This window comes from Taudactylus pleione, unplaced genomic scaffold, assembly GCF_031769625.1.
Source record: "Taudactylus pleione unplaced genomic scaffold, aTauple2 ptg000386l, whole genome shotgun sequence".
In the NCBI taxonomy this organism is placed as follows: Eukaryota; Metazoa; Chordata; class Amphibia; order Anura; family Myobatrachidae; genus Taudactylus; species Taudactylus pleione.
In genome coordinates, this window is record NW_028284787.1 from 19,937,715 (window position 1) to 20,009,803 (window position 72,089).

The window sequence follows — 72,089 nt, forward strand, 5'->3', positions numbered from 1 at the left end:
AGGGTATAGCAGTTTAGGGAAAATTATAATTTTTATTAGATTGGCCCTTCCTAGGTAAGAAAGCTGAAAATGTTGCCAGCTGTCCATTTCCGCACAAATTTTATTTATTATTGAGGTAACATTTAAAGAATATAGGTTGTGAATATTCTTGGGTAATTGTATACCCAGATAAGGTATGCTGGAAGATGCCCATTTTAAGCCTCCTAAATTGTCTCTAGGTCTAAAAGGTCTATTACCCAAAGCTAGTGCCGTAGATTTAGTAAAGTTAATAGTAAATCCAGAAATGTGACCAAATCGTTCCAATTTTTCGAACAAGGGGGTCAAACTAACCTCTGGATTAGATATGAAAAGCATGAGATCATCCGCAAAAGCTATAAGCTTTAATTCGTAATCTCCAATGGAAGCACCGCGCAACAGCGACCAATCTTGAAGAGAACGGATTAGCGGGTCAAGTGCTAAATTGAATAAAAGGGGTGAGAGCGGACACTCCTGTCTCGTACCTCTAAACATATGTAATGTGTTGCCGAGAAGGCCATTGACAAGTAACTTAGTACATGGATTCAAATAAAGATATTTGATCATATTAATAAAAGACGTACCAAATTCCCTGGCATCGAGAACTAGGAACAAATATTCCCATAGAATTTTGTCAAAGGCCTTCTCAGCGTCCAAACTCAACAGAATAGTGGAAGATCTCTGATCCGCTGGGGAGGAGGCCAAAACTGCAACTGCCGAGCGAATGCCCAACACCGATTGGCGGCCTTTTGTGAATCCTAGTTGATGTGGGGTAAGGATTGTCGGCATCATATTATGTAATCTAATCGATAAGATCTTTGCCAAAATTTTATAATCCTGGTTAAGCAAAGTAATGGGTCTGTATGAAGACAACAAGGAGGTATTCCTATCTGGTTTGGGAATCAGGATTGTTGTTGCTTCGTTAAATGAGGGATATGCAATGTTATTCGAGTAGATTTGTTGCAGTAAATTGGTAAGTGTAGGTGTAATGTCATCTTTTAGGATATTATAGTAATTTGCTGTAAAGCCGTCAGGGCCAGGTGACTTATTCAATTTGAGCGATTTAATAGCTATGAGAACTTCCTCCTCTGTGATATTATCTTCTAAACATTCCCTCTGCTGGGTGGATAGCTTTGGTAGAACTGTCTCATTAAGAAAAATGCTTGCATTTTCTAAGTTAGACGTTTCAGCTGCATATAAATTTTGGAAATATACTTCCAAAAGTTTTGTTATATCAGATTAAGATGTAATGGTCTCTCCCATTGTAGGATCGCAAAGACTAGTGATGTAATGTCTTTTCTTTTGTCGATTGGCCATAAATGCTAGAAGTCGACCTGTTTTGCCCCCCTAACGAAAATATTGATTTTTTGTGTAATCTGTTTTAAGTTTAGCCTCTTGCAATAGAAAAGCCTCCAATACTTGTTTATTTTGAAGGTAGAGGGATTTATTTTCAGCTGTTGTAAAAGACAAGTAATGTTTATGAGGTTTGTAACCTGCTATTTAAAAGGCGTAACTTTTCCTTGTGGTCTCTATTACATTTTTCCAAGTAAGATATGACCCCTCATAACTGCCTTTGACGCTTCCCAGAATAGTACTGGGTTATCCCAGTGTTCAATGTTATCATCCAAGTATTCATGCCATTTGGCTTTTAGGTATAGTTGAAAATCTTCATTTTGAGAAAGGAAGGAAGGGAAGCGCCAAAGGCAGGAAGTATTCAGAGGAGTATGTCGCGTTAAATCCAAAACAATAGGGGCGTGGTCAGAAATAATGATGTTATCAATATAAGTTTGAGCAATGCGGGAGAATAGTGTTTCTGCAATTAGAAAGTAGTCGATTCTAGTGAAGGAGTCATGTACTCGAGAGTGAAATGTGAATTCACGACTAGAAGCACTCTGGAGTCTCCAAGCATCAATCAGAGCATGGTGAGAACAAAGAAGGGAAATGCCTTCCCGTGGATTGACAGAAGGTCTATTCGGCGGATTGGAATGGTCCAGAGTACTGTCATGAAGCAAATTAAAATCTCCGCCAATTATAAGGTTAGGTGTATCGTGTTTCATAAGTATATTAGAAATAGTCCTATAGAAGGAGAAATTAGGGAAATTTGGAGCATATATGTTGAGCAATGTGAAACGCTCACCTTGGATTGTGACATGAATCAAAAGGAATCTGCCCTCAGGGTCCGCCAGCGTCTCCGAAATAGAATAAACTAAATTCCTGTTAAATAATATAGCTACCCCACGTTTTTTCTTACAATATGAGGCAGATACACATTCCTGTATCCAAGGGCTTTTTAAAGTAGAATTAGCATTTTTTAACCAATGGGTTTCCTGAAGCATTATGATGTCAGGGCGAAAACGTTTGAGGTGACATAAGACCTTACATCTTTTAATAATTGAATTTAGCCCTGCAACATTCCATGACATACATCTGAAGGAAGTAGAGTTGAGTTGTATATTAGTTGGTGAGGAGGATTGCAATGACATTAACCTACCCCAGTTCTACAGTGAGACCAGCCAAGAAACTGCGATGGAGTGTCTTCCGTCTCATCCCAGCGAGCAAGACGAAAGAGGATTCTAGGAATGTCAAACGACCAGACCCCAGGAGTGTACATCCCAAGAAGGAAAGGGAGGAGGAAAAGAGGGGAAAACAAAAAGGAAAGGAGAAAAACAAAGAGGAACAAAAACATGTAGTTTATCAAGAACAGTAATAGCAATGATCGCTCCACGGCGTGGAGGTAATCATTAATAGACATACCATACATAAAAAATATCAAACTGCAATCGCGTGCTATTCACGCTTACTCAATATGGAATTTGTTGTGTATTAGCGCTAAGATAAAGTATTCATCCATTAGGGGGTGGATTGGTGGAAGATGTGTTCTGCGAGATTTTAAAGTGATTTCTGGCCAAAAGAGGGTCCTCAAAAAAAATGGGTTTACCATCAGCCATGACCCTAAGCTTTGCTGGGTATAGCAGAGCAAAGCGAATGTTATTTTCAAACAAATGTTTGCAGATAGGGGTGAATTCTCTACGCTTCTGGGTGACAGAGACCAAAAAGTCCTGAAATATCAAGACCTTAAAGTCACATATCATGAGTGTGCGCTGTTTCCTGTATGCTGTCAGAATGTTCTCTTTATCTCGATAATTCAAAAATTTTGCAATGACTGGTCTAGAATTTGCATTATGAGTTTCCCGTTCTGGCCCAATGCGATGTGCTCTTTCTATAATCACTGCACCAGAAGTGGTAGGAACATTAAGTGTATTGACAACATCTGTACAGAGGAGGTCAAACAGGTCAGATCCTTTAATTTGTTCCGGAATATCAATGAACCTTAGGTTATTTTGTCTGTGACGATTTTCTAAGTCATCTAACTTGGATTCCATAGTCGCTATGTATTGGGCCTGTTCCTCAACAGTGTTTTGAAGTGCCAAAATGGCATCTTCATTATCACTTGTACGTTGTTCAACCTCAACAAGCCGTTTGGTATTTGACTCAAGGTGGGTTAGGATAGCATTAATGGATGATTGAATAACATCCAATTTTTTATCAATTTGTGAAGCCTGTGTTGAGGAGAGTACCTGAGAGGATTCAGGGACATCATGTAAAGGTGGGCCTTCAGGGGGCGTAGTTGTAGGGGACACAGACCCTGGAACTGATGAATTAGATACTGGTGAAACCCTGGTAGGAGCAGATTTACTGAGTTGCTTTTGTGGTTTCCCCATTTTAGGTGTTTGAATCTTAGTGAAGTATCTGTCCATACCATGGAGAGAAATGCAGGCCAGAAAGATGATATTATCTCCCCCAGATGATACTCAACGATTACATATTTATACTAGAACAATAGAATGTTATAAAACAAATTAGCCTGTTTTGTTTAACAAATATTTGTCAGAGTGATGCTGAATATAACTGAATTAATAATGGTTTGCCACTAGATGGCGGTCCTGTACAAGATAACTTTCAGAACGAAGGTAATGGTATCAAGATAATCAGTATTCTGTGAAAATGTAACCCAGCAAAGCTATGTGAGTTAAACATAAATCAGCATGTAATTAGAGCCAACAAGAATTAGCATATAACTAGAAGCCAACAAAAATTAGCATACAATTAGAAGCCTTGTCTTCTGTGAAGTGAAATCACCATTGTCACAAATGTAAAATGTATTAGAATGGGACGGGAGGGGGAGGGAGGGGTATGTTATATCAAATGAGAGGCAAAGGTGAAGCAAATGGAAAAAATCAGCGTGATTTATAGTACCAGACTGCCGGGAGTGAAGAGTCCCCGTCTAGCAGTAATTCCCACAGAGCAGCCATCTCTTAAATCACTTCTCGTACATCAGCAGTGCAACAGGCATGTACCGTAGGAGTTCATCTGCTTCTGGTTAACTGTTTCACTGCAGAGGTTAAGACACTGTGGGGACACGGTCTGTCAGTTTCCTGAAAGCTCCTCAATTAGGCGATGTCCTGTGTTCAGGTATTGTAGGGGTTAAGTCTACTCTCGCAGCACTACTAGGTAGTATTAACTGCTTAGATGAATGGCAGGTACAACGCGACCCCAGCCCTCAGACTGCAGCAACCGGTAGACAGGAGCCAGGGGATGAGAGAGAGAGCTGCTAAAGGATATCCGATTTACTGCCGTGTCAGATCTTATCAGCTGCTCGATATGCAACAGCCCCGGCAAGCTCCACTGGCCTCCCGTGTTACCGGCACTATCTCCTGAAACTGATGCACCCGCAGAGTATGAAGGATGCCCCTTACGACCCGGAGAGTCAGCAGGTGTACTCCCGCGAATATGCAAGGGAGAGTTAGCCGGCGAGCTCCGCAGATCCACTCACAGGCAGCCGGACAGCAGACAAGCAAGATCCCACAGAAGTCCTTCGTGTGTCCACACTCAGCAGTCCATCCCAACAGCAGCCCACAGACACCGCAGGTTTACCCACAGACAGCAACAGCAGGTAAGTGCAATAAGTGGATGCTCACCAGGAGGCAGTCGGCGGCGTTCACAGAGGGCTGAAGTCACACTCCGACATCCATTTCAGCCGTTTCCACGGCAGCAGGCAAATGCTGTATTCCACTCACAGGCGGAACCTCCGTCCAGCCGGTCTTAAATGGCACCTGCCGTCCCAGCCCGGCACCGGGGTGAGACAGCAGATAGAGGGACCTGCAGCCGGGTTTTCACAGTAGGTCTATTAAGTCTGCGATGTAGTATAGGCAGGCCAAGATAGAACGCCGCAGCCGTGGATGAAGGGATCAATGTTGGGAAGGATGTTTGCCTCGTGGCGCCAACGTCTCACAGCATCCGCACGCCTCCAGGCGTTAATACTTTCAGGCTGAATTCCGGTGGTAATATGCCTCCGTACAATAAAAGGTTTATATTGTCAGGTTTATCTGACCCTCCACTGCCAGCAAATCTCCTTCACGTGTTGAAGGGACCGAGGGAAGCTTTAGATGCAGTTAGATTAGGCAGGAGGGTGACGGAGCTTCAATAAAACGCGGCCATCACGATGCTCCGCCCACCGGAAGATCGCTGAGCATATTTTTAACATCAAAAAATGTTTACAGACACATAACGTGTCCAAACACTTACTGGACTGTCGTGACCGAAATCCCTCTGGTTTGTCATTTATGGGCATACAGAAAATCTGCCCTAACTGGAGAGGAGGTGACATTTCAAAAGAATTGAGAAAAAAGGAAATGAAATGGATTTTCTGGATGCAACCCTTGTAACCTGCAGGTTTAAATATGAAAAATTAATTACGAAAAAGCGTGCAACCTCAAGCATCAATTGGTGAAAAGTCATACTCATTTAAACAACGTAGTCAACCTTGGGAACAAAAAGAAAGGTCATTTTTTCTATTTGAACTGTTTACCATGCAAAACTTTAAGAAAGCAATCCACACAACCATTAACTGAATTTAAATCAAATGTATCAAATAAGAGTTACAAAATTATGGATACTATCACTTGCTATACAGAAGCAGTAATTTATTTACTTGAATGCCCCTGTGGATTCCAATATATTGGACAGACAAAAAGAAAATTAAAAACAAGAATTGCTGAGCATATTTTTGACATCAAAAAAGGTTTACAGACACATAGCGTGTCCAAACACTTTCTGGACTGTCATGACCGAAATCCCTCTGGTTTGTCATTTATGGGCATATAGAAAATCTGCCCTAACTGGAGAGGAGGTGACATTTCAAAAGAATTGAGAAAAAAGGAAACAAAATGGATTTTCTGGATGCAACCCTTGTAACCTGCAGGTTTAAATATGGATATAGAGATAAATGCTTTCCTTTAAATACCTATTAACCAATTAATTCCATATATTGCTTAAATTTCTAAAATTTTTACATCACATTTTAAAACATAACACCATTCTCATAATAGAAAAAACATAAAACGCAATACCTTTATTTTTCATTTGTATTTTACTTTTTAAAAGGAAATTATACCTAATTACAGAATTAGGTTTTTAATCAATTAAATCTTTCAATAAAATGGAGCACACAGGATAGGAGCGCTATCCTTGAAAAAGGGCCAGGAGCCTGAAACGCGTTGGTTTTAGCGCACATCTGACACACAGCGGAGACACAGTGACGTCATAACATTGCACCTTTGCAGCATCGTGCCGTTTACACAGACGAAGAAGACGATCACCCCGTGCAGGGAACCAGCCGGACGGAGCGGAAGCCGCTAAAGGTAGGCAGAAATAGGGAGAGACAGCTAGTATTCACGTCTGACTCCATTATCACACCGCACCGCACCAGGTGTCAATCATGGACTTCCCTAAATATTAAAAAGGGTTTTAAACATCTTTACTAAACTTTTCTTTTTACAGGTATTGCGTTACACTTATATATGTTTATTCACAAGCGCTCTCTACTTAGAACTTAGGCATGCTGCATATCATTTTAATCAACAGAAGCTGCGTTGTGCAAAAAAGATGCATTTGAAGGTAAAAATATGCTCAAAAAGATGCTCAGAGCTCCCGAATTATGTGTGGCGCGACTTGTAGTGCACGGAGGATAGATGTATGTTGGCACATCTGTATTATTATTATTATTATTATTATTATTGTTATTATTATCCTTTATTTATATGGCGCTACAAAGGTTCCACAGTGCCTTATACAGTACAGTACATAAATGAGCACACAAAAAAAACAGTTAAAAGTAATACAAAACAATGTAGGACAAGGACATGGTTTATAAACATAGCTGCATTACACAAGCAGCAGAATATTATCAACAAGGTGTTAGGTGCCATTGTGGGGAGTTAAGAGTAAATGATACTATAAGTAGTATATATATATATACAGATGCAGCAATGATCCGGCACTCATAATGTGTAAAAAATACAATACCTGCTTTGGTGCCCTCCTTAAAGGGATTGGCTTCCCCACCATATAAACAACACAAACAGTGGTGCTCAGAGGCTATTCAGTAAATGTGAACCAATGCGGTGGATTATTGAACAATCATCGATGTTTCGGAGTGTTCTGCCCCTTCATCAGGATGCAAAAGACATCCTACATCCTCATGAAGGAGCAGGATGCCCCAAAACATCTATGATTGTTCAATACACCACTGCATTGGTTCGCTTTCACTGACTAGTCTCTGAGTGCCACCGTTTGTGTGTGGTCCTTCCTGCCACATGCAGGACTGGACACTGGACCTGATTCAGAGCCGGACGCTATTTGCGGACGCTCGTTCATAAAAAGGGGCTGGCTATTTAAATTAAGCGCTCGCTCTTTGTGGTCTGTTGACGCCTCTATGTCTGAACGAGCGAACGAAACGTGTGCTCACTATTTATGAAAAAACGCCCCCTGGCCGCTCGCATCCTACGTCATCTCCACTATTTATTTGATTAATCGAGTACATCGAAAGGAGTATGAACTGCTCACAGTGCTTGTGGTTGGATTTTCCTACCGCAATCAGGCGAGCAGTTCAGGCTAAGAGACAACCAAGTGACGTGGTCAATGACGCTGCTTTGTTAATTATGCACTCCCATTAAACGCCCGTTTTGACCGCTTGGCACGCCTGCGTTCGGATCTCCACTCCCCATTTTCAAGCACCTTCCCCTGTTACCACACACAAACGCCTCATTCTGTCACTCAAATTATCAGGCATTCGTTATTTTGCGAGCACACGATTTTCGACCGCACTAACTGGTTCGCGCATGCGTACTAAAACCCATATGCATGCGCAGATGTGCGAACATCACTCGGAGTGAACGAGTGGCCGCTTACGAGCGGCTCTGAATCAGACCCACTGGCCTCCTGGCCTGGTATAACTTTCTCAGCTTGTTGGATGCCGCCTCTCACAAGGACAGTGTCAGAGGTATATGGATCTGCCTGCCCCTTTGCAGGTATGATCCTGACCACATGCCTTGCTTCACTCACACTGCAGCCCCACCTGGACTGTCTGTCAGTGTCCACCAGCAGCCTCACCTGGGCTCTGGTCGTATGGCAGCCATTATACATCTTCCCACAATTCTTTTCTACTCTGTGTAGAAAAAACCTCTGGTGATACTGCCACTATATATATATATATATATATATATATATATATATATATATATATATATAAATCCAGCATCTGCCAGCACTCAATAACTGTAGAAATGACCTCCGGTGCACAGATGACAAATGAATACCGAATCCAAAAGAACTGGCACTGAGGGTTATTAGCAAGATAAAACATATAGTTTCTCAGGTCAATGTTTCAAGGACCTCATCATAACAAGAAGAATCAACATACAAAATAAATGCATCACTTACCCACACTATATACCCCATGTGTAGTGTGTTGCCGATCCTCCTCTCCTTCAAGCCACTCACTGGCCGTCGCGTGAATCCATATCACTTCCGTGCATCGCAAGGTTCATCCCCATGGTAACCACATGGCATGCGTTCCATGGTTCCCGATCCTGCCCTCCATCTGAAGCTATTGGACTGTGCTCCAACCACAGGAGGGTCTATACAGAGGGGAAAGCACAGCACACACCTATTAAAAACAAACAAGTACATAAAACAAACAATTACACGGCAAGGTACAGATTACCGAACACAAGGTCATAGAAATTAAAAGAATCCATTAATAAAGAAAAAAGAAAAAATCAATGGAAATAGAATAATCACTGGTAAAAACCACAGATATAACCATCATTGCAGAACACCATCTCAACAAAATTCATAATAACCAGTGATCTCAAGATGCTGATTTACACTAGGCTTTTCCAATTTAGTTTTTCATTGAGGCCCATTGGAGCAATAGTCATTAATCTCATAACCCACCTGGATTCTTTAATTAGCAATAATTTCGCCCGGTCACCCCGTCTCAGGAAAGCTGGCACATGATCGATTATAAAGTAGCGTAGAGATGCCAAACTATGACCAGCGCTTTAAAATGCTTGGCGACTGGTTGGTCAATTTGTCTCCCACCCAAAGCTAGTTTAATAGCCGATCTGTGGGCCGCCATTCTTTTGGAAAATTTCCGAATGGTGTGGCCCACATAGTGTAGTCCACAAGGACATAAAATCACGTATACTACATGATCAGTAGAGCAAGTCAAGACAAATCTAATGTCATAAATCTTGTTCTCATGTGGGTGTTTAAAGGATTTACAAACCCTCAAAAAGGTAGCATTTGTAGCACCCTGGTGGTTTAACATAAACATTGGGGGTGGATTTCAAATCCCTACCCATTATGTCAGCTTTAACTAACCTATCCCTGAGGTTCCTGCCACATTTGAATGTGGCAATGGGCCTACTACTAGAAAAAGGGAGATCCTTATCAGAGGACACAATAGGCCAAAGGGCTGGAGTAGCCTGCCTAATAATGGGACTAGAGGTAGTAAAATCATTGGTCCAAGGGATCCAGTATTTAGAGTCCCTCACAGATGGATTTAATAACTGAGATCTGGGAATCTCTAAGATTTTTGCTTTCTGTTCCTGGAGGGAGATGGAATCATACCCTCTGGCAATAAATTTATCAATCAGGAAATTAACTCCTCAGGCACTTTTTCTGGATCACTTGTAATCCGTGAAACATGCATCATTTGTGAGAAGGGAAGACCCTTCTTCAAAGACTCAGGGTGATGGCTAGCTGCTGCCAAAAATGTATTTCTATCTGTGGCTTTTCTGTAAACCTCTGTTTTAAAACTATGATCAACCAAATTGACCTTCATGTCCAAGAAATGAACCTCAGATGTACTATAGTTACAAGTGAATTTGATGGATGACATTTAATTGTTGCTGCTATCAACCAATTCCTGCAAACACGTGGCACTCCCGGTCCATAGGAGAAAAATGTCATCTATGTACTGGGAGTACCACAGAATATGTCTGCTGATCTCCTCATCATTAAAGAACAGACCAAACTCACATTCGAACATAAAAACATTAGCATACAAGGGGGCTACGGGTGAACCCATAGCACACCCCCGTAGCTGCACAAAAAACTCTCCATCAAAAAGAAAATAATTTCTGCACAGAGTCAACTCTAAAAGTTGAAGAAAGAGATTATGATAAAGACTGTACTAGAAAAGTTAACCTCTAGAATTTTTTTCATGGCTCGCAACCCCTCATGGTGTGGTATGGAAGTGTACAGACTGCACACGTCCAAACACACCATTAGGGTGTTTGCCGGAACATCTCGTAAATTAGACAATTTCTGCAAAAAGCTACAAGTATCCTTTAGAAAAGTACATTGGTCGTGGATCAGAGGTTGTAGAATACAGTCTAGAAACTGAGGCACTGATTGCAAAAAAGAGTCCTGTGCCGAAACAATAGGGCTTCCGGGAGGTTTAGTAGGGTGATTTTTATTATTATTATTATTATTATTATCATTTATTTATATGGCGCCACAAGTGTTCCGCAGCGCCTTACAAAGTACATGAACAAATAAGTAACCAGTGACTTACAATACAAAGCAGGACATGGACATGTATAATAAACATTGCTATATTAGCGACCTTTACGCCCACATAAGCAGCCGAGTGTTGGTTGCCCTAGGGGGAGTAAGAGATAAATTAAATTACAGTAGGGAGAAGCACAAGAGGGTAGAAGGCCCTGCTCGAAAGAGCTTACATTCTTTAAGGGAGGGGCAGATGAACAGGAGTGACACAGATGGGGTAGTCGGTGAGGAAGGAAGATGTAGCAGCAAGTTGGGATGAGAGCTGGAAGGCTTTAATGAAGTAGTGGATCTTAAGAGCTCATTTGAAAGATTGTAGAGAGGTGCAGAGTTTGATGGGAACAGGGAGGGAGTTCCAAAGGTGGGGAGTAGTGTGGGCAAAATCTTGGAGGCGGGAGTGGGAGGAAGTAATCAATTGGCATGAAAGGCAGCATGTATTAAGTGAACGAAGAGGGCGGACAGAAGAGTGAGGGGAGAGGAGATCAGAGATGTAAATGGGAGAGGAATGGGTGAGGGCTTTGTAAGTGAGTGCGAGAACCTTGAATTGGGTTCTGAAAGGGAAGGGGAGCCAGTGGAGGGCTTGTAAGAGAGGGCAGGCAGATGTAGAGCGTTTGGAGAGGAAGATGAGCTGAGAAGCAGTGTTGAGCACAGACTGGAGAGGAGAAGGACTAGATGAGATAGTTATGCCATCTATTGATAAAGAAATAGTGGGACATGATGTTATGTGGGAGGGTGGGAAGACAATCAGCTCAGTCTTAGACATATCAAGTTTGAGAAATTGCTGCGACATCCAGGAAGAGATAGCAGAGAGACAATTACAGATACGAGTCAGTAGAGAGGGGGAAAGATCAGGTGAGGAAAGGTAGATCTGAGTATCATCAGCATAGAGATGATAATGGAGGTCAAAAGAGCGAATGAGTTTACCTAAAGAGGACATATAGAGAGAGAATAGGAGAGGTCCAAGAACAGAACCTTGGGGAACAACTACTGTAAGAGGCTGTGGTGGGGAGGAGTTGTCATGAGAGGAAACAGAAGGTGCAGTCAGAGAGGTAAGAGGACAGCCAGGAGAGAGCAGTGTCACATAGACCAAGGGAGTGAAGGATATGCAGCAGTAGAGGGTGGTCCACAGTGTCAAAAGCAGCAGAGAGGGCAAGGAGAATGAGCAGGGAGTAGTGGCCCTTGGATTTGGCAGCAAGGAGGTAATTTCTGACTTTTGTGAGGGCAGTTTCAGTGGAGTGGAGCGAACGGAAGCCAGACTGAAAAAGGTCAAGGAGGGAGTGGGAGGAAAGAAATGTGGTGAGGCGGTTGTAGACAATACGTTCAAGGAGTTTGGAGGCAAAAGGGAGGAGAGAGATTGGTCAGTAGATACAGAGAGTGTTAGGATCAAGGTTAGGTTTTTTAAGAATGGGGGAGACAAGGGCATGCTTGACTGCAGAAGGAACAGTGCCAGAAGAGAGGGAGAGATTAAGGAGGTGAGCAAGATGGGAGCAGGCAGAAGAGAGGTAGCAGAGGAGATGGGAGGGTATAGAGTTGAGGGGAGAGGTGGAAGGGGGGGAGGACTGGATAAGGGCCTTAACTTTCTCTCCAGTCACAGGGGAGAAGGATGTCAGAGTCAGTAAAATGGATGGGGAGGGGAGATGCGGGAAAGGAGGAGGTGGAGAGCTGGGGGACTGGTTGGATATGACATCCAGACATATGGAATCAATTTTAGATGTAAAATAAGTAGCAAAGTCAGTGGCAGAGAACAAGGAGTGGAGACAAGGAGGGGGTGGGCAGAGGAGGGAGTTGAAGGTGGAAAAGAGATGCTGAGGATTTGAGGACTAGGAGGACATGAGATTCTTGAAATATGACTGTTTAGAGAGGGAAATGGCAGCACTGTAGGATGACAGCATGAATTTGAAATGGAGAAAACCTGCCTGAGAGTGTGATCTTCTCCACTGTCACTCGGCGGTTCAAGAACATTTTTGCAGGTATCTGGTGCATTTGGAATGCCAGGGTTGAGGTGTGGATTTGCGAGGGTGAGTAGTGATCGCCGGAGCAACAGAGTCAAGAGCAGAAGTAAGGGAGGCATTGTATAGGGAAGCAGCTTGTTCAGCGCAGGAGAAAGAGAGGATAGGGGAGAGAAGTGAGTCAAGTAGGGAAGAAAAGAATGCAGTGTCGATAGCTTCAATGTTACGCTTAGTGATGGTGGCACTGGGAGGTAGAGGAGGGAAAGGAGAGAGGGATAGGTTAAAAGAGAGAAGGTGATGGTCAGAGAGGGCAAATGGAGAATTGGAGTAGGCAGAAATATCACAACGGTGAGTGAATACCAGATCAAGCAAATGCCCACTTGCATGTGAGGGTGAGGAGGTCCATTGGGAGAGGTCAAATGAGGAAGTGAGGATGAGTAGTTTGGAGGCAGCGGATTCTGTGGGGATATCAATTGGAATATTGAAGTCACCTAGGATAATAGAGGGAAGGTCTGAGGAGAGAAAGTGAGTCAGCCAGAAAGCAAAGTTGTCAAGGAACTTGGAGGGAGGGCTGGGGGGACGGTAGATGACAGCTACTCTGAGGTGTACTGGTTGGAAGAGGCGTATAGCATGAACTTCAAATGTGGATAATGTAAGGGATTGTTCTGAGGGTATAAGTTGGTATGAGTAACCAGGGGATAGAAGGACCCCAACACCACCCCCATGGCGACCCACAGGCCTGGGGGTGTGGGAGAAAGTGAGGCCCCCATAGGAGAGAGTTGCATGAAAAGTGGTGTCAGAGGGTAAAATCCAGGTTTCAGTAATGGCAAGGAGATTCAGGGAGTTGGAGATGAAAAGGTCATCGGTGGGGGCCAGTTTGTTACAGACTGATCTGGCATTCCAGGGGGCACAGGATAGATTGACAGAGCTGATAGGATAAATGTGAATGAGATTGTCAGGGTTGCTATAGCGTGGAGAGATTACTTTGGGAGACCGAGGTGAATGGAGTGTAGGGATCATTCGGGCTGCTGTGCTAGGGGGGAACCTGTAGGAGGTGGGCAGGGAGTGAAATTAAAGAGATGTGGATGGAGGTGGGGTAAAGTGACAGGGAGTGAAGTGAAGGAGGAGAGATTAGCGGTGGGGTAGTAGGATCCTTGGGGGGTATAAGATAAAGAAAATGGAGTAATGGGGGAAGAGGGGGAGGATGGCAGAGAGAGAAGGGGATATAGGAGGAGGTTGAGGAGACCAGGGGAAAAGGATAGAGGTGGAATCAATGGGTAGAACAAAAGATTAGTTAGAAACTGAGTGAAGGGAGGAGTTGAAGACAACATGGTCATGGTAAGGATGAGCTACAGTGGCCCTGATTCAGAGCCAGATGCTCTGACAGAGCGCTCGCTCTGAATCAGGGCATCTTTTATTATTTATGGAGCGGCCTCCTGGCCGTTCGCATTGCTGTGGCTTGCCACCCACAGCTAATGCGAGTGGCCAGGATGATGGTTGCGAAGGTCAAGACCATCATGACCATCGGGCTTGCGACCATGGAAACACCTCCGTCTGGGCAGCCACCCCCCTGACCCGCCCACCAAAGGGGGCGTGCTGTCACTCAACATTGACAGCACGCCCCCTATGGTGCGAGACCCGGAGCGACGGATTGCCCGTCGCTATCCGGGTCTCGCGCATGCGCACGACGGAGCCGGCACCGTTGTGCGCATGCGCTCTGGGCCACCATCGACCCGGTTGCGAGGACTCAACGCTTGCGACCAGCTCTGAATCAGGCCCAGTGTCAGCACAACAAAAATATATTATAGAGTTTAGAAAAAGTGGAGATTTGATTGTGTATATTAGAGTAGACAGTGGTAGTAGCTACATGATGTAAGACTAGGCAAAAGAGCCAAGGTAGAAATACATTATTAGAGAGGTAAGCTGACATTAACAGTGTTCATAAAGATTATCTGTTAAGCACAGAGGCAGCACAAATAGTAGAAAGTGATGCACAAAGTTTTTGTAGCAACCAAACAGATGCTTAGGTAGTGTATACAACACCAGCACTCTAGGGAATTTGATGTATAGGGCATCAAACAACTTTTGGTGAATAAGCTGAGAGTCTTTAGCCTGGTGAGAATAATTTCCAACTCATGTTGGTAATCCAAAATTGGATCTCTTCTCAATTTCATATAAATAGCTTCATCTTCCAGTTGAGATAAAATTTCTGCTCTGTAATCAGCAATGTTCTGAATGACGATGGCTCCACCTTTATCGGCGGGTCTGATCACGATCATCATCATATGATTCAAGATCACTGAGTGCATCAAACTCGGCTTTTGATAGATTCAGACATACTTTTCCTGGAGCAGATGTAAATTTAGTCACTGATTCATCCAACAATCGGTTAAAAGTCCTTAGGGATGAATTGGTCGATGTCGGATCAAACTTGGACCTAGATGTTTTACTAAGGAAGACATCTATAGCTGATGGTTCTGAGGGAGGAACAACTTCATGTCTGAAAAATTATTTCGATCTTGGTTTCTGTGTGAATCTGTAGGAATCACATTTCCAATTAAACTCATTAAGTTTATTTGTAGGCACAAAGCTTAGGCCTTTGTTCAAAACACAGATCCTTTAAGTGCCGTTTGGATAGGTTGAAGATTCAATTTTATGTGTATATATATATATATATATATATATATACATATGTGTGTGTTTATGTATATGTGTACAGAATGTATATATATATATATATATATAGTACAATGAACAGAGGTGGCACTCCAAGTCACCTTTCAAATGATGAAAATAATAACGTGCTTTAATCAACGTTTCGGTGTCCAATCCCCTTACTCATGACACACAATAGTGACAAAATTACATAATGCACTCAAATACCAACTGCATGGAACTCACCCACCTCCTCTCACGCTGATCCCCAGCATGTGCTGCCACACTTCCGGTCACGGATGCATAGGTGCACCTGAAGTGATATCACCCCCACCAGGACAATGCGAAAGGAGAACCTACACAGCATACAGACAATTTTCTTGTGCATTCTTCTCCATGGCAACCGCTGTGGACAAAATCCCACAGCGTTGCTAACCCAGCCAAATCAAAACAAAATAACCTAAAAAGTGACATATTTAAGTAATACAAATAAATAATACAAAAAACAGTACATTAAGCTTAGGTTGGCGTTAAACAAAACATGTATAAAATACATATAAGTGGCTATTGCACGTGCCTTCGATAAAAAAAAGGAAATCACATTTACACTAGTAAGCCTCCATGTTACTATGACTCCTGTAATAACAAGGTATCACAGATATCAAAAAAGCTATATATCTGCTCTGTGAAACATGTGAATAAAATAACCCTGCATATAAAACAGGTAAAAATAAAAAAATTAAAATTATAAGCAAACAATTGCAAACAAACAATGACACCCCTTCTTGCACACTATAAGGGAATGTATGTACAATGATACCAGCTCACCAACGTGTGAGTCTTCAAATACATCCCCTGCAGTATACTGTATAGCTACAATCAATATGAACACTAAGATTAAGAGAACACTTTGACAAGCATAAAGGCGTTAAAGCAACTGTTATTGATAAAGCCTTGCCTCCACAAGTGAAAAAATTATGACCCACAATCGGTTAACCCACCTAGTAAAACATTTTCCAGAATTTTAGAACAGTCTGGAAAAGAATGTACCCCACTAAAATTTCTGAATTTAACATGTGGTGAGCGTATTCCACTCAAAGATTTAAGCTCTCGAGATATTATAATCAGGGGGAGCTGATAAGTGGAGTTCAATCATAGTGATTGATTTGCAGATGTATAAAACAGAGGGCCTGATTCAGAGCCGGACACTCTTTCAGAGTGCTCGCTCTGAATGAGGGCAGATTTTTTTTTTTTTGAGCCGGCCTCCTGGCCGCTTGCTATGCTGTGGGTGACCACCCTCAGCTTTAGTGGGTGGTCAGATGATGGTCATGATGGATGCGACCATCGCGACCATCGGGCTTGCGACGAGACCCTTGTGGTAGGGTCTCGTCTGCCGCAAGCCCCAGTAAGCTTCCGGCTCTAATAGTTCCGGAAGCTCACTACTGACATCACTCGTGATGTCAGTAGGACTGCCCCCAAATGGCAGGCATTCCTTCAGGAACGCCTCCGTTTGGCCAGCCACCCCCCCCCCCGACCCGCCTACCAAACGGGGTGAGCTGTCGATCAACATCGACAGCCGTCCCTTTTAGATGCAAGCACCAGAGTGAGTGATTTCGCTCTTGCTCCGGGGCTCGGGCATGCGCAGTGCGCATGCCACGCGTGCGTACTGCCCGGCCATCGAGCCACTTGCGAGCGCTAAGCGCTCGTGAGTGGGTCTGAATCAGGCCCAGAATGCGAAAGGTTGTTATCTGATAGTGATACATATTCAGTGTTCATTTCAGATCCTACTTGTATGTTCCAGAAAGAGTTGGATGTATTTTGGATAGAGCAGTATTGGATGGTATAATTGATAATGAAATTACAGGTGCATTATTTAGGAGATACCCAATCCCTAAAATCCACAAGGATACACAGAGGCCCCCTGGCAGGCCTATTACCTCAGCCAGGGGGTCTCTATGTGAACCTATTGCTGTATACTTAGACACTTTTTGCAACCTTGTGACCAGGGGACATTTAACCACTTAACTGACAAATTCTTTTTCCAAAAACCGCTCCAAAATTGTTGGTTTCTTTTATGATTGAATTAGGTCACGAACATAATTTTAAACTTATCCATCACTATTTTAGTTGAAAAAAATGTTTTTTTAAAACACAGTATACCATAAAATATGCAATTTTTATGTTATACTGTAGTGATGGCCATTGACGGCTGTACCATCGATGGTTCAACCATCGTTAGAAGCCATCAATTGTTTTGCGATTGGTCGAAGAGCTCTGTGTAGACCACAACTGCCGATGTTTCCTAAACATCGATTGAGGGTTGCCATCGATGGTGCAACATTGATGGCCACCAGCAATTGCAAACCCACTTGTTTTCAGTCAGACCATAGATGGTTTGCAAACCATCGATGGTCTGTTGCCATCCCTAATCAGAGGCTCTGCGATATCCATCGATCAATATATATATATATATATATATATATACACACGTGTGTGTGTGTAAGCAGGAGATTACATATATATATATATATATATAAGCTCCTGCTTACACACACACACATATATACATACATTTTATATATATATATATATACACATATATATGTGTATATGTCTATATGTACTATGTATGTATATATATACACAAACACACATATGTATATATACATATACTTATGTATATATACACACATATATATATTTATACACAGGCGCATATATATTATAACTTCATATGTTGCTCGATCACTGTGGCCAGCAGTGATCTGGACACATGGTGACGGGTAGGCGGAGCTGAGGACAGAAAACAGTGGGCGGGGGCGCCGGTCTACATGGCTGCTGCTGCTTCTACACCACAGTGATCTTACTGATCACTGTGTTCCGGAGCCGCAGCAGGTGGATGTCCTGCTAGTGGCCCGGAGCCTTGACGGCGGCTACCAGAGCCGCCGCTGCTGCTCATACACACACAGTGATCTCACTGATCACTGTTCTGGAGCCGCAGCGGGTGGATGTCCCGCTAGTGGCCCCATGACATAGCAGCAGCGGCGGCTGCCAGAGCCGCCGCTGCTGCTTCTGACGGTCCGGCTGCCCGATCACTGCTGGCCACAGTGATCGGGTCACAGCAGCAGCGGCTACATGAGCCGTGGCTGCTTCTTCTAGGGGGGTGCTGCCAGTGCCTGATCACTGTGGCCAGCAGTGATCGGGACACAAAGGAGGAGGAGGCACAGGTGTAGAGGGCCAGCAGGTCCCTCTGAGGTGGAAGTTAACTTCCAGCATGCCGCCCACTATGTGTTTCTGACTGGTCGTATCAGATACGACCATGTCAGGGAAAGCCCTGTCTGGTATGGTCGTATCTGATACGACCGTGCCAGGCAAGTGGTTAAAAGACACCTCCACTCTCATCCGTGCTAGTGAAGGGTTTGGGCCAATTCCAGAGGATCTACTTCTGGCAAGCATTGATGTCACAAAACCTCTACATGTGCATTCCACATGATAGGGGGCTGGTGGCAGTCAGAAGATCACTGGTAATTCAAAATACTTAGGCCCAGACATCGATTTTTTCATGGAACTTTTGAAGTTCATATTGTCACACAACTTCTTCATTTATGATGGAAGGTTTTTTATTCAGCTAGGAGGTTGTGCTATGAGCTCTTGCGTGGCCCCTTCCTACCCTAATGCGTTCATGCATGGGGTAGAGTTGGATCTATTCTTTACAGATAGTCAAGTGAGCACATATGTCTTTAAGTATTTTCGTTATATAGATGACATGTTGTTGCTGTGGCGGGGGCCAGAACAAGATCTGGTAGATGTGATTGCAGGGTATAATGCTTCTGATTGCCCCACTAAATTATCTATGGGAATAGAAAAAACTAGTTTTAATTTTCTAGACGGAAATATTACAGTCAGATAACACCAGGGTATTTTTCAAACCCACAGATCGAAATACGGTGTTCAAAGTTGACAGTTTTCATCCCAGATTAGGGTATGTAGGATAACGAATGAACTCCAAGAAAGGGATATTCAGGTGAAATTAATGTTCAATAAATTTGTAGAAAGGGGATATCCAGTTAAATTATTATCACAGGCAAAAAAGTAGGCCCTGGGACACAGTTGTGTGGCACTCTGTCAGGGTCGGTAAATTTAAGCACACACAGACCAACAATGTGCTGCCTTGGGTCAACAGGTTTGACAACAGGTTTGACAACAGGAGTCACGTGACAAGTTAAAAGGCCAAAGATTTATGACCCTTGGTTACGTCTGACCCGGCGCTAAGTAGTTTAAAGAATGCTTAATTGATGCCTAGTTTCTCTAGGGGTCCCAATATCAAGGACCTGATTGTCGAAACAGATATTACAAATTGGAGTGACAGTCCAGTTATAGTGAAGTAAAAGGGTGGGTGCTACAGATGCACAGGGTGTGTCACTTGCATCTACTTGATACCTGTAGATAAATTTGCTCACCCGTGTACAGGTAAACTATTTTCTATTAAATATCCTGTAACTTTTTCTACTAAATTTGTTGTGTATCTGCTGTCTTGCCCATGTGGCTTACATTATGTGGGCAATACAGACAGACAGTTCAAAGAGAAGAGGACACAACACAGGGCGGCCATAAGAGCTGCGTTAGTGGCTGGCACAAGCGAGCAAACAGTGGCCAGACATTTTGTAGAGGCCAGACACAATATGGCCATGTTACAATACCGCATTATTGACCATGTCCCATCAACATTACGTAGAGGGGATAGATCACGCAAACTTCTACAGTTAGAATGTAGATTTTGGCTGGACACAGTGAGTCCAAAGGGCCTGAATGAAGCCTTAAGTCTGAGTTGTTTTCTGTGAGGAAGAATTACCTATTATAGGTTATCTTAGTATTCCCAATTTCATTAATTTATTATGCATCAGTATCTATTCTGGGTTTGGGAATCCAGAAGTGGATTATGTGTTCATATTAATTTTAGCTATATACTGCAGGGGATGTATTTGAAGGCTCACACGTTTGGTGAGCTGGTATCATTGTACACACATTCCCTTACAAACACCATCCAGAAAGGAAGTTGCTGGGCGTACACCAGCCTTATAAAGCCCACATATAGCCACTCCCAATATATCACACATGGTCAGAAACCAGCCAACCAAACAAACCCCCCAAACTAATCTACCTAGCAACAGTTGACCAAAATTCTACACAATTACAAAAAATGAAGGACTCTTATATAGTCTTAATCCTATTCAGATTGTGTCTCATCTAATGCGTCCATAAATTTATTGCAATTATAACAATATAACAACTTACAAATAACTTATACTAAAATAAAGACATGGACACAGACTGCTTTGGTTAAATGGTCATAACTTGCTTTTATTGAAGGTATGACCCTGAGCTTTTATTTTACTTTTGTGAGGCAAAGAAGGATGCTACAAACACTCAGCTCCAGCCATATGTTACATAACCAATATTAGGGAGCGACTGAAACGCCCCCCCTGTGGTCATTGTAAGCCAAGCGTTACTTAACCAATATTAGGGAGCGACTGAAACGCCTCCCCTGTGGTCATTGTAAGCTGAGCATTATTTAACCAATATTAGGGAGCGACTGAAACGCCCCCCCCTGTGGTCATTGTAAGCTGAGCTGTGAAGACTCACAACCCCTATAATAGTGCACAGTATGAGCGTGTCCGCAGAGACGAATGCCCAAAGTCTTCCTGCAGAGGTAGGCCATACTATGACCCTTCAAAGGAAATGTGCTCCACAGCTTTTTCTTACACCTTTACGTGGCCACTGGTTTGTAGCACCTTCCCGCCAACGTTAGGTTCAAAGAACCGCAGCCTGCCACTCAAACCAAAACACTAGCCCACATCCAAAAGAAAAAACAGCACCAAAAACACAACTACTGTACCATAACTCTGACAAATGCACCCCATCAGAGCGGAAAACTTGAGCTTGTTCCAGCCACAAACTTGGGTGCCACATAAACAAACCACCAGACCCGGAGACAAAATGAGAAACAGTCCTATGAAACTTGCGGCGAGCTGTATCTAAGGCCAAAAGGTCTCAAGAAAACCATTCATACATGGTTAGGGACAATATCCGACCACACCAAGCACACCTCAGGCCACCATGACCGTAGGGTGACCAAGTCAGCCTTCATCCCCAAGTACAGCTCTGACTGTCCAATAACATTGCCTCCAAGGTGAATCGCTAACAATGACGGGCGCCCAAAGCACTCCCATGATAAACAGAAGGTACCAAAGAGCCAACCAATGCATAACTAAGACCCTAAGACCCTAAGACCACTGAACCTGATGGCCACCTGAGAGGGCCATCCTTCTTGCCATCCCATTCTCCTCAGCCCAATAAATAAAAGAATGGCCCACAAGCCACACTTGCTCAGAAGACACGGGCAACACTGTAAAAGAACAAACAGAACTAAATTGCTGCAGTAATCGAACATATATAAGGATAGAGTGGTAATATAGATGGAGAATGTTAGTAGCAATACCCAAGCAAAGGAGAAAATCTAAAAAACCTCCCGGGAGCCGTGATTACTAAGCCAATTGAATTGCGGCCCTTGTTGGAGGAAAAATTTAAAAATCCCTTCACACCCCCAATTTTTGAATGCTAGCCATTCAAAACCTGGCAGGTAAACAACCTTTTTGGATGGAAAAATACAACTTAAAGCTTATCACATCTAACATATGACTGAAAGACGGATGACTTCCATCTACCAATAACTTGAATAGCATATGGAGGTACCCCGCTACCCTCTGCGCAAGCAGCTGCTCCAATAGGGAAAGAGCGAATACCATACTTTGCAACATCGAAACCCAACTGTCCTAAACAGCGCTTACACATAGCAGCAAACTGGAACTAAACCTGGGGGAGGAGTCCGCATGCAATAACCATTACGGGCCGGCTGACGGGCACAGACCCTCATACCAGCCAAGCACAAAGGGCAAAACTCAGTAATAGGATAAGGCTCTATGGTAACCCAATGCCTCGCGCCCTAACTAATTAGTATTAGAATGGGGTATTTTTCGCAGGACAGCCCCAGCCTAAAGTACCACATGCTTAAGTAATAGATCAAAATGCACTAAAGTATGCCCGCGCAAATGCAAATTGGAACAAAACAAATTCAAAGTCAGAAAAATAAATTAATGAAATCACCCCTACCAGATGTAGCAACAGTGCAACATCAATGGGGCGGCAAGAATCACCCACCAGGGGGTTTTCTTTAGCCCAACCCTTAAGGGCCTTAGGCCCTCATTCAGAGCCGTACGCTCTGAGCAGAGCGCACGCTCTGAATGAGGGCCGGGCTCCATGAAAATGGAGCGTCCTCCTGGACGCTCGTATAGCTGTGGGTCACCACCCACAGGCTATACGAGCGTGCATTTTGATGGCCGCGATGGTCGTGACCATCGCGACCATCGAAATTGCGAGCCGGAGCCTGCGGTTGAGGTTTTCAACCGCAAGCTCCGGAGTGATTTTGGCTCTATCAGAGCCAAAATCACTCCCACTGACATCACTAGTGATGTCAGTGGGCCGGCTTTTGACGGGAGGCGTTCCCATGGGAACGCCCCCGTCAGGGAGGCACGCCCCCGGCACGCCTACCAAAGGGGGCATGCTTTCAATCAACATTGACAGCACGCCCCCTTTGATCGGACACAATGAGCGAAGGACTTTCCTTCGCTCGTCGCGTCTGGCGCATGCGCACGACGGAGCTCCACCGTCGTGCGCATGCTCAGTCCATAACATCGACCCACTTGCGAGCGGACAGCCGCTCGCGAGTGGGTCTGAATCAGGCCCTTAGACAGCACAAATGACTGTGGGGTTGTGAAAGCCATGGCCGTTTCAGATCGGCCCCTCTAATAATGACCCCACACAAACCCAACCAAGTGCTGATCTTTAGACTTACCAGCAGAAGGATACCTACCAGATAAGTGTCCCAGTCGCGCCATGCTGCCTCGCAAGCAGATGGAGCCAGGGACCTCCAAGCAAGGCCAACTAACCTGATTAGACAATCTGCCATACAGAAGACAGACAAGTCTTCCCAATCAAATTAGCCTCAGGGGCCAACATCCGAAACCAATCAAAGTGAAAATGGGGCAGGGAATCCCAATCCCACTTTCAATGACCGGCACGTGTCGCACCCTAAAAACAATAATCGCATGCAAACACTTCAAAACCAAGAACCTCAACAGATGCAGCGCCAAAGGAGAAGAAAAATGCAGATTATTAACAGCGTGCACCACTCTCAGTTTGCCACACAAAAATTATATTCCGTTTAGACAATTTATCATCCCACAAATCCACAGCCACTATAACTGGAAAAATTCTAATAACAGCAGGTTGGACCTAAACCACGTGATATCCATGACACAGGCCATGAAGCAGCGCACTAGTCCCCTCAAAAGAATGCCCCAAAGTCAGTTGAACCAGCAGCTTCGGTGAACAAATGTAACTCAGCATTGTCAACCGGCTGCTAGGGCCAAATCAACTCCAAAATTTAAATCCCCCAAAATGAAGCCAACACCCTGAGGTCATTCAGGATTACCCTGTAAAGTCAGACACAGAAATGCGGGTTGGAGACTCCCGCAATAGCACGCTTTATCCTACTGCAAACACCCACCTCATCGGTAGAATCCGGCAAGCAAAATAAATTAACTGAGGACCGCCAGTACCTGACGCAACCGAACCTGGCGAGAAGTCAAACACTGAGGGCCTGATTCAGAGCCGCTCGTAAGCGGCCGCTCGTTCGTTCCGAGCGATGTTCGCACATCTGCGAATGCGTATGGGTTGTAATGCGCATGCGCCAACCAGTCAGTGCGGTCGGAAATCGTGTGCTTGCAAAATAGCGAGCGCCTGCTAATTTGAGTGACAGAATGAGGCATTTGTGGGTGGTAACAGGGGAAGGTGCTTGAAAACGGGGAGTGGAGATCCGAACGCAGGCGTGCCAAATGGTCAAAACGGGCGTTTTAAGGGTGTGCATAATTAACAAAGCAGCGTCATCGGCCACGTCACTTGGTTGTCTTTTAGCCTGAACTGCTCGCATGATTGCGGTAGGAAAATGCTACCACAAGAATAGCGAGCAGTTCCTTTCGATGTACTCGATTAATCTAATAAATAGCGCAGATGACATATAATAGCGAGCGCATGTTTCGTTCGCTCGTTCAGACATAGAGGCGTCAACAGACCACAAAGAGCGAGCGCTTAATTTAAATTACGGCCCCTTTTTCAGAACGACCGTCCACAAATAGCGTCCGGCTCTGAATCAGGCCCTGAATCCGCACTAGCAACCACTGCACCTTATCGGCCAGGAAACCGGCAGCACCAGCAAGTGTATCCACTCTAATTTCAAGGTAAGACAAGCAGGAAAATCGTGCCTTCCGCCTAGTCCAAGGCAACTGCAACACCAAGCACCCAAAAAAAGGGGGGCCTGCACAGAAAGCAAAACCTCCCCACAAATTGCGCTATCTGATGAGCCGGCGAACAAAATCGACCAAATAATGCACTATTCCTGCATGGCCCATACTAAACTTTCCAAATATATGCACACGAGATAGCGCAGCCCATGGAAGGCACCTGGCAACAAAAATGGACTGTCCAATTCAAAACCCATAAAACGTAGGGACTGAGGGTGCGACGGCAGCAGGCAAGAAATGGGTTCAGCATCCCATTTTGCCATCAAAGCCCCAGGACCAAAACCCTACAACAGTAGCTCTCAAACTCAGCCCCCAGGACCCCACACAGGTCACGCCCCCAGGTCATCCCGTAGGTACACAGCCGTACACATCACTCACTGACACGTTTTAAAAATTTCCACAGGTGGAGCCAATTATTACCATTGCAATTCTGTGAGGAGACCTGAAAAACATGCACTGCCCGGGTTCCCGAGGGCCAAGCCTAAGAACTCATGCCCTATATCAATGCGAGTGCCACATAGATTAACCGGTAGTGAACCTGGCAAAGCAAGTGAGGGATTACCTCGTTCACAGAGCCCCCACGAGGAGACAACAAATGCTGAATCAAATGATATCTACTCTGGACTTGCTTCAGCATGACACAGAGAGGGGAAATGCACGGGTCCGGCAAAGGGGGGGAACGGTAAAAGGCCCGGACATACAGTCGAAAGCCACTTCAGCAAACACTTTTTGTCGTGTCACATGGGGAAGCTCTCTGGCCGAACACAAATTCCATGGGAGGGATGACCACATGCAATGCGCTAGCTACAGGCAACCGTAAACCCGCACTAAAAACCCTCCAGCAAATTTGGTGATCTTCCCACAAAGGATACCAGCCCAAACACTTAGACATCTCATCTAATACCACAGGGTGAATAAACCTCATGTGTCAACTCTGACCCTGGAAACTCTGCCTCCTGGGTAATAGCTAACCTACCTCAACAGCTCTACGATGATAACTGTGGCAAGAATCCTCACCCGCGCCCCCAGATTTCTTGGCTATCTTCTAAGACTATCCACATGTCATCCGCAAGGGGAAAAAACATCCACAAACTCCCCTTGCGAATCTTGTCCCTAACTCACTTATGCAAACCCCTGTACAATGCTGTATTAGCACAGTGCACCACGATCCTGAACTGGTGCCACAAAGCAACGGGAGCTGACTTTGACGCTTAGCTGCCTTTGTAACTAAAGGCCGCGCAACCATGCTCAACAACTTACGCGGGCGTGACGGCGACCCTGACAAAGAGCTACTATCGCTAGACACAGAAGTTTTGATATTAACAGCAAAGGAGGGACAGCAGACTCACCACCAGCTGACCCCCGCATTCCACCACCATCACCCACAGGCACTGCAATATCAGGGGCAATGAGCACTTCATACGTGGCAGGATCCATCACCGTCCCTCTGCTCGAGATCTCCATCACCACCACAATTAGTCGAGAAAAACAAATGGATCAGCACAGAATGGGAAAAAGGATAATGGAGAGTTAAAGGGGGATTGCCAATAAGGCGAATAATGGTGAAGGGGACATAGGCCAGGGTAATGTGGGAAAAAAAGGGGGGATACTAGGAAGGAACCAGGGGTGAAAAAAAGGGGGGGTGCAGGAGGAGAGGACAGGGGAGGGAAAAAGGGAGGAGGGTTGAAGGAAAGGTGGTGGAAGGGGAAAAAAAGGAATAGGGGCTGGCAAGCAATGGGGGGCATGGGAAATGGGGCAGTGGCCAAACCACCCCCATGAGAAAAGGGAGGGTTGGAAAAGGAACCCCCCCAGCCAAAGTAGCCCCCAGAGCAGGGAAAAGGGAGGCACTGCTTGTAGGGGGGCGGGGCCAGCAGGCAAAATGGCAGCAGTGGCTGGTGCAACCCCGCAGGGGGGGCGCGGCAGCAGCATGGAATTCCGGGACCCTCGCAGCTTATACAGCACTGCGGGGGGGTGGCAATGCCCGGGGATATGCAGGAGGGCCGCTTCCTGACCCAGATGCTGCCGGCGGAGCTCTACGGGAGCCACTCGCAGCCACCGGCAGCAAAGAGTAACAGGTAGGGGACATAAGGAGGGGGCCATGGTAAGCAGTGGCTCCGGGGGACATGAGCACCGCTCACTCAGGGGAAGGAGGAATCGGCACAGGCCTGGGAACATACACAGTAGGGGCGTGGCCGAGCTCAAGGATGGGGCAAGACACAGGCTAAAGATGCAGTGCTGGGTGCTGAGGCAGCGCCAGGCAGGAGGAGGAATGTGAGGGATACATGAAATGGAGGGGGAGGCCAGGGGGGTACTTGGAACAGAGAACAAAAGGGGGAAGGGGAGGGGGGAGCTTTGGGGTGAGGCCTAGTAAAAAGGGGGGTGAAGAAAGAGAGAGGGATAACACAATAAACAATTAGAGGAGGAGAGGATAAAAGAAAGAACACAGGGATGCAAAAGTTGAAAAGAAAAGTTACAGGAAACACACAAACAATTTGAAGGGAAAATAAATGTCACCAGTTACTGTCCAGATGTGCACAGAGAGACAAACACCATCCAGAAAGGAAGTTGCTGGGCGTACGCCAGCCTTATAAAGGCCACATATAGCCACTCCCAATATATCGCACATGGTCAGAAACCAACCAACCAAACAAACCCAATGTATACAATGATATATACATTCCCCTATGTAAACAATGATAGAGAGATCACATTGGACTATTAATCAATTTTATTCAATACAGTGGTCTGCATCTGATGGTAACTCGTATCCTCCACAGTGGAACCACTTACAGTGGCACACCACATCTTTCACAAGAAAAACTGTGTATTATAGGAATCAAAGCAACACCAGAAAGGCTTTCCCGGCACATTCCTATCAATGACATGCTATATCACCATGACAACCGGGACTCCGCTCACATATGTGATGTCACAGGAGGTGGATACTTAAGGAATCCCTCCAGACATTCCACATTGCATCCCTGAAGAAGGCTGAACAGGCCGCTATGTACACTTTTGAGAAGTGCACAAGCTGTGCACGAGCTGCACGTAACACCTCCGCTGGGAGGTTACACAGACGGCCGTACCACACCATCCTCCAGCATCCTCCAGCATCGCGAGACCCGCACCCGGAAGTATCGCGACCACACAGGGAATCCACGAGGCTGCCGAAGGGACCAAGCCGGAGTGTGCTACGTCCACACACTCCGGCAGATGGAACCGAGGAGAAGCCAGGACGAACATCACCCCGCACCCATCGCTCCCAATTCCGGGGCTCCGGTTGTGGAGAGGTGAGCAAGACTGGGACTGAACGTTTTCGGAAGAAGAGTGTGGGTAAGTAGGGTACCTGGGGTCACAGGACGCCGCACCTTGAGGCCCTACATACCACTGGAACTGCACATCGTTATTTCATTTCATGATCACTATACCACGTATCTTTTCCCAATGATTAACAGTTTATCAAACACAGAACTACCGTACAGTTGAATCATTCACCAACTTCAGCACAGCATTCTTGGTCTGTCCAATTCCCCCCCCCCTCTCTCCTTTCCTTTTTTTCCCCTTTTCCCCCCATTTCTCTTTGCCAGTCTGCTCTGGTCTCATTGTGCAGTTACACACATGTATGTATGCTTATGTGTCGTTTTGTCTAGTTTAAGTGTCTGTTTGTCATCAACACCATTGATTTGATTTTATTAGTATTTGTATATACAAGGTTATAGCATATTTTCATTAAATTTACCTTTTGAATACAACCTTAGTGTTTGAACGTATTCTAGAATTCTAAAACTCACCATGACACCAATCATCTGTGGGCAAGCGCGGGCACTACCCTCCTTTTTTACTTTATCTACTCAATAAGAGCCAGAGGTTCCTCTTATAAGTCCCTGCTGCTGCCTCGAACAAATCAGGTGAGTGAGCGCTGACCAACCATTCCCTTTTCAAAAACCAAGCAAACCCCCCAAACTAATCTACCTAGCATGCTGTCTGTGCTCAATATTCCGTATTTCAGTTTGCGATTCAGGTAGGAATAAAGTCAGCTACAGAAAAAAGAATCACTGGCATTTTTCCGGGGTGGCTTGGTCACCTGATCAGGTGACCATACCACCCCGGTGAAACGCGCATACTAAACACTGGATCAGCATTGTGATCCCACACACACTGCATGCAGCCCGGGTCCTTTGACTTTATTGGCAAGGTACTTTTTACTATCCTCTCCATGCACTTTCTCATCTGAGTTCCCAGCATACAACTCCCCCTGCTATGCTTATCTTTTAACAGGGGAGAGACGCAGCTTCTCCTCAGACAGCAGAAGTGCTTTTCTTTTGTTTCCTCTGTATGTCACGCTGTTTCACTCTCTCATCCTCTGTTAGATTTGGACAGGGGAAAGCAGAAGTGGTTCTGCGTTCATTGTACCACAGACCTTGCTTCCTTCAGCAGCATTCTTATTGACTCTTGTTATATACATAATGTACACTATACAACTGTGACTTTATATTTTCATCATCTGGATATGGTTATGATGTTGTTACACACTGCATGATTAACGGTCTCATTGCTATATGAGACCTTTTGTGAATTTATGAAGGGACCAACTCTCCTTGCCTTAGTGTTACTTGTCATAGTTGACCAGAGAATTAGATGTGTTGGATGGTATATGCTGACCAACTTTTCTATTTGTTTCAGACAATTGTGTATACATAGCATCTACCCAATGTACAGTCTATTTTTCTACATTCGTTATATATATACATTTGTGTGTGTTTTCTCTACCTAGCTCACTGTGAATTCATACAGTGGGTATTAGGAGAGGGATTCATTACAGTTTTATATGTTCGCCTATTTTTTACCTTGTTGACACTAGCAGCAGTAATCCACTTATCATGATAATAGATATGGTACAAATATCTTTATATTTTTCTGCTGACTCTTAAATCTAGGTGAACAAATTAATTTGTTTTCACTATAATACAAGCAGCAGAATCATATTCATTGATGTATTTGACTCTTCAAACAAGGTGAATAAATTCTATGTGAATATCACAAATGGTAATGTGATCCTGATTACAACACTTTTGTTGTTTGTATATGTTTATCAATGTATTTGTCCTGTATGTTAGTTACCTTTTTTTGAAGAGAATTTTATTTTAGCTAAGGTGTTCAAATAAACGCTAAGTTTTAATTATATTAATTTTACCCTTTATAATTCTAATTACATTTTCTTCCTAAGAGTGCCCCAAAAAAGGCATATTTGTCTTCTTCTCTAGTTTTTTCTCCTCGTAAAAACTGCCCTTTATACAGTATCTCTCTTGAATAATAAGTGTTTCCTGATGTGTCATTTTTGAAGTTGAACTAGCATGTGTTTGTGCCACCCACTGCTGCAGCTTAGCTTAGTCAGCCAGCTATCTTGGTGCAAGTTTTGGGCCTAAACTAGATGAAAAAAATCAGTGGCAAAAACCTCAAAGATTGCTTGGTGCATAACAATGTATCACAACAATCTCATAATCCGGATGCACATTTCTTGTCTAGGAAACAAGGGTGCTTTAGATGCACTGGCTGCACAATTTGTAGCTACATGGAGCAAAGCAACTATATTGTACATCCTCATTCTGGGATGCACTTTCCAATTAAACATACTGTATATTGACATGTACAAGTAAATATGTAGTATACATGATTAGGTGCCCTTGCAGCCTACTGTACATCGGAAAGACCACACATTTATTCAGAGAGAGGATGGAGCAACACCGCACAGCTACTAGACAAACCCTCTCTGGTAAAGAGGTAGACCAAGCAGTTGCCCATTATCTTAAAGAAAATCAACATTCTCTAGCAACCCTATCATACAAAATCATTGATCATGTTCCGATGTCCAGGAGAGGTGAGGATCGTGAAGTGTTTGTTACAGCTGGAAAACACATTGGCTTTACAAGTTGAATACAGTTACTCCATTTGGACTTAACGAGACTTTGTCGTTCTCATGCTACTTACGAGCTTACACATGAAACTCCTCTTTGCTTATTTCATGCTGCGGAGATTTTTTCCTGTTTTCTGCCTTTTTATATCATTATATTTTGTTACATTGGTGGTATGCAATACCTAGCTTTTGACTTCAGTAGACACTCAGGGCCTTATTCAGACCCACTCGCTAAGCTGCAATCGCATTCAGCCATAACGAGTGAATACATGCAAAACAAACAATCACATGCACACCACAATGCAAATACATACACGCCCAGCCAGAGTTAAAAACACCCACCGTAGTCTGTATACGAACATCACCTCTCTGCTTGCGATGCATTCTCTCCGGAAATCAGCGGACTCATCGATCATATTCCCTAAAATCGAAACCATAAGCAGGACATCTGCTACATTACAATGTACTTGCCTGAGCAGAGCCATAACTAGACTTTTTGGTGCCCTGTGCCAGAAAGAGCATTGGCGCCCCCCTCATTTTTCAAAGGGACATAATGCACCCAAAAAAGGGCCATGGCTTCATGGGGAAGGGCCAGGGAAGAGAAAGGAAAGGTAAGGAGATGCTGGGGATGAAATAAGAGAAAGTTGCAAGCAAGAATGATAATAAACAGAAATTTGACAGGCCCAAACAGCACCCCCTGACCTGTGGTGCCCTGTGTGATGGCACCGTCCGCACTACCCTAGCTACGGCCCTGTGCCTGAGCAAATGATGTGCGTTTGCTAATAGCATGTTATGTGTATGTAGTTGTTGTTTGATTGCATCTTTGATCTTCTTTCGGCATTGGTTTATTGGTTTTATTGAACATTCTCTGCCTTTTTTTGTTTTGTTTTAACTTTAAGAAACACACACACATCTATATATCTCTCTAGCTCTCTCTCGCTCTCTCTCTCTCTCTCTATATATATTTATTTTTTATTCTTATTTTTTTTAATTTTAATTATTATTAATATGCAATATATGTATATCTATAACATATGTACATATAATTATATATATATATATATATATATATATATAATGTGTTCTAAATCAGCTCTTAACTGTCACTATATAGGCTTGGTTTTCAAAATGTCAGTTATGATTAGATTGTTTGTCAGGTTGCTTCCATCCATGTTTTAATTTTTTTTAAAAACCAGTGTGTGTAACAATGTGTATATATACTAGGGGTGTGCACCGGCCACTTTTCGTGTTTTGGTTTTGGATCTGGATCTTTCTTCGTGTTTTGGACCTGGATTGGTTTTGCCAAAACCACCCTTCCGTGTTTTGGGTTCTGGGTTTTGTGTTTTGAAAAAAGCATAAAAACAGCTAAAATCACAGAATATGTTGGTTTTTCTGCTCCTATGCTATTATTAACCTCAATAACCTTCATTTCCACTCATTTCCAGTCTATTCTGAACACTTCACACCTCACAATAGTGTTTTTATGTCCAAAAGGTTGCACCGAGGTAGCTGGATGACTATGCTAAGCTACACGAGTGGGCGGCACAAACACGTGACCCATCTAGGAGTGATACTGCAGTGGCAGACAGGATGGCAGTTTGAAAAACTAGGCCCCAAACTGTACATAATGCAAAGAAAAAAAAGAGGTGCAAGATGGAATTGTCCTTGAGCCCTCCCACCCACCCTTATGTTGTATAAACAGGACATGCACACTTTAACAAAGCAATCATTTCAGCACCAGGGTCTGCCACACAACTGTGGCTGAACTGATTGGTTTGTTTGTGCCCCCACAAAACAAGCTGTCAATTAATCTGTCCCTGCACAAACTGGCTCTACGGAGGCAAGATGTCGTCCTCATCCTCCTCATCCACCGATTCCTCACCCTCTTCAGTGTTGTGTACATCCTCATCCTCACAGAGTATTAACTCGTCCCCACTGGAATCCACCACCACAGGTCCCTCTGTACGTTCTGGAGGCTGGTCTCCCTGGTAGAGTTGATAATTCATTTTGATGAACATCATCTTCTCCACATTTTGTGGAAGCAACCTCCTATGCCTTTCGCTGACAAGGTTCCCGGCTGCACTAAACACTCTTTCAGAGTACACACTGGAGGGGGGGGGCAACTCAGGTAAAATAGAGCCAGTTTGTACACGGGCCTCCAAATTGCCTCTTTTTCCTGCCAGTACAGGTATGGACTGTCTGACATGCCTACTTGGATGCTGTCACCGATGTAATCCTCCACCATTCTGTCAATGGTGACAGTATCATATGTAGTGACAGTAGACATGTCAGAAATTGCTGCCAGGTCCTTCAGTCCATACCAGATGTCCAAACTTGTTCCTGCCTGCCCTGCATCACCGCCAGTGGGTTGCTTAGGATACCTAAGTTTTTTCCTGGTAGCCCCAGTTGCGGGAGAAAATGAAGTAGGAGCTATTGACGTGTCACGTTCCTCTTCAGCTGACAGTGTTTTCACCAGCAGGTCTTTGCACCTCTGCAAGCTTGTGTCGGCCAGAAAGAGAGACACCACATAGGCTTTAAACCTAGGATCGAGCACGGTGGCCAAAATGTAGTGGTCTGATTTCAACAGATTGACCACCCTGGAATCCTGGCAATGCGAATGAAGGGCTTCATCCACAAGTCCCACATGCCAAGCGGAATCGCTCCGTCTTAGCTCATCCTTCACTTTCTGCAGCTGCTTCTGCAAAAGCCTGATGAGGGGAATGACCTGACTCAAGCTGGCAACTGACTTCACGTGTGGCAAGTCTGAACTGACTTCACGTGTGGCAAGTTCGAAGGGCTGGAGAACCTTGCACAACACGGAAATCATTCTCCACTGCACTTGAGTCAGGTGCATACCCCCTCCTCTGCCTATGTCATAGGTGGATGTATAGGCTTGAATGGCCTTTTGCTGCTCCTCCATCCTCTGAAGCATATAGAGGGTTGAGTTCCACCGCGTCACAACCTCTTGCTTCAGGTGATGGCGGGGCAGGTTCAAGAGTGTTTGCTGGTGCTCCAGTCTTCGGCACGCAGTCCCTGAATGGCGAAAGTGGCCAGAAATTTTTCGGGCCACCCAAAGCATCTCCTGCACGCCCCTGTCACTTTTCAGAAAATTCTGCACCACCAAGTTTATTGTGTGAGCAAAACATGGGACATGCTGGAATTTGCCCAGATGTAATGCCTGCACAATATTGGTGGCGTTGTCAGATATCACAAATCCCCAGGAGAGTCTAAGTGGGGTAAGCCACTGGGCGATGATTTCCTTCAGTTTCTCTAAGAGGTTGTCGGCGGTGTGCCTCTTACTGAAACCAGTCATACACAGCGTAGCCTGCCTTGGAACGAGCTGGCGTTTCTGAGATGCTGCTACTGGTGACGCTGCTGCTGTTGCTGCGTAAGGTGATACATCTACCCAGTGGGCTGTCACAGTCATATAGTCCTTAGTCTGCCCTGTTCCACTTGTCCACATGTCCGTGGTTAAGTGGACATTGGGTACAACGGCATTTTTCAGGATACTGAGGACACTTTTTCTGATGTTTCTGTACAGTCTCGGTATCACCTGCCTAGTGAAGTGGAACCTAGACGGGATTTTGAACCGGGGACACACTACCTCCATCAATTGTCTAAATCCCACTGCACTAATGGCGGATACCGGACGCACGTCTAACACCAACATAACAGTCAAGGCCTCAGTTATACGTTTTGCTTCAGGATGACTGCTGTCGTACTTCATCCTCCTCGCTAAGGACTGTTGGAGGGTCAATTGTTTAGTAAAAGAAGTGGTGTTCCTACTTCCTCTCTGGGATGATGAACGACTCCCAGCAGCAGCAACAGCAGCAGCGGCAGCAGGAGGCGTAGCAATGCAGGATCCTCCGGAGGAATCCCGGATAGGAGAGTCAGTCATGCCAATGACATGGCCTGCAGGACTACTTCCGATCCTGACTAAGGAGGAAATTGACGAGGAGGGAGTTGATGGTGTGGTTTGCAGGCACTTGGATACAACAGGACAACGGGATTTAGGTGTCCCTTGACTGCTTACGGTCTTAGCCAAAGTTTCTGAACTTGACAGTAACTTTTTCTGAACGCGCTGCAGGTGCCGTATAAGGGAGGATGTTCCTAGGTGGTTAACGTCCCTACCCCTACTTATTTCACCTTTACATATGGTACATATGGCAAGACAGTTGTTGTCCGGATTTGGATAGAAATATTGCCAGACCAAAGAGGTGGAATGTTTGGTCTTCTGCCCAGGCATGACCGTGATGGGCTTTTTCATCCCACGGACAACAACTGTCTCCCCCGGAGCCTGAGTTAAACAAACCACATCACCATCAGAATCCTCCTCGCCAACTTTCTCCTCAGCGCCAGCTACACCAGTATCCTCATCCTGTTGTACTTCAACAGTGACATCTTCAATTTACATATCAGCAAGTGGACTGTGAGTGCTCCTTTCAGCACTTGCAGGGGGCGTGCAAATGGTGGAAAGAGCCACCTCTTCCCGTCCAGTGCTGGGAAGGTCAGGCACCGCAACCACCACCACACTTGGACTCTCCTTGGGGATTTGTGATATCTTCTTAGAAAGCACAGTTCTTCGCTGTGCTTTTGCCAGCTTAACTCTTTTGATTTTTTTAGTGGGAGGAGGGCTTCCATCGTCATGTGAAGCTGAACCACTAGTCATGAACATACTAGGGATCGACCTTAGCCGTTCCTTCCACTCCGTGTCGTAAATGGCATATTGGCAAGTTTACGTTTCTCTTCAGCTGATATAAATGTTTTTTTCAAGGTCATTTTCCTGAACTTTGTCATTTGGGATTGTATGTGCCCTCTATTATGACATTGGGCATCGGCCTTGGCAGACGATGTTGATGGCATGTTATCGTCTATGTCATGACTAGTGGCAGCAGCTTCAGCACTAGGAAGAAGTGGTTCTTGATCTTTCTCTATTTTATTTTTATCGGAGAAAGTTTGGTCCTCCATTTATGATATATCGATTTGATATATACGTGCGGCTAAACACAGAAAATATTTTTTTTTTGGTTTGAACTGGAGTGTACTTTGGGGGTTACAGCACCCTTTAACGGTCAAGCCAGCCGGCCCTTTACTTATGACACAGGCGCACGCTTGGCACTACTTTGTTGATGCACGTGCGGCTACTGCGCACACAATTCACAAACACAGAAAATATATATTTTTTTGGTTTGGACTGGAGTGTACTTTGGGGGTTACAGCACCCTTTAACGGTAAAGCCAGCCGGCCCTTTACTTATGACACAGGCGCATGCTTGGCACTTCTTTGTTGATGCACGTGCGGCTACTGCGCGCACAATTCACAAACACAGAAAATATATATTTTTTGGTTTGGACTGGAGTGTACTTTTGGGGTTACAGCACCCTTTAACGGTCAAGCCAGCCGGCCCTTTACTTATGACACAGGCGCACGCTTGGCACTACTTTGTTGATGCACGTGCGGCTACTGCGCACACAATTCACAAACACACAAAAAATATTATTTTTTTGGTTTGAACTGGAGTGTACTTTGGGGGTTACAGCACCCTTTAACGGTCAAGCTAGCCAACCCTTTACTTATGACACAGGCGCACGCTTGGCACTACTTTGTTGATGCACGTGCGGCTACTGCGCACACAATTCACAAACACACAAAAAATATAATTAAGGTCAGGCATCGCAACCACCACCACACTTGGACTCTCCTTGGGGATTTGTGATATCTTCTTAGAGCGCACAGTTCTTTGCTGTGCTTTTGCCAGCTTAACTAGTTTGATTTTTTTAGCGGGAGGAGGGCTTCCATCGTCATGTGAAGCTGAACCACTAGTCATGAACATACTAGTCATACTAGTATGACACACACTAGTCATAGGGAAAGACCTTAGCCGTTCCTTGCCACTCCGTGTCATAAATGGCATATTGGCAAGTTTACGTTTCTCTTCAGATGATTTAAATGTTTTTTTTAAGGTCATTTTCCTAAACTTTGGGCCTGATTCAGACCCACTCGCAAGCGGCTGTCCGCTCGCAAGTGGGTCGATGTTGTGCTCTGCGCATGCGCACGACGGCGGGAGCTCCGTCGTGCGCATACGCCAGACGCAACGAGCGAAGGACTTTCCTTCGCTCGTTGTGTCTGATCAAAGGGGGCGTGCTGTCGATGTTGATTGACAGCACGCCCCCTTTGGTGGGCATGCCGGGGGCGTGCCTCCCTGACGGGGGCGTTCCCATGGGAACGCCTCCTGTCAGAAGCCGGCCCACTGACATCACTCGTGATGTCAGTGGGAGTGATTTTGGCTCTGATAGAGCCAAAATCACTCCGGGGCTTGCGGTTGAAAACCTCAACCGCAGGCTCCGGCTCGCAGTTTCAATGGTCGCGATGGTCACGACCATCGCGGCCATCAAACTGCACGCTCGTATAGGCTGTGGGTGGTGACCAACAGCTATACGAGTGTCCAGGAGGACGCTCCATTTTTATGGAGGGCGGCCCTCATTCAGAGCGTGCGCTCTGCTCAGAGCGTACGGCTCTGAATGAGGGCCTTTGTCATTTGGGATTGTATGTGGCCTCTACTATGACATTGGGCATCGGCCTTGGCAGACGACGTTGATGGCATGTTATTGTCTATGTCATGACTAGTGGCAGCAGCTTCAGCACTAGGAGGAAGTGGTTCTTGATCTTTCCCTATTTTATTTTTATCGGAGAAAGTTTGGTCCTCCATTTATGTTATATCGATTTGATATATACGTGCGGCTAAGGCGCACACAAACACAGAAAATATTTTTTTATTTTTGCTGGAGAGTAGTGCACTTTGGGGGTTACACCACCCTTTAAAATATAAGCCAGCCGGCTCTTTACTTATGGGACACAGGCGCACGCTTGGCACTACTTTGTTGATGCACGTGCGGCTACTGCGCACACAATTCATAAACACAGAAAATATTTTTTTATTTGGTTTGGAGTGTACATTGGGGGTTACAGCACCCTTTAACGGTCAAGCCAGCTGGCCCTTTACTTATGACACAGGCACACGCTTGGCACTACTTTGTTGATGCACGTGCGGCTACTGCGCACACAATTCACAAACACAGAAAATATTTTTTTATTTGGTTTGGAGTGTACTTTGGGGGTTACAGCACCCTTTAACATTCAAGCTAGCCGGCCCTTTACTTATGACACAGGCGCACGCTTGGCACTACTTTGTTGATGCACGTGCGGCTACTGCGCACACAATTCACAAACACAGAAAATAATTTTTTTTTTGGTTTGGACTGGAGTGTACTTTGGGGGTTCCAGCACCCTTTAACGGTCATGCCAGCCGGCCCTTTACTTATGACAGGCGCACGCTTGGCACTACTTTGTTGATGCACGTGCGGCTACTGCGCACACAATTCACAAACACACAAAAAATATTATTTTTTTGGTTTGAACTGGAGTGTACTTTGTGGGTTACAGCACCCTTTAATGTTCAAGCCAGGTGGCCCTTTACTTATGACACAGGCGCACGCTTGGCACTACTTTGTTGATGCACGTGCGGCTACTGCGCACACAATTCACAAACACAGAAAATATATATTTTTTTGGTTTGGAATGGAGTGTACTTTGGGGGTTACAGCACCCTTTAACGGTCAAGCCAGCCGGCCCTTTACTTATGACACAGGCGCACGCTTGGCACTACTTTGTTGATGCACGTGCGGCTACTGCGCACACAATTCACAAACACACAAAAAATACAATTTTTTTGGTTTGAACTGGAGTGTACTTTGGGGGTTACAGCACCCTTTAATGGTCAAGCCAGCCGGCCCTTTACTTATGACACAGGTGCACGCTTGACACTACTTTGTTGATGTACGTGCGCCTACTGCGCACACAATTCACAAACACAGAAAATATATATTTTTTTTGTTTGGAATGGAGTGTACTTTGGGGGTTACAGCACCCTTTAACCATCAAGCCAGCCGGCCCTTTACTTATGACACAGGCGCACGCTTGGCACTACTTTGTTGATGCACGTGCGGCTACTGCGCACACAATTCACAAACACAGAAAATATATATTTTTTTGGTTTGGACTGGAGTGTACTTTGGGGGTTACAGCACCCTTTACCGGTCAAGCCAGCCGGCCCTTTACTTATGACACAGGCGCACGCTTGGCACTACTTTGTTGATGCACGTGCGGCTACTGCGCACACAATTCACAAACACAGAAAATATTTTTTTTTTGGTTTGGACTGGAGTGTACTTTGGGGGTTACAGCACCCTTTAACGGTCAAGCCAGCCGGCCCTTTACTAATGACACAGGCGCACGCTTGGCACTACTTTGTTGATGCATGTGCGGCTACTGCGCACACAATTCACAAACACACAAAAAATATTATTTTTTTAGCACTTGGGGGAACACCCCTGATGGACAGAGCACCCCCTGGACAACACTACAGCACCCCTTTAGGACTGGGACACTGCACAGGACTTTGGAGTGGACACAGCCCCTATGGAGAACTGACTGCACAACACAGTCCAGCCAGCCCCTATGGACTTTGAATTAGTGGACACAGCCCCTATTAACAACAGCACCACAGCACAACACAGCCAGCCCCTATGGACTTTGAAGTAGTGGACAACAGCAGCACAGCGCAGCACAGCACAGCACAGCACAACACTACTCTGCACTACACTACACTACACTACACAGCCCAGCCAGCCCTAACTCCCACCCTCCCTCTTCACTGTCCACAGCCGAGTGTGAAAATGGTGCCGACGCGGGTACCTTATATAGGTTCCAAAACCCGCGAGACTCGGAAGGCGGGATGATGACGTTTTGCCTCGATTTCAGATCCGAGTCAGGCGGGAAAAGTCGAGCCTGAATTTGAGAAATACAGCACTCACATCCCTTAGTGAAGTCATTCAGCAGGGTGCTCCACTAGGGAGAAAGGCCAAACAGGTACTCCAATAAGGCTAAAAAAATAGCCAAATGAGGGCTCTCACCGCACTAAAGAATAATGATTCTTTATCATTTTTTATCATTATTTGAATAAATCCGATTGAATCACTATTCTTTAGTGCAGTGAGTGCCCTCATTTGGCTATTTTTTTAGCCTCCTTGGATATATATATATATATATATATATATATATACATATATATTTCTCCAAGTCCTGCACTCACATCCACAATAGTCTCCAGCATAGGGGTGCACTCCAGCCACACCAGTTCATTTTCCAGATAGCAGGCAACAATATTAATCCCAATGGAGGCACTCACCAGTCAGATGTAGCAAAAAGATGATTTATTCCAATATTATCAAAAGTTGAAATAGCGACGTTTCGGTCATATCCAGACCTTTTTCAAGCCAATAGCACATATCAACAGTAGCGACAATCAGACATATCAACAATGTACAGCCACAGCTCCAAGAACTGTCTTACCTTACCAATGCAGCACCATAAATACCAGCAGTAATCACCTCAGCTTGAATTACCACCGGCGTCCTTCCCCACGTGCATAGAGCATGCACCAGAGGTGATGTCACTTCCTCCGTGCCACGCAGTATCCCCAGCAGTGCTAGCTTGTGTACCTAACTCTGGAATGCACAGTATAAACAATGGTAACACCGCTATTAGAGCGCTGTCCGGGTGCATCACATAGTCTCAACCACGTGTTATACAACAGCTTAATTGGACCTAACCAGATAATTATATACACTAGGATTAACCCCATAATCAATAAGCCATGTTTTTCATCACAAAAACATTTAACATATAGTACTAACTGCTGGTATCACAAATGGCGCTCCAATGGTGTACAAGTGACACACAATCTACAATCTTATATTACACTACTAACTATATCCTATACAGCAATAAACACCTATAGCCCATATTCTTAATACTATTCTTTTTATATTATTCATTTTACTTATTTATTATTTTTTATTTATATTTTTATTTTATATTTTTCTTAAAAAGACCATCATCTATAAAGCAAAAATAATAAAGAAAATTAAAGAGAAAAACCTTAAAGAACAAAGGTTTACCGCCAATAATCTAACTTAGCATACTAGCTTAAGACCATTATAGCACCATCATAATCATTCTCAGTGAATAATAAACCCAGATTACAGGAATGCTCGTGATGCATTATGTTCATTCAGACCTCTTGGATAAACAGTATCCAGCCTTTATATCCAACATGCTTCCAACCTTCTCAATGCTGTTTCACGGTCCCCACCCCTCACTAGTGGTGGAATCAATCAATGAGTCTGCATCTCAAAGAAGACATCTGATGGCCTGCTTGTATCCAGTGCTTAGCCACTGGCTTATCTGACCTCCAGATGTTGAGGGCCTATCGTAAAGGAGCTCCTTTGATCTGCCATCCGCTCCCTAAAATTTGGTGATAAAATGATACATTATTATCGCTTTATTGATGATGTTTTTCTTATTTGGAATAGTACGGAAAGAGATTTTTGGAATATGGTTGATTATTTGAATGAGTTGCCCAGTTCAATTAGGTTTACCACCAAGATTAGTAAGACATCAATGGAATTTTTAGATGTCTCTATATATAAAAAAGACCAGATGCGGCAAACAAGTCTATTTCACAAAGAAACAGACAGGAATACGTTATTATATGCAACCAGCCGACATCCACCAAGGTTAAAAGAGAGCCTTCCGATCTCACAATTTTTACGTGTATTACGGATCAACACAGATCCTGAATTGGCTGAGGACCAAATCTGTGAGATGATAGAATGTTTTAAACAACGTGGTTATGATAAGAAGACAATTGATAGATGCCTGACGAAGACGAGACAAAGGCTGATGGATCAGTCTCCCAGGAAAGATGTAGCCCAAAATAAAAGGATGATTTTCACTAGTCATTTTGATAACAGGTCTCATGATATTTCCAGAGCCTATAAACTAGGGATGAGCGGGTTCGGATTTCTGAAATCTGAACCCCCCCGAGCCCCCCCGATCCGAGTCCGATCCGAGTCAGGCTCGACTTTTCCCGCCTGACTCGGATCTGAAATCGAGGCAAAACGTCATCATCCCGCCTTCCGAGTCTCGCGGGTTTTGGATCCTATATAAGGTACCCACGTCAGCGCCATTTTCTCACTCGGCTGTGGACAGTGAAGAGGGAGGGTGGGAGTTAGGGCTGGCTGGGATGTGTAGTGTAGTGTAGTGTAGTGCTGCTGTTGTCCACTACTTCAAAGTCCATAGGGGCTGGCTGTGTTGTGCTGTGCTGCTGTTGTTAATAGGGGCTGTGTCCACTACTTCAAAGTCCATAGGGGCTGGCTGGACTGTGTTGTGCAGTCAGTTCTCCATAGGGGCTGTGTCCACTCCAAAGTCCAGTGCAGTGTCCCAGTCCTAAAGGGGTGCTGTAGTGTTGTCCAGGGGGTGACCTGTCCATCAGGGGTGCTCCCCCCAAGTGCTAAAAAAATAATATATTTTCTGTGTTTGTGAATTGTGTGCGCAGTCACCGCACGTGCATCAACAAAGTAGTGCCAAGCGTGCGCCTGTGTCATAAGTAAAGGGCCGGCTGGCTTGACCATTAAAGGGTGCTGTAACCCCCAAAGTACACTCCAAACCAAACCGAAAAAAAAAAATATTTTCTGTGTTTGTGAATTGTGTGCGCAGTAGCCGCACGTGCATCAACAAAGTAGTGCCAAGCGTGCGCCTGTGTCATAAGTAAAGGGCCGGCTGGCTTGACCATTAAAGGGTGCTGTAACCCCCAAAGTACACTCCAGTCCAAACCAAAAAAATATTTTTTTTCTGTTTTTGTGAATTGTGTGCGCAGTAGCCGCACGTGCATCAACAAAGTAGTGCCAAGCGTGCGCCTGTGTCATAAGTAAAGGGCAACCTTGCTTGACCATTAAAGGGTGCTGTAACCCCCAAAGTACACTCCAGTCCAAACCAAATAAAAAAATATTTTCTGTGTTTGTGAATTGTGTGCGCAGTAGCCGCACGTGCTTCAACAAAGTAGTGCCAAGCGTGCGCCTGTGTCCCATAAGTAAAGGGCCAGCTGGCTCATTTCTTAAAGGGTGGTGTAACCCACAAAGTGCACTAGTCTCCAACAAAAATAAAAAATTATTTTCTGTGTTTGTGTGCGCCTTAGCCGCACGTATATATCAATATAACATAAATGGAGGACCAAACTTTCTCCGATAAAAATAAAATAGGGAAAGATCAAGAACCACTTCCTCCTAGTGCTGAAGCTGCTGCCACTAGTCATGACATTGACGATAACATGCCATCAACGTCGTCTGCCAAGGCCGATGCCCAATGTCATAGTAGAGGGCACATACAATCCCAAATGACAAAGTTCAGGAAAATGACCTTGAAAAAAACATTTAAATCATCTGAAGAGAAACGTAAACTTGCCAATAAGCCATTTACGACACGGAGTGGCAAGGAACGGCTAAGGTCTTTCCCTATGTTCATGACTAGTGGTTCAGCTTCACATGATGATGGAAGCCCTCCCGCTAAAAAAATCAAACGAGTTAAGCTGGCAAAAGCACAGCGAAGAACTGTGCGTTCTAAGAAGATATCACAAATCCCCAAGGAGAGTCCAAGTGTGGTGGCGGTTGCGATGCCTGACCTTCCCAGCACTGGACGGGAAGAGGTGGCTCTTTCCACCATTTGCATGCCCCCTGCAAGTGCTGAAAGGAGCACCCACAGTCCACTTGCTGATATGCAAATTGAAGATGTCACTGTTGAAGTACAACAGGATGAGGATACTGGTGTAGCTGGCACTGAGGAGGAAGTTGGCGAGGAGGATTCTGATGGTGATGTGGTTTGTTTAAATCAGGCTCCGGGGGAGACAGTTGTTGTCCGTGGGATGAAAAAGCCCATCACGGTCATGCCTGGGCAGAAGACCAAACATTCCACCTCTTTGGTCTGGCAATATTTCTATCCAAATCCGGACAACAACTGTCTTGCCATATGTACCATATGTAAAGGTGAAATAAGTAGGGGTAGGGACGTTAACCACCTAGGAACATCCTCCCTTATACGGCACCTGCAGCGCGTTCAGAAAAAGTTACTGTCAAGTTCAGAAACTTTGGCTCAGACCGTAAGCAGTCCAGGGTCACCTAAATCCCTTTTTCCTGTTTTATCCAAGGAATCGGTGGATGAGGAGGATGAGGACGACATCTTGCCTCCGTAGAACCAGTTTGTGCAGGGACACATTAATTGCCAGCTTGTTTTGTGGGGGCCCAAACGAACCAATCATTTCAGCCACAGTCATGTGGCAGACCCTGGCGCTGAAATGATTGGTTTGTTAAGTGTGCATGTCCTATTTATACAACATAAGGGTGGGTGGGAGGGCCCAAGGACAATTCCATCTTGCACCTCTTTTTTTTCTTTGCAGTATGTACTGTTTGGGGCTTAGTTTTTCAAACTGCCATCCTGTCTGCCACTGCAGTGTCACTCCTAGATGGGACACGTGTTTGTGCCGCCCACTCGTGTCGCTTACCATAGTCATCCAGCTACCTCGGTGCAACCTTTTGGCCATAAAAACAATATTGTGAGGTGTGAGGTGTTCAGAATAGACTGGAAATGAGTGGAAATGAAGGTTATTGAGGTTAATAATAGCATAGGAGCAGAAAAACCCACAAATTCTGTGATTTTAGCTGTTTTTATGCTTTTTAAAAAAAAAATACAGATCCAAAACACAAAACCCAGAACCCAAAACACGGAAGGGTGGTTTTGGCAAAACCAATCCAGATCCAAAACACGAAGAAAGATCCAGATCCAAAACCAAAACACAAAACACGAAAAGTGGCCGGTGCACACCCCTACTATAAACATAACTGGCCAATTTTAGCAACAGATCCAGTTTTGAAGCGGGATACCAATCATCAACCGATTATGGCCTATAGATGTGGGCCGAATCTCAAACAGCTCCTTATGAAACCATCGGCTACTTTATCTACAAGATAGAGTGAGACGTGGCTCCCACACATGAAAGTGGGATGCTTTAAATGCACGAATTGTATGACCTGCAGATCTATGGTGTCAGGAACTACGTTCCCTCACCCACATAGTGGGGTTGCGATATCAATCAAACATTGATTATACTGCATGCTCGACTTTGTTATTTATTAACATGCCCATGTGGACTTGCCTACGTGGGTCTTACCACGAGAACTTTTAGGGAGCGGAGGGCAAATCACAGGAGCTCCATACGACAGGCCCTCAACACTGGGAGCTCGGATAAAGCAGTGGCTAAGCACTGGATACAAGCAGGCCATCAGATGTCTTCTTTGAGATGCAGACTCATTGATTGGGTCCCACCACTAGTGAGGGGTGGGGACCGTGAAACAGCATTGAGAAGGTTGGAGGCACATTGGATATATAGGCTGGATACTGTTTATCCAAGAGGTCTGAATGAACATATTGCATTACAAGCATTCCTGTAATCTGGGCTTATTATTCACTGAGAATGATTATGATGGTGCTATAATGGTCTTGAGCTAGTATGCTAGGTTTGTTTATTGGTGGTAAACCTTTGTTCTTTAAGGTTTTTCTCTATAATTTTCTTTATTATTATAGATGATGGTCTTTTTAAGAAAAATATAAAATAAAATAATAAATAAGTAAAATGAATAATATAAAAAGGATAGTATTAAGAAAATTGGGTATAGGTATTTATTACTGTATAGGATATAATTAGGAGTGTAATATAAGATTGTAGGTTGTGTATCACTTGTACACCATTGGTGCAAAATTTGTGATACCAGCAGTTAGTACTGTATGTTAAATGTTTTTGTGATGAAAAACATGGCTTATTGATTATGGGGTTAATCCTAGTGTATATAATTATCTGGTTAGGTTCAGTTAAGCTGTTGTATAACACGTGGTTGACTACCATGTGATGCACCCAGACAGCGCTCTAATAGCAGTGTTACCATTGTTTATACTGTGCGTTCCAGAGTGTGGTATGCAAGCTAGTGCTGCCGGGAATACAGCGTGGCCCGGAGGAAGTGACATCACCTCTGGTGCACGCGCTCTGCACGTGGGGAAGGACGCCGGTGGTAATTCAAGCTGAGGTGATTACTGCTGGTATTTATGGTGCTGCATTGGTAAGGTAAGACAGTTCTTGGAGCTGTGGCTGTACATTGTTGATATGTCTGATTGTCGCTACTGTTGATATGAGCTATTGGCTTGAAAAAGGTCTGGATATGACCGAAACATCGCTATTTCAACTTTTGATAATATTGGAATAAATCATCTTTTTGCTACATCTGACTGGCGAGTGTCTCCATTAGGATTAATATATATATACATATATACACTGCTCAAAAAAATACAGGGAACACTTAAACAACACAATGTAACTCCAAGTCATTCACACTTCTGTGAAATCAAACTGTCCACTTAGGAAGCAACATTGATTCACAATCAATATCACATGCTGTTGTGCAAATGGAATAGACAACAGGTGGAAATTATAGGCAATTAGCAAGACACCCCCAATAAAGGAGTGATTCTGCAGGTGGTGACCACAGACCACTTCTAAGTTCCTATGCTTTTTGGCTGATGTTTTGGTCACTTTTGAATGCTGGCGGTGCTTTCACTCTAGTCTACAGCCCACACAAGTGGCTCAGGTAGTGCAACTCATCCAGGATGGCACATCAATGGGAGCTGTGGCAAGAAGTTTTGCTGTGTCTGTCAGCGTAGTGTCCAGAGCATGGAGGCGCTACCAAAAGACAGGCCAGTACATCAGGAGATGTGGAGGAGGCCGTAGGAGGGCAACAACCCAGCAGCAGGACCGCTACCTCCGCCTTTGTGCAAGGAGGAACAGGAGGAGCACTGCCAGAGCCCTGCAAAATGACCTCCAGCAGGCCACAAATGTGCATGTGTCTGCTCAAACAGTCAGAAACAGACTCCATGAGGGTGGTATGAGGGCCCGACGTCCACAGGTAGGGGTTGTGCTTACAGCCCAACACCGTGCAGGACGTTTGGCATTTGCCAGAGAACACCAAGATTGGCAAATTTGCCCCTGGCACCCTGTGCTCTTCACAGATGAAAGCAGGTTCACACTGAGCACATGTGACAGACGTGACAGAGCCTGGAGACGTCAAGGAGAATGTTCTGCTGCCTGCACATCCTCCAGCATGACCGGTTTGGCAGTGGGTCAGTAATGGTGTGGGGTGGCATTTCTTTGGGGGGCCACACAGCCCTCCATGTGCTCGCTAGAGGTAGCCTGACTGCCATTAGGTACCAAGATGAGATCCTCAGACCCCTTTTGAGACCATATGCTGGTGCGGTTGGCCCTGGGTTCCTCCTAATGCAAGACAATGCTAGACCTCATGTGGCTTGAGTGTGTGAGCAGTTCCTGCAAGACGAAGGCATTGATGCTATGGACTGGCCCGCCCGTTCCCCAGACCTGAATCCAATTGAGCACATCAGGGACGTCATGTCTCGCTCCATCCACCAACGCCACTTTCCACCACAGACTGTCCAGGAGTTGGCAGATGCTTTAGTCCAGGTCTGGGAGGAGATCCCTCAGGAGTCCATCCGCCACCTCATCAGGAGCATGCCCAGGCATTGTAGGGAGGTCGTACAGGCTCGTGGAGGCCACACACACTACTGAGCCTCAGTTTGACTTTATTTAAGGACATTACATCAAAGTTGGAGCAGCCTGTAGTGTGTTTTTCCACTTTAATTTTGAGTGTGGCTCCAAAACCAGACCTCCAGGGGTTAATAAATTTGATTTCCAATCATATTTTTTGTGTGATTTTGGTGTCAGCACATTCAACTATGTAAAGAACAAAGTATTTAATAAGAATATTTCATTCATTCAGATCTAGGATGTGTTATTTTAGTCTTCCCTTTACTTTTTTTGAGCAAGGTACATTCTAAATGAGAGAGAGAGAGAGAGAGTGAGAGATTTTTTGGTCTGGCATTTTTTTAATTAAAAAAAATAAATATGTTAAATTTAAAATCACTTAAAGAATGTAAGGACACACACAAACAAACACCCACACACACACACGGTTTATGTAAACAAATATGCACATGAAATATAAAGAAACACTCTTAACCAATAAAATGCCATCAAACATTAAATTAAAAAAAAAAAAGCTGCTACCTGAAAATAAACCAAATGGCTGCTACTTGAAAATATACAAAATCCATGCTACCTGAAAATATACAATATGGATGCTGAGCCAAGAAAAATGCATGCACACGCATACACAGTGCAAATCAACTTACTTTGCAAATTAAGGGCCCGCAAGCAGCCCAGAAGGCCAGGAGTCCGACGTCGGTGGTCCGACCAACGTCTCTCCAATTGCAGGATTGTGCTTCTGCAGCCTATGTGGCATAGCCTATGCTGCACCTCCACGTAAGCTTGCAACTTTTGTTTATTTGTTACAAATGGGGCCACAGGCCCCAGGTGCCAGCCCATGACATTAGTCATGATCCATAGCTCAGTGCGGGTGAAGCTTGAGGCTCTCATGATGGCAATGACAAATATTACAGTGTGCATACTTTATATTATAAACTATGGTGCGATCTGATTGGCTGTCCCCACAAAAATGGCGGATGAACACAGGACAGTGGTTATTGTTATATTCTATTTCAACATAACTCCATCCATAGCATATGTCTTACCTAGTGCCACAACTGGCATATGCCTGTGCGCCATTCCGTACACTCCCAACACTCCGCAGTTCCTCGTGAATGTGGCTGTAACTTGTAAGGGCGGTTTTATAGGCGTGTGTTGGTGACGGCTGGGTGCATGTACACTGCGTATGAATGGCGCACAATTATACCTGTGTACACACATGCCTATAAATAGCAACACTTGGCTTTTGTATTTTTGCAGTCATGGAGGATCAGTCCTGCTGTATGGCTGACTGCTTTCAGGAGATACATGATTTTCTGGATGAATTTGGAATGGGACTATCATTTGAAAATCTACATGAGAACACACTTGCAGATATGGGTGTAACCACACAATAAATAATTTGACCTTGTATCCTGCCATCTGAAGCTGAACAAGCCACATCTTGCCATGGGGCAGACACATTTGGAGGTTATGTGTTTGTAGGAGATGGAGGAGGAACATCTGGTGTTGGCACAGGCAGACGTTCAACACCCTTACAGATACCCTCATCCAAGAGGCACTAACCAGATTATATCTTGTGCATGACATTCCAGTTGAAGCTTGTGGAGAGATCTGGGTGGAAATAACCAAGACGATCAATCTTAAGCACTCCACTCAATGTTTATTACCGTAGAAGAAGGCATTTTAAAAAAAATTGCTTTACATTTTAAAGTGGTATCTGAAAAATGGTAGTATTTAATGTAAAATAATACAAACAAAGTATATTTTGTAATCCCAATATTCAATATATAATTTGTGACATAGCAAGATGTTTTTTTTTACAAAAATAATAAAAATAAAAATCTTATTAGATGGAGTGACCTTTGCAGCTGACTCCAGAGAAAGATCAATTCCTGGATCCAACACCTAAATGGGCCAGGGGATCCCCTCCCTGATATTTTGGCTTTGACCCAAAGAGATCTACAAATCTTGGGGGCCTTAGAATGGATCTTATTGTCCGATGGCAATTTACTACATCTGGTGCCTAGACAAGATGCCCAACATGCTGTGTCTGGAAAATATTTGCATACACCTGTTTCCCTATTTGTCTATTTATGTGTAAAGTCCAAAAACTAATTTTTACTTTTTCATTTTTAAAGGACCTGTCAAGGATCAAAGGCTGCAGTTTGATGGGGGAGGGCACAACCTCCATCAACTGTGCCTCCCCCATCCACCACTGCCACCCTTGGCAAAGTTATCAATGGCCTTAGGGTGGCAGTGGAACACCAAGCAGCAGACATTGAGGCTGTCCAGGCCTGCATGGTGGTGCAAACCTCCATTCTAAGGACAATTAGCCAAGATGTCAGGGAGATGAAAGAACAACTTACTGGCCTAAGACAAGGTGTGAGTGAGGTGGACCAGTTCCCTGCTCTGGCTGGAAAGAGCACCAAGCAGGGTACACAAATGTCCACACGGATCCGGAAATTGAGATCTCCAGAGTCGGCTGCAAAGCGTAAGTGCAAAGATTGATCTTCTTGGAATATGTCCCCCCAGATTTTTCCACAAACTTTATGGAACTTTTTCCCTAAAGATAAGATCTGTTTAGTGCCTCTGGAAACCATGCAAAGAATATTTTGACCTTGTATCTTGCCATCATATGTGGCAGACATATTTGGAGGTGATTTATGATTTGTAGGAGGTGAATGAGGGACATTTGGTGAAGGCACAAAAGTCACATCCACATTTGCAAGTGTGAACCCATTCCAAATTCGTCCAGAAAATCATGTATTTTACACCATTCCCTTTTTCAGTTTCTATATTGTTATTTTCTGAATTTTTTTAAGTTTAAAACCCATCATTTTCCATCATTGGGGAGCACACATGTCCGACCAGCCTCCGGAGCCTGAGGACGGAGCAGAGCGCCGGAGGGACTCGTCGGGGGACCTGCACACGCGGATACAGGTAAGTTTCACCTGCTATTCGCCACCTCACAGTGGCGAATAGTAACTGCATCAAATTCCGAAAATTGATAATTTTCGGAATTTGATGAATACCATAATTTCCACATCCCCATACTAATGTATGGGGAGTGTGGAAATTAACGCAGGGGAACTTAGCAAGGAGATATCTGTGATATCTTCTGTGCTAAGTGACTACATGAATACCAAAATAACGTTATTTAAGGAAAATGTCCTTAAAAACGTTATTTTAGTGTTGATGAATAGGCCCCAGTGTCCAAATTCATATAATACAACATAGTAGGGCCTAAATTCATATTATGCCACATGTGGGATGAGTAATATGGAATCGGTATGAAAGACCACCATCCCTCTGGCTGGCAGTTAGAATCCCGGGCGCGGCAGGCCGACAGAAGCAGAAATCCCAGCAGCAGAAGCCCAACAGTGCTGGAAATCCCTATCATCTGCAGGTAAGTAAAAACTAACCTAACTTAACCCCCTAACCCTCCTTAGGGGTACCCCCCCAAGTGCCTATACCTAATCCCCCCTGTAAGTGCCTAACCCTAACCCCCCCACCCCCCAGGGGGGTGCCTAACCCTAAGTCCCCCCCAGGGGAATCTAACCCTAACCCTCCCTCCCCCTAGCCTAACCATATCCCTCCCAGGGGGGTGCCTAACCCTAAGTCCCCCCCGGGTGCCCTAAACTTAACCCTCCCCCCCGTGGCTGTCTGCTCGCGGCGCCGGCATCCCTTCGATCAGGATGCTGGGTGCATGTCTCCCGGCAATGGGAAAATGACAGGCATCTAGATATAGATGCCTGTCATTTAACCCTCGCAGGGATAAAGCAGTCGGGAAGCCAGCTGTCGGGATTAAGAAAGCCAGTTTCCTGATTGCATCCCAGTAATACGTACATAGGATGAAACATGTAACTTTTTAGGAGGGGGAAGGAAAGAGGCACACTTGTAGAGGTTACTGTAACCAGCTGTCTTGGGGCCTGATTCAGACCAGGTCGCTATCAGCCATCCTCTCGCTATTGCTGATGTTTGCTAATCTGCGCATGCATCGCAGTGCGCGTGCGCGAACTACATACTGCGATCACAGAGCGCTTGCTTGCCAGTAAAGCCAGCCCAGCAGAGTGAGTGACAGGAGAGGCCATTTGTGGGTGGTAACAGGGGCAGTCCAGTAATAACGGGGGAGTGAAGGTGCGAACGCAGGCGTGCCTGAGTGTTTCAACACTGTTTTATAGGTGTGCATAATTAAGAGGCAGCGTCATCATACACGTCACTTGCCTTTTTTTTCTCTGATTTCCTCGTAGAGCTTGCGGTAGGGTCAAGGCTCCCGCTAGCACTGCGTTGCGTTTGCAGCCGATGGTGCTCGATGTACCAATGTTTTCAGACATTTCCTTGAGATGAAGTGTTGCTGTTGGGCGGCTCTGCCTGTGTGATTGGGCATACACTCAAAGAAATTGCCCGCTCGCTAGAACATGGTGGGCGTGCATATGCCCCAGTGAGCAAGCGCTTCCCGTATCGTCACTCTGTTGAATCTGCATACGCACAGTGCAAGCGTATGCATCATGCGAGTGGCTCTGAATCAGGCCCCCTGTCTCTCCAGCCAGACCCTCACAGCACAGTACACACATGGCAGCAGGGAGTATGTACGTACACTACATACACACATGGAAGCAGGGAGCACACACACTACATACAGAACATACACACATGGCAGTAGGGAGCACACACACACTACATACAGCACAGTACACACATGGCAGCAGGGAGCACACACACACTACATACAGCACAGTACACACATGGCAGCAGGGAGCACACACACACTACATACAGCACAGTACACACATGGCAGCAGGGAGCACACACACACTACATACAGCACAGTACACACATGGCAGCAGGGAGCACATACAGCACAGTACACACATGGCAGCAGGGAGCACACACACTACATACAGCACAATACACACATGGCAGCAGGGAGCACACACACACACTACATACAGCACATACACACATGGCAGTAGGGAGCACACACAATACATACATCACCGTACACACATGGCAGCAGGGAGCACATACAGCACAGTACACACATGGCAGCAGGGAGCACACACACTACATACAGCACAGTACACACATGGCAGCAGGGAGCACACACACTACATACAGCACATACACATGGCAGCAGGGAGCACACACACTACATACAGCACAGTACACACATGGCAGCAGGGAGCACACACACTACATACAGCAAATACACACATGGCAGCATAGAGCACACATAGCACATACACACATGGCAGCAGGGAGCACACACACTACATACACACATGGAAGCAGGGAGCACACACACTACATACACACATGGAAGCAGGGAGCACGTACACTACATACACACATGGAAGCAGGGAGCATACACACAACGTAAAGCACAGTACACACATGGCAGCAGGGAGCACACACTACATACAGCACAGTACACACATGGCAGCAGGGAGCACATACACTACATACAGCACAGTATACACGTCAGCAGGGAGCACACATACTACATACAGCACATACACACATGGCACCAGGGAAGGAGTGACACTTAGACACAGAGGCCAGGTGTGGCAAGCACACACAGCATGTAGAGAGTGGCGGCTCACCTGCATGGTGCTATACAGAAAGCAGCTGCTCCTGCTGGGCTCATTGAAGACGCCTTTGGCCAGGGCAGAGAGAGGATCTTCCCCAGGTCCCGCCCCTGCCTATCATCGGAACAGCTTCATCCAGGCCACGAGATCCCCGGCAGCATGTGGGATGTGCAAAAATTGCAGCACCAGACAGGGGCACGGCAGCAGCAGGGAGAGAGGCACTTGTCCCGATCAGGGTGACAGCAGTGGGGGAGGTAACTTTTGGTGCAGAGTCCCTACAACTAGAAATCCATGTGACCGAGGCCCTCTGAGGTAAGCTGCTGCTGCTGCTCTGCACTTTTTCTCCTCCTGTGGTCTGCCAGGACTCCCAGGTCTGCAAACTCCAAGTGACACACGGACCTGTCAGCCTGGCTGAGAGCCCTGGTAGAACGCAGAAGGAGAAGTGCAGAGCAGCAGGACCTGTCCAGAGCGCGGTAGGAGAAATGCAGAATGGCAGCAACTAACCTCAGGGGAGACGGTGCTCAGTGTCTATTTCCCACAGTAGGTACTCAGTCCCCCCGGATTTCTAGTTGTGGGGATTCTCTGTGGCAAAAGTTACCTTCCCCCACACCTCTCCCACTGGTTTCTCCTTCCTCCGCTGCTGCCACCACCGGATCAGGCCCAGCGTCTCCCTGATTGCCACAAGTGTGTGTGTGTGGTAGTTTCCTCCTGTTAGGGCAGCGGACGTCAAAGTAGGGCTCAGTGCTTGAAGTGCCGGTATACTATATCGTTGTATACCGGCACACTTTGAGCACTGTATATATATCTTTTTTGTATATTTGTTTTGTTATTGCCACTAGGGTGTGGTGTTTACATGTTCTCTCTTAACACTGTGGGAATTAGGTTCTTTATGTGTTGTCCCCTTGTGTAATTTTTCCCCATGTATGTGGATATCAATGTTCCACATTGTATATATTGTTCCAGACATAAGGGTGCCCCCTTTTATTGTTTCTTCACATATACTAGTATATGGGACTTATTCATTCCATTTCATGCTTACATATTCTATGCATCACTAATGTATTTCTCCTTCGGGTGACGGGAGGGGCCCAACTTGACAGCCCCGTGCAGTGCCTTGTGTGCTGCAGGCAGCGTAGGACGTCATGACGCAGATTACGTCAGCGCGGCAACACGCAGTGGTAGCACGTGGATGACATCACACACGTGGCACCCGGAGGCCAGCGAACGGAGGTTGTGCCTATCACTGTGGACATGCCGCTATAGAGGTATGTATGTTTGTATGTGCATTTGTGTTCTTGATAAAAGTCATACAGACTGAAATGTCGAACAAGATAGACACAGTTGTCAGAGTGATTCTTCATCTACAAGACCCGTGAGTGCTGCCACTTTTCCTTGTTTATATATATGTAATACACACACAAACATATATCAAGGCTGAATAGAAAAAAATGGAAAACTCCATAGAGAATTCTGAAAGGGGGGCAGGGTGTTTAAGGGGATACACCTCCAAAGCTATTCAAGGTATCAGACTGAAATTTGGCATAGATGGGTAGAACTGTCGCTCGGTGCTGGGTGCAAAATTTCAGGCAAAAACATAAAGAATTAGGATTTGTGAGTAATTTAAATCTCCAACTGTCACTTTTTTCTGACAATCTCACTTAGGACCACTTTTCTGCTGTTCTCTATGGGGAATTTTTGGGAAGGCATAACTCAGGGTAGTGGGCAAATTTGGACTTGGGGTTTGTTTTATTAGGTAGCTATTGTTCCAGAATAGGGCCTTTTGGGGTTCAGGTAATTGAAAAAGTTACAGTTTTTAAACTATTACCTCACAAATCCGCCATTATACAGATAGGAAGTTTCAATTCCTTGTGCAGCCTCAGTAGGAGCCTTCATTAGGTGTACTCAGTGTGGCTTCACTTGAGTGCACCAAGATGGCTGAACTCTGCAGCGGTAGGGGGGGCCGGGACCGGGGGGAAGAAAGCCACCTTTTGCTGCAGCCAGGATGCAGGGAGAGGAGGTAGGGGTTAGCAGGCGTTAGCTGTGGATGGGAACCGGGGATGGTAGTGGGCATTAACAGCAGTGGTGCGGCAGCAGTGCGGGTGGCAGCAGATCAGTGAGACTCTGTGCTTCTGTGTTTAAAAAAAAAAACCTATGTAAAAAAAAAAAATGGCATTCCCCCCTCCAATAAAACCAACCAGCTCCGGGCTTTGGAGCCCCAGTACTGGTTGTGCTACATACATGGGACAAACAATGTAGGGGTCCCCTCGTATGAAGCACAACCAGCACCAAGCTTTTCAGAACCAGTCCTGGTTGCCAAAACATGGGGGACAAATGACGTAGGGGTCCACATATTAAGCACAATCAGCACTAGGTTCTGAGATGGTCCTGGTTCTGGAAATAAAGGGGGAAAAATGCATAGGGTCCCCCTATATTTACCAGAACCAGCAACTGACCCTTTCTAGTGGGGAGGTGATGCAACAGCCAGGGGAGCCCTTTCACCGGGCCCCCCAGCCGAAGCATTGCCCCTGACCGCTAGTCAGCCCAGGTGGGAGCTGGGGACCCCCCAATAAAGGGATCCCCCTCTCCAGGGCACCCCAGGCCCAGGCTGATAGACCAGGGCTATCCATGGTACACCTGGGAAGTGGGTACTGGGTTGATTGTGTAAAGTGGGGTGCAAGTAAAGTTAAAATATTGTCTTTTGTTGTGGAACTACAGTTCCCAGCAAGTCTCCCCCGCATGCTCATACTTGGAGAACCACAAGTATCAGCACACAGGGCATTACGGGCCTGCTGGTACCTGTAGTTCCACAACAAAAGCAATATTAAAGAAACACAGAACACACTGTAGAGAAGTAAAATTTTATTAAAACATACATGCACACACACATGCATACACACTATCTCACATACTCACCTAATATCCCTGAAGCTAATCTGTCCTCTTCTCCAGTAGATAATCCAATGGAGTACCTGTAATAAAAAATCCCTACTCTCCTCCTCCTATGCATGGATCTGTCCTCTTCATTCCAAGGTAAACAATCCAGGGTCTTGGCAAAAAAATAAAACGCAATTATGCAAGCCCACAGACATTAATAGTGTCCTCTAAGGACACTACTACCCAATTGACAGCTCTGCTGCAGGATTTTAGAACAGAAATCCTGGTACAGAGTGTTCATTGGCTGAGAGATACAAGCAGTCTGCCTCTCAGCCAATGAGCGGTTCTCACCATTGACTTCAATGGTGAGAACCGAGCGTGCCCTTCTCAAAAATGGTGCCTCAGTGCCATTTTTGAAATTTAAAGATGGCCACCGTGAGCCATTCATGGCTCGCCGCGTCACTAGCTGGCTTATATAAAGCCAGTGCGAGGTGCCATCCAGCCTAGCTAGAGAAAAGACCAGCTAAAGCAAGAAGATGCTGAGAAGCTCTGGATGGGCAGCGGCCATGCAAAAGAGCTTAAAGGCTGCTGCCCTCCAGGTGAAGACACCATGGAAGTCCCGGGGGAAGCGGCAGCCATCAAAAAGAGCTTAAAGGCTGCCACCCCCAGGTGAAGTAGTGGAAAAATAAAATTTTACAACACTGCTGGGGGGCCCGGTGAAAGGGCTCCCCTGGCTGTGGCATCACCCCTTGCTAGAAAGGGTCCAGTGCTGGTTCTGGTAAATACAGGGGAACCCTACGCATTTTTCCCCTGTATTTCCAGAACCAGGACTGGCTCAGAGCCCAGTGCTGGTTGCCCATAAAATAGGGGACACTTATGTCATTTGTCCCCCATATTTTGGCAACCAGGACTGGTTCTGAAAAGCCTTGTGCTGGTTGTGCTTCATACGGGAGACCCCTACATTGTTTGTCCCATGTGCTTAGCACAACCAGTACTGGGGCTCCAAAGCCCAGAGCTGGTTGGTTTAATTGGAGGGGGGAATGCCATTTTTTTTTTACATAGGTTTTTTTTTTATAAACACAGAAGCACAGAGTCTCACTGATCTCGTCCGTGCTTCTTTGTTTTTTTAAACACAGATGCAGATATTATGGAAATTCCATATCCGAGCCTGCATCTGTGTGTTGCTACCTTCCCTGGGTCCTGCCGCCTGCACCACTGCCACTGCTAATGCCCATGTGTCCCAGCCACAGCTAACACCTGCTATCCCCCAGGTTCTGGACGCAGTTTAAAGCTGCTTCCTTCCCTCGAGTCCACCGCCGCTAGCCCCCTCACTGACCTGCCATCTTGGTGCACCCAAGTGAAGCCACAGTGAGTACACCTGATGGAGGCTCCTACTGAGGCTGCGCATGAAGTTGAAACTTCGTATCTCTTTAATGGTGGATTTGTGAGGTTATAGTTTAAAAACTATAACTTTCTCAATTACCTAAACCCCAAAAGCACCTACCCTGGAACAATAGCTACCTAATAAAACAAACCCAAAGTGTAAATTTGCCCCCTACCCTGAGTTATGCCTTCCCAAAAATCCCCCATAGAAAATAGCAGAAAAGTGGTCCTAATTGAGTCTCAGAATATACTGACAGTTGGAAATTTAAATTACTCCCAAGTCCTCATTTTTTATGTTTTTGCCCTGAAATTTGGCATGCAGCACTGGGAGACAGTTCTACCAGCCCATGCCAAATATCAGCTCCATACCTCCAATAGCTTTTGTGGTGTAGTTCTTTAAACACCATGCCACATCAGAATTTCTCTATGGGAAAATTCATTTTTTTCCGAGAGGATCCCTACGTCGCTCGTCCCCTGTATTTTGGCAATCAAGACTGGCTCTGATTAGCTTGGTGCTGGTTGTGCTTAATACAGGGAACCCCTGCATCATTTGTCCCCTGTGTTTAGCACAACCAGCACTGGGGCTCCAAAGCTCGATTCTGGTTGTGCAGTGGAGGCACGTAATTTTTTTTAAATATTACACATTCATTTTTTTAAAACAATAGATGGATTGATCTCACTGATATGTCCATGCATCTGTGTCTTATTGATATGATTTTCTCAGGTGCATGCCCAGCACCATTGAGTCCCTATGTCGCCCTCTGATGCTTCCGTTGCTGCCACTGTTCCACACCCTCACTGCTGCCACTGCTCCACACACCTGCCTGTATCTATTTGTTGTCTTTCTGTCCTTCAGGTGGCCCGGTTTGCTTGTCAAAACCCTGATGGTTAATACATTATAAAAAAGCAATGAAATTCCATAGACAAAAAACCTGAGAGAACGCAGACCAGCACAGTTCGGAGACCACACAGCAGTAGGGATTGGGGAAGACAGATTGGTGTGGATGGGGAGAAAGACAGATTGGTGTGGATGGGGAGGTAGACAGAGTTGCACGGTTGGGGGACCAGAGTAGTGCAGATGGAGGAAGAAAGAGTGCCACAGATAAAAGAAAGACAGCAATATGGCTGTAGAGAAGGCATGGATGCAGGGTGGTGTGGCTGGGGAAAAACATTGGTGCAGATGTGGAAACATATACTAGCACAGTTGGGAGACCACACAGCAGTAGGGATTGGGGAATATATATATGGAGGCATAAAGGGGTACAAAGTGTACATGCGTAGACAGAGTATGATAGTTTTAAAAATAATGGAGCTGGATGTGTATTCTAAATGAAATAAATGTATGATATAAGAAGGATGTTGGAAGCCAGTGAGATTGTTGTGATGATCGAATGGGAAGATTATGGGCACATAGTGGGATGTGGGAACCACATAACTGCTCAAACCTAAGTTGCATAGACTGCATGTGTGTATTCCAATGAGCACAAAATTTTGTGAATTAGCAGCTCCATCATTTTGTGAGTGACAGCAATCTCCTTCTGTGAGAGTGCTGAATCTGCAGTTAACCACAGGGTGTGATGGCATACCATATCTGTATTGCACAAGAAACACGTCCATTAAGGGGCGTCATTAATTATCAGAATTTCATTGCTTTTTTAAGTTTGAGTGGCAGAAATTCAGTAAGTTTTGTGAAAATTCAGATCATGTCTAAAAAGAATTAATGGGACATGCAAAACCATAAGGTTTTTTGTCTATGGAATATATATATATGTGCATGTATTATATATATTTTATTCAAAACATGCAGAAGTAGGCAGACACTGCCCAGGTACAGAGGGGTGTGTGGCCTAATCGCGGGAAGCGTGGCCACACCCATTTGAGCAAAAAACAAAACAAAACACAGTTTCGCCGCGCTGGGGTGGGGGGCGCTGTGAGCCCTGCAGCCCAGTGCAAAGTCAGGGAGGGCACAATCAGTGTGATCGCTCCCCCCACAGGCATAGGAGACTGCTGTGGCTGCTGATCAGCAGCCATGAGCAGTCTCCCACTGCAGCTTAGCACACACTGTGTCCTGGGCTGCTGTGAGAGAGAGAGAGAAAGGGGGTTGGAGACAGACCCAGGCCCCCGCTGGGCCCCTCAGGAAGCCTGGTCCCGGGTAAAGAGTACCCACTCCCCCCCCTCTCGGTGCCCTTGGAGATGGCGGAAAATCAGGACTCCAAATACTTAAGTCAAATAACATATTATTTAATATAAAATCCACATATAAAAATATTTTAGAACATCTGTTACATATAATTGGCTTTATATAAAAAAACAGTTGAATTAATGAGTGTTTTAACACTGGGTGTTTGTGGACCTTCGAATGTCAATAATGCTCTTCATATACACCAAATGAGCCTGAAGTAATGAAAAGTTCAATAATAATTATTCACGGACATCCTGAGAATAATGATGTTTAGTGGAGATATTGCTGGTGCTTAATTAAGTTAATAGATTTTTCCACTTTAGACCATAAATATTAATCAGATTTGAACAGTCTGTTTATATAGACCACAGTTAATCACAGTAATATTGATACTTATTAGCACTTTGGCTGGACAAAATAGCGGATATTTACCCAGTCACTCGTGCTCATGCTATACTGCACTGTCGAAGCCGGCTGATTGGCTGAAACAGAATCTGTTAAAATTAAAATCTGCATGACGCCATTTTGTGAATGGCAACAAGATGCCATTTTGCGAATGGCCGCCCAGCGTCATTTTAGCGAATCTCACACAATATCAGTACATACGGCTATATAAGGATACTTTTTATGTCCCTCCCAGAGACAAATTATTGATGTTTTAAGAACCACCTTGTGCCATCCCATCATATAACATTAAATAATATGTCATAGTGTAAGCCTAAATTATTTTTAAAATCAGAGTGTGATAGCGTATTCTTTGCTCTCAAAGAGTGGACTGTCGAAACCGGATGATTGGCTGAGACAGAATCTGTTACAATTAAAATCTGCACAATGCCATTTTGCGAATGGCAACAAGACGTCATTTTGCGAATGGCCACCCAGCACCATTTTAGCAAATCTCACGCAATATCAGTACATACGGCTATGTTATTATTTAGTGGCGTGCGATTCCCATGCAATAGAACACTATTAAAAGTTCTCATTATATAAATACATACATTTACTAAAACATATAATATGAACAATCCTGCAAAACACGTGCCACGGTGCACTCCACAAACAAGTAGACTCACAACGCTAACTAGCATCTTTTCTTAATATCCTTACACTTATGTATTGCACATTTACATAGAAAGGTTCCCTAGCATTATGGTTAATATTAAAGGTTTAATATGTTATCAAATCTATTGTGAAATGCAGGTATTTTGATAACTAGGGTTTAGTACATGATAAACAGACCATGTTTGGTGCCATTCTGAACCACTGTTAATTTGCAGATTTCCGGTTCCATCGGCGAGGAAATCGCAACATGCGTCTGCATATTATGGATCATAGAGAGTTAGGCATTGAAATGTACTCTGTAGATGTAATAGTATTAGCCAGTTTAGACTTCTTCTGCAGTGGGAAAACGGACACAAAGAGCTGTTGGAGGCTGAACTATTACAATACAAAATGACCTATGAACTGCATTGTAACAGAAGTACCAGGAAGAAGAACCAATGGGATTATGCCAACTTGTTCTATTGTATTGTCTATCTCTGTAAGGGTACATAAACAGGCACTATGAATCTGATAGTTAGTCATCATTTTCTTGCTATTGACGGAGGCTTCACCTTTGATGCCGGAAATCTGGATCCAGAGCGCATGCGTATGTATTCGACTGTACCTAGTGATTGTATAATTTGTTTGCACTAATTTTATTTAGATCACAGCGTGTAACTATATGCTTTTTGGTGAATAATATCTTTTTGTGCTTTGGAACCACAATCAAAGTCTGGAAAGCAATTATTTCTTGTGTGACTTACAATGCTAAATAGCGACATTTAGGGTGTATAGATCATTAGGAATTCATAGCACATTAAAGGAGGGGTGTTTATGGTTCCTGTGCTAAGGACCTCTGTCCCCCTGGGGAGTGTCTCCAAATTGTCTGCTGATTTTGTTGTGGAAATAGTCAGCGTTGGCTCAGATCACTTTGTGTGATGTTCTGGGTTGTTTGTGGACCCGGGGTGGTAGCAGGAGTGATCACAGAAGCAGATTTAAAAATAAAACTAGAATTTTAATAAGTGCTTGAGTAGACAGATAATGGCAGTAAATAAAAGTCCAGGAATATATAATGTGCACAAGAGTTCTGTGGTGGGAGTAAAAGGGTTAATGTCCAAGTAGAAACAATTAAAGCTGTCCAGGTGTGCAGGTGGTGAAACTGAAAATAATCAAGCCAGGTTTGCAGGAAGTGAACTGAAAATAAACAAGCCAGGTATACAGGTAGTGAACTGAAGCGCAGGATGTCAGCAGGCTCAGGCACTCAGGTATGGGCAAGGGTGATGGAGGAAGCGGGGTAGTCCAGTGGGAGCTAGGAGCTGACAGGCAGACTGGCAGACAGCGAATTCACAGGAACAGGAAAGCACAGAGAACTCCCTCTCAGCTAGGCTGAGATACACATTGCACTGGCAAAGAAGGAAGGCACTGACCCTTCCTAAATACCCCATGCCGTGCTGTTACTGGCCGGAGGGAACATGTGACTCACCAGGGTTGGCCAGCCGCATCACATGGCCAGAAGGCAAGATGGCGGTGCCCATGCCAAACGAAATGGAGACACCGCCAGGCCTCACCAGCGCAGAGTGACAACAGGGCCGCACAACAACGCGCGCAGCCAAAGCCCCCCGCCAGACACCAGCTCTGCCACCAGACAGCCCGCGCCACAACGACCTCACAGGTAACACCCGCCTAGCGCCATGCTGAAATACCCTGGCCGTGACAGTACCCCCCCCTTTTGGGGTGGCCTCAGGACACTCACCAGGCTTCTCCGGATGGGCAGAATGGAATATCCTGATGAGCTTGGGAGCGTGGACATCACGAGCATCAGTCCAGCAACGTTCCTCTGGACTGTAACCTTTCCAGTCCAACAAATACTGAAGATGACCTCTGCGCAGATGAGAGTCCAAGATCTGGGCGACTTCAAACTCAACTCCTCTCTCCGTCTGGACTCGAGGAGAAGCAGGTAGAGCATTATGGAACTTATTCAGGACTAGGGGCTTTAATAAGGAAACATGGAAGGAATTGGGAATTTTTAGGTATGGGGGTAACTGTAAACGGTAGGCCACTGGATTAATGACTTCCGTTATGGTGAAGGGACCGATGAAGCGGGGTGCGAATTTCATAGACGGAACTCTTAGACGAAGGTTCTGAGTAGACAACCAGACCTGGTTTCCTACTTGCATGAGTGGGACTATTCTATGCTTCTTATCGGCCTGGGTCTTATAGCGAGAGGATGCCTTCAACAAATCAGACCGTACTTGAGTCCAGTTGGCAGCAAAATTCCGCACCGTGTCCTCCACCGCCGGAACATCGAAAACAGGCAGGCTTCGGAATTCGGGAACACGAGGATGAAGGCCATATACAACCTGAAATGGCGTTTGGTTAGTTGACGAGTTGTAGGAAGCATTATGTGAAAACTCAGCCCACGGCAGCAAGGCAGCCCAATTGTCCTGGGAAGATGACATAAAAATTCTTAAGAAAGTCTCTAGATCTTGATTAACTCTCTCAGTGGAGCCGTTGCTTTGCGGATGGTAGGCCGTGGAAAAGTTTAACTTCACTTGAAGAACAGAACACAAAGCCCTCCAGAATTTTGCAGTAAACTGCACACCACGGTCAGAGACAATTTCAGCAAGAAGGCCATGTAGACGAAATATGTGTTGGACAAACAACTGTGCCAGGTCAGGGGCAGAAGGTAACTTCTTCAACGGTATATAGTGGACCATCTTAGAAAATCGGTCTATTACAACCCAGATAGTGTTGAAACCTTGAGAGACTGGCAGGTCTGTGACGAAATCCATGGAGAGATGCGTCCATGGACGTGATGGAGTAGGTAATGGAAGCAATTCCCCAGCTGGAGCTTGTCGTGATGATTTATGCTGGGCACAGGAGGAGCAGGAAGAGATAAACTCTATTACATCTGCCTTCATAGAAGGCCACCAATAGTGTCTTTTCAGGAACTCCAAGGTCTTCCGAGTGCCTGAGTGCCCTGCGAAGCGAGAGGAATGTGCCCAAGTGAGAAGCTGCTTCCTTAATTCCGGGGCCACAAATGATTTTCCCGTAGGAGGTTGAAGTTGTAATGCGGCGAAAACTCTTGATTCCAAGACAGGGGTATTGCTTTGATTTTCAGATTGATCATCACAGAGGAGAGATCTCGATAGGGCATCAGCCTTATGATTAAGTGCTCCAGACTGGAAGGTCAGGGTGAACTGAAACCTGGCGAAGAATATTGCCCAGCGGGCCAAACGAGGACTCACACATTGGAGGTTTTTGAGAAATAGGAGATTTCTATGGTCCGTAAATACAGTAAATGGAAACTTGGCACCTTCTAGCAAATATCTCCATTCCTTCAACACCAACTTTACAGCTAGTAGTTCTTGCTCACCTATGGCGTAGTTCCTTTCGGCAGGAGAGAATTTTTTAGAAAAGAACCCACACGGATGGACTCGGTTGTCCTCATAACGTTGAGACAAGACTGCTCCCACAGCTTCAGATGATGCGTCTACTTCCAACAAAAAAGGCCTGTCCAGATCGGGTTGTCGAAGAACTGGTGCTGAGATAAAGGCCTGTTTTAGAAGATGAAAGGCAGACTCTGCCTCAGGTGACCATTGGGCAGGATTAGCACCTTTGCGGGTCAAGGCTGTAATGGGAGCCAGCAGTGTAGAAAATCCCTTAATGAAGCGTCTATAATAATTTGCGAAGCCCAACAATCTCTGGATGGCCTTCAGAGTCTGAGGTCGGGTCCAATCCAGAATCACCTGTACCTTCTTGGGGTCCATTTCTAAACTGGAGCCAGATATTACATAGCCGAGAAAAGGTACACTGGGCACTCCAAAGACGCACTTCTCCAGTTTGCAGTAAAGGTGGTTTTCTCTCAAACGGGTCAGAACTTCTTTAACATGTTCTTGATGTTTAGCCACAGAGGGTGAAAAAATCAGTATGTCATCCAGATAGACAACAACAGAAACATATAACAGATCCCGGAAAATCTCATTAACGAAACTTTGAAAGACAGCAGGGGCGTTACACAATCCAAAAGGCATTACTAAATACTCGAAATGTCCATCTCTGGTATTAAAAGCGGTCTTCCATTCATCGCCAGCTCGGATACGAATGAGGTTGTAAGCCCCTCTTAGATCTAATTTCGAAAAAATGACAGAGCCCTTGACCCTATCAAACAACTCAGTAATCAGGGGAAGAGGATATCGATTCTTTACAGTAATGTCTTTAAGGCCTCGATAATCAATACATGGTCTTAGACCATCGTCCTTCTTGCCAACGAAGAAAAACCCTGCTCCGGCAGGTGAAGTAGAGGGGTGAATGAACCCCTTTGCCAGGTTGTCCCGGATGTATTCGGTCATGGCTTGAGTCTCAGGCAAGGAGAGCGGATAGGTACGACCACGAGGTGGTTTCTTATCAGGTATCAATTCAATTGGACAGTCCCATTCCCTATGAGGGGGTAAGATATTTGCTTGTTGTTCAGAGAAAACGTCGGCGAACATCTGATATTCCTTGGGAATGGCAGAAGAAACTAATGGAACTGTCTTTCTCACAGGTCGAATTTTTGGAAGACAGGATTTCTGACAGTCCATACCCCATGACAGAATCTGCATAGAACTCCAATCAATCCTGGGATTATGTTGACGTAACCAGGGTAGACCAAGAACAATTTATTGAGAGGCCTCTGATATCACCTGGAATTTTAAGGACTCAGAATGAAGTGCCCCAATTCGGACCAATACTGGTTGAGTCTCTTTGGTGACTATCCCGTTAGTTAGAGGGCGTCCGTCTATAGAGGTCAGAGAGATGGCATGGTTGAGAGACAAACAAGGAATCTGAAATTTATCTATGAAACTAGACGTTATGAAATTTCCGGCTGCTCCCAAGTCGAGTAGAGCAGTAGCAAAGACAGGTTTGGGTTTAAGATCCAAGGATAGGGTAATCGTGAAATCTTTAATTTTTGGAGACGGGTTCATAACTCCTAACTTGATGTCTCCAGGGTCAGTTAGGATTTGGCATTTCCCGGTTTACGGGGGCAGGAGATCAGCAGGTGACCGGACTCTCCGCAGTACAGACAGAGGCTCTTTTGCATTCTTCTCTGACGTTCTTCTTTAGAGAGGTGTGTATGATTCCCCTGCATAGGCTCCTCTTCAGTAGGGGAAGGAATGGGACGGGTAGAAATGGAGGGGGTAAATGACCTTTGCCGGTCAGTTCTGTTTTTTTCAGCCTGACGTTCCCTAAAGCGTAGGTCAACTTTGATACACAACAAAATCATGTCGTTCAGATTAGTAGGAAGCTCTCGAGTGACTAGATCATCCTTTAGTCGGTCTGACAACCCATGCCAGAAGGTCGAGGTGAGGGCTTCCTCATTCCATTTGAGCTCTGATGCTAAAATTTGAAATTGCACGGCATATTGACTGACAGGACGGACCCCTTGTCTCAGTGTCAAGATGTTTGATGATGCTGATACAGTACGCCCAGGTTCATCGAAAATCCTCCTGAAGGATGACACAAAGCCTGCGTAATTATCCAGCAGCGGATCTGAGCGCTCCCAGAGTGGGGAAGCCCATTCCAAGGCCTGGCCGGATAACAGAGAGACTATATAAGCCACTTTAGTTCTTGCAGTTAGAAAGTTGTCAGGCTGCAGGGTAAAATGTATGTCACACTGATTTAGGAATCCTCGGCAGAGTTTAGGGTTGCCATCAAATTTACTAGGTAAAGGAAGATGTAAGCGGGGAGATGATCTGCCTCCTTTATTCCCAGATGCTAAAGCGGATGTAGATGCTGGTACTCCAGGGGTAGAAAGGGAAGTTTGCAAACTATCCTGTCGCTTAGACATCTCTTGCAGAAATTGAGCCATCTGATGCTGCATGTTTTCCAGATTTTCTAAACGACCAGAAATGCACCTGAACAAATCCACTCCTGACTCCTGATCCGTGGCCGGCTCCATGGGGCCAGTGCACTGTTATGTTCTGGGTTGTTTGTGGACCCGGGGTGGTAGCAGGAGTGATCACAGAAGCAGATTTAAAAATAAAACTAGAATTTTAATAAGTGCTTGAGTAGACAGATAATGGCAGTAAATAAAAGTCCAGGAATATATAATGTGCACAAGAGTTCTGTGGTGGGAGTAAAAGGGTTAATGTCCAAGTAGAAACAATTAAAGCTGTCCAGGTGTGCAGGTGGTGAAACTGAAAATAATCAAGCCAGGTTTGCAGGAAGTGAACTGAAAATAAACAAGCCAGGTATACAGGTAGTGAACTGAAGCGCAGGATGTCAGCAGGCTCAGGCACTCAGGTATGGGCAAGGGTGATGGAGGAAGCGGGGTAGTCCATTGGGAGCTAGGAGCTGACAGGCAGAATGGCAGACAGCGAATTCACAGTAACAGGAAAGCACAGAGAACTCCCTCTCAGCTAGGCTGAGATACACGTTGCACTGGCAAAGAAGGAAGGCACTGACCCTTCCTAAATACCCCATGCCGTGCTGTTACTGGCCGGAGGGAACATGTGACTCACCAGGATTGGCCAGCCGCATCACATGGCCAGAAGGCAAGATGGCGGCGCCCATGCCAAACGAAACGGAGACACCGCCAGGCCTCACCAGCGCAGAGTGACAACAGGGCCGCACAACAACGCGCGCAGCCAAAGCCCCCCGCCAGACACCAGCTCCGCCACCAGACAGCCCGCGCCACAACGACCTCACAGGTAACACCCGCCTAGCGCCATGCTGAAATACCCTGGCCGTGACACTTTGTGCCTGCAGTCAACACACATCAGGCTGTAACTACTATCAGCAGAAGAGCATATGGAGTCCAGTGTATAATCACACTCAGTTTGGAAATCACCGGAGAGATTTGTATAGTCACAATTATGGTGTGCACAAAATGCGGGTCCAGCTCTGACTAGTTTCACCCCATAATAGGGGGGCTTTATCAAAGAGACTCTTTGATAAAGCTTAACCATTGTTTTTTTCGCACATTTTTGCTCGCACCCAAACTGCGGCTAAGGTCCCCTAACCAAGCAGAAATGCCAGCACCAGCAGCTATTGTGCAGGAATGGAGCTCCTTTGGGTGCCCTAAATAAATAGCCACCATGTAAACATTTAAATCTCCCCTTTGAGTTTGACATAAGTATTGGAGTCCTGATTGATATTTTCTGCCATCTCACAATATTATTAGGATAAGCGCAGAGATACTTCTATCTTCATTGGCTACTAGATAGCCCTACATTTAATAACCTTGCAGTAGAGGAGGAACTTTTGGACCCTTATTCTCCAGCCACTCTGCTACAAGTGACTACTGTAAGTCCAATTTTCATAATATCTTTCGCGATACCTACCAATCTTGGTCTGTCATTAATAATAAGTCATCCATGTATTGCCACAAAATATTCCACTAAATATGTCACCATTTGGGGAAATTTGGATTACGAGATGGATTTGCATAATGCAATCTTTCTGTGTTGGAGAGAGGCAGGAATAGCTAAAATTTAGCTGTGTTCAATTCTGGAGGTATTCTCTATTTGTTCCAACAATTATAGGATAAGTATGGGACATCTCAATCGCAATTCTTTATGTATTTACAGCTCTGCCATTATGCCATATCATTTGCCACTACAAATTACACTCTTCTCCAGTCTGATACACTGAAGCTTTTTCTCCATTTTCTTAAGATGAACCCCTATAGAATTAAATATTTATACTCAGATCTGGTAGTTGCGGTTCCTTCAGACCCGTGGCTTCCCACCTATAAGGTCTGGGATGATTTACACGTAGGGTGTCCATCATGTGATTTTTTTACTTAAATATTGCAACAATACTTTCAAATATTTATTTAGCTCTATGTTATAAGAAGTTCACATACATTTCTTTTATAGGGCTTATATTTCACTTATTTGGTTCCTGAGTAGTCAGGGTGCTGTATAATATGTGCACAACCAGGGGCAGCATTCCAACATTACTTTTGGCAGTGTAGGAAAATGAATCATTTTTGGAACAAAATATTACAATTCCTTAAAACCTTTACTTGTTTGCTTTTAATCTTTCATATTATTCTTATGCTCTTCTGCTATTTTAATATTTGGGTCCCTGTGCTTCAGTGGTGAGATGCCTCATCTTTATTTCCACTCTTCACAGTTATATTAACTATGGCAAAAAAAGTTATCCTTTGAAAATGGACTATAACTGTGGTTTCATAGATAGTGGTTTATTGTGTATAACCTTGGGTCCCTATTAATTGTAATTTTATGCTGAATGTCAGTTTAAATGGACTCATGGTTAAATATTTATCTAGATTTTTTACTCAGATCATCACCAACTGGGTAGGGTTGCTTTCCCCGTCCATCCCTCTCCCTCCCCCTTGTCCCCACCCCCTCATTTGTAATTGCTTCAATATGTTGAGCCTTTTATTTTCTCACCTTGATTTCCATATTGTACTATACAGTCACTGGGGGCTATTAAATTTTTGTGTGGGTAGCGATAATTGTCACCTAGTGTTGCAATTCATCTGTTCTGGGCACCCATTAATTATCACTGTTTTCACGCCCTATTAGACTGGGTTTAGCCATCTAAAATGACTAACCAATCTAAAGTCCTGGTTTGGGCACCCAAACTGCGGCTAGGGTCCCCTAACCATGGTTTTAGCGCACATTTTTGCTCATACCCATTTGAGGGTGCAAGCAGAAATGTCAGCACAAGCGGCTATTGCGCACAAATTGAATTGCTCCATTGGGCGCCATAAATAAAAAGCCACCATGTAAACAATTGAATCGCTTCCTTTGAGTTTGTTTCTATATACTTATAAAGTGATCTATATATTGTATGAGAATCACACTCTATTTTATATTAGATACTATGTATTATGGGTCTTCATATTGATATAATTTCTCTTGCCTTATTTTAAAATCCTAGAAAAAATAAAAAAATAAAATAGTGAGGGGAAAGTGCGCAGAGCATCAATGAGTATGCTTCATGCCATTTCTCCCAACCTGGTAATGATATTACATTTCATTATTAAAATGTGGGTATTGTGCATACTTAGATTAAAAACTATTGTATACAGTAGTACAGTATTGGGGATGGAGGTTAGGGGCCCCATTTAATAAAATAACTTTTTGTCAGTGGCATATTTTGTTTAATATCACAGTTATACTAAAGAATATGCCACATGCATAGTTGCTCTAAAGTAGCGAGGGGGATTCATGTATTTATGATGACTAGCATCAGTATGACAAAGTGGCAGGGTTGCTATAGGTTACCGGTGTCTGGAATGCCGGCCGCCAGAATCCCAACACGGAAAGCTTGAATTGGGATTAAAGATAGGTGCCTAAAGCCTGATGCTTATCTTTAGCCCAACGTCGAAATCCCGACAGCCACTATGCCAAACAAAGGTAAATGGGGAATGTTAGGTGTTAGCTGCTTGGGGGGGGGGAAGTTAGGTTTAGGGACCCCTGGGAGAGATTAGGGTTAGCCACCCCCATGGGGAGGGTAAGGGTTAGGCTATGGAAAGGGGGGTTAGGGTTAGGCACCACCAGGGGAGGTTAGGGTGAAGCACCCCCCCGGCAGGGTTATGTTTAGGGTGTGGGAAGGGGGGTTAGGCACCACCGGGGGGGAGGTTAGGGTTAGGCACCACTGGGGGAGGATTAGGATTAGGCACTACTAAGGGAGTGTTATGGCGGGACAGGGGAGGGTTAGGGTACTTACCAGCCCTAGTCGGGATGTAGAGTGTTCGGGCTTCCGGCGTCGGTATTTCATCCGGCATCTACTCAGCCATCGGCACTACATACCGATTCCGTCACTAAGAACAGTTAACTGGACAATGTTTCCTGCTGTATCACCTGTATGACCATACAGTCATTATTTGTGCCTAAATGGGAAGTACAAGTGACAAAGAGGAGATGCTAGTGGTGGCAACATGTTTCACAACATTGGAAATATGTATTACCTTCTTTACTATGTATTTCTCAGATAAACTATTCATCCTATGTCATACAGCCTTACCTGTTCAGGAGTCTACAACACCCACAATAATGTAATTGTCTGTAACATTTAACTTTCTAAAAATATTTTCTAACTTTTTTAAGTTATTTTCATTATGGATTCACTTCATCATATTCGAAATACACTTTCAAAAAAGAAAAATTTAGCTATTTACACTTCAAACATCTAGGACTTTTGTTTCAAATTCACATGGCAAGGTGTTCAGCTTTGATTGTTATGTTGTTGTTAATTTTCCATTCATTTTCATTTTCCCAAAATAAACACAGTTTTTTAATATAACTTTTTTAAATGTTTTGTTGCTACAGTTGTATAGATATAATAAATATAACAAATGCAAGACAATGTTTGACGTATATATTTTACAAATGTGCATTCACAATATTTAGGATTTTTTTAAACACAGACAAACTTTCATTATATGATTTTCTGCAAACCATAATAACTTTACTCCTATAAAACACTACCTTTCTCTCTGTGTAACAAAAAGATTAATTGGAGAAATGTATGTAATGTTTCCAGTTACCTTTTTCTTCTTCATTTTACAACTCACACACACATACACACATATATATATATATATATACATATATATATATATATATATCTATATATATATATATATATATATTAGAGATGAGCGGGTCCGGTTCCCTGAAAACCGGACCGACCGGAACTTCAGGGGCGATCTGAGGTGCCCCTCGGATCTCTCCTCCTGGCCCGGATCCCTAATCGAGGCCAAACCTCGCGATCCTCTGTCAGACCTTCAATGGGCAAAGCGCTGATTGGCTGACAGAGTCGTCTGTCACGGCTCTCAGCCAATCAGCGTAATGCCATTGAATGCAGGGAAAAAAAGATGGCGCTTTTTCCTGTGGCTGCAACCCCCGCTGCCAACATACCAGCTGCCAGCACCCCTCCTGCCAACACACCAGCTGTCGGCACCCCCACTGTTGACACCACCAGCAGCCTCGTTGCTGACACCACTGGCTCCCCCATGCTGCTGACACCGCTGGCACCCTGCATTGAGAACACCCCTGCACTGCCAACACAGTCAGCAAACCTGCACTGAGGTCACCGCTGGAACCCCTGCTCTGCACTGAGGACACTGGCAGCACTCCCACACTGACCTTTTCATGTGCTGAGGACACTGTCAGCAACCCCTGCACTGCCGACACAGCCAGCAAACCTGCACTGAAGACATTGCTGGCACCCTCTCTCTGCCGACATCACTGGTACCCTTCACTGAGGACACTGCCAGCACCACAGCACCGCCATTCCATGTACTGAGGACACCGTCAGCAACCCCCATACTGCCGACATGGCCAGAAAGCCTGCACTAAAGACACCGCTGGCACTGCTGATATCACAGGTACCCTTCACTGAGGACACTGCCAACACCGCAACACTGCCATTCCATGTACAGTGGACACCGTCATCAACCCCTGCACTGCTGACACAGCCAGCAAACCTGCACTGAAAACACCGCTGGCACCCCCGCTCTACTGACACTGCCGGTACCCTGCCTTGAGGACTCTGACAGCATCGCAGCACTGCCACTCCATGTACTGAGAACACTGTCAGAAATTGGAAGCTGAACTAACACATGTTAGTGCTGC